The sequence below is a fragment of the Aythya marila genome (genome assembly GCF_965140915.1).
Source record: "Aythya marila genome assembly, chromosome: 4".
NCBI classification, from domain to species: domain Eukaryota; kingdom Metazoa; phylum Chordata; class Aves; order Anseriformes; family Anatidae; genus Aythya; species Aythya marila.
This window is the reverse complement of record NC_139045.1, coordinates 48743791-48815484: the sequence shown is the minus strand read 5'-3', so window position 1 is coordinate 48815484 and position 71694 is coordinate 48743791. Positions and strand designations below refer to the sequence as shown.

General features: G+C 43.7%; 1 protein-coding gene across 2 annotated transcripts; it reads left to right on the top strand.

Moving 5' to 3' along the window:
• Positions 1–21864: 21864 nt before the first annotated feature.
• PDGFRA (platelet derived growth factor receptor alpha) lies at positions 21865–56599 on the top strand. Of its 2 annotated transcripts, none has more exons than XM_082759608.1 (23): positions 21865–22050; positions 29208–29268; positions 30466–30780; positions 33461–33724; positions 34502–34632; positions 36124–36295; positions 36399–36588; positions 37116–37231; positions 37729–37855; positions 38600–38793; positions 39260–39354; positions 39462–39594; positions 43769–43873; positions 44336–44446; positions 44709–44862; positions 46212–46378; positions 47499–47614; positions 48168–48290; positions 48889–49000; positions 50969–51068; positions 51183–51288; positions 51998–52233; positions 53258–56599. In XM_082759608.1, the coding sequence occupies exons 2-23, from the start codon at positions 29220–29222 to the stop codon at positions 53403–53405; spliced, it is 3264 nt and encodes a 1087-aa protein (XP_082615734.1). In that variant the 5' UTR covers positions 21865–22050; positions 29208–29219; the 3' UTR covers positions 53406–56599. The 2 variants fall into 2 exon arrangements, with proteins under 2 accessions (XP_082615734.1, XP_082615735.1); XM_082759609.1 differs by having other exon boundaries at positions 21865–22057.
• The last annotated feature ends 15095 nt before the right edge of the window (positions 56600–71694 follow it).

Sequence of the window (71694 nt, the reverse complement as noted above, 5' to 3'; positions counted from 1 at the left end):
GTAGGAGCTAGGATGCAAGCCAAGGCTCTCCAGTTAGGTGATTTTCTAGCTCTTTATGGTATATTTTTGTAGCACATTTAAATTTGTAAACAGTTTGTTAAAATCTGTTTAAAAGAGGTGATTTCTATAGGTGCATTTGGCACCTTAACAGGGTGCTTAGGGAATCCCCACATGATGTGCCATTTATTAAATAAATGACAACTTTGAGAGACACTTTTGTGGGGAAATATGGCCAGACTAAGTTTCTAGAGTAACATATGCTGTTTTTAATAAAGATTCATAGTACAGATAAGAAAATGGGGTGGGTGATGGCTTCAAATTTAAGGCTTAATTAAGTTTTCCAAAAAACTTCAAAGCTATTTGTATAATTCTGTTTTAATTATCCATGCCAGAGGAATTAGCTATTTTCCCTCATTTGCATTTTTTAATACTTTCTGGTACTTAATAAACAAAAAATGCTGCCTTTTTTAGGACCCTATTGTCCTTCTGCTAGTGTGGTATTTGGAAGCCGCCCACCATGTATGTATAGTCAGTGATCTCATCTTCAATCTATTATCAGTATTCTGGGTTAAAGGAATAGATTTGGAATAAAAGGAATAGCTACGGACTGAAAAAAAATGCAGCTGTTTATTTGAACGGATCATAATGCATTCATGCTGTTCAGCAACATTAGGGCAAAATAATTCTCCATACACAGATTATAAAATGGTGGGAGGTGTCAATTTGTTGTCTAACTGAAGTGAATTCTCTGTGAAGTTTATACTCAAATGCAAATCTGAAGAGGTTGATGCTTGCATTGCTTTTAGCTGCCTGCAGGTAATGGAGCTATAGTATTCATAGTCCAGCTACATCGTGTCATCAGCAATGTTGTGGGCAACCCAACAGTGAAAGTAATGCAGACTTTCCACCACCTTTCACTTTTTTTTCCTTTTTTTTTTTTTTCCAGCTGAAGATATGTGCACTATTTTTGGTTAATATTTAATGGTAATAATTAAAACACATCTGAAAACAATTTTACTGTAAGCATGACATCTCAAGGACAAGTGAAATAACATATGAAATACAGTCTCTAGCCACTTCAGCACACTTATCTTCCTCCATGGACTGTATCATAGCTTACTTAAATAAATAGCTTAGACTGCATGCCTGAGGCAAGGCAAGATGAATCCCTCCCTGGCCAGAAGAAAACAAAAGTTCAAGAATCGGCTGTGCTATGTATTTTACAGAGTGTCAGAGCTTCCTGTTGCTTCACATTTACCCAGATTACAGAAAAATGAGACCCAGGAAAGACAAGACAACCTCTCATCCTCTGCTCCAAATAATGGTTATTAAATATAAACATTTGCAAGTAACTTTTAAATATATATATATATAATATATAAAATATATAGGTGTTGCAATCAAGTATATGACATTGCCAAAGGACTATATTATTTTTGAAGGTGCCTAGAATACCCAGCAGTGTACTCAAATTATTTGAGCAACACCACTGTTATGGTTCATAGAGATTTCAGCTTGAAGTACTCCAAAAAGGGAGAGAGGGAGACATCACACACACACATACTCCACGATAAGTGAACATTTCTCTTGCTTGGAGCACAAAGAGCCATCTCATTTGTAGTGTTTTAAGTGAAGCATTTTGAAAGAAGAAAGCTTGATGATGTTGGTAATCCCACTCGTCAGTAGACAGGGATTTCTCCTTGGGAACCAAGTCCAACATCACTTTGAATCAGAAGACTTTCTGGGCTAAATTCTTCTGTGCAGACCTGATCCTGCTTCTCCTTCGTGAGATGCCCTGCCTGCTACTTCAGCAGTAGTCCAGAAACAGTCTGTTTAGCTGAACTCTGCATGCATTTGCTCTCAAGAGAAGTCTTCAAAGAATTCACAACATAAGGCAAGGCTAGATTGATGCTCCTAGTATTTCGTGTTCATTGATTTGTCTCTCATCACTGTGGCTATACACTTGAAAAGTACCCAAGCTTTTAATTACAGAATTCAATACACACTTCAAAGGTTAAGCATTTGATTAAGTGTTTTCCTAAATCACTCCCTGGAGACACCTCTCCCTTTCCATTGGATGGAGAGGCAGCTGGCTCTGCCTGGGTACCTGCATGTAGATGTATTGAGCTGGCAGCTCTAAATTCCTTCTTGCTAGATATAGCTCTAAAATATGGATGGACTGATTTTTATTTTATTTATTTATTTATTTTTTAATGTGGATAGAAGTCCCAATTCCTAATCCTGCCCTCACTTTGTTCCACATCTTTATCTTCACCTCTGCTCATTAACTTTTTATGGTTCTTCTTGGGAAAGATTATTCCTTAGAGTGGACAGGGGCTTTGTTTTGAATCAGGGGTTCTAACATGAAGTCAGAAATACTTTTGACTTAAGAATAGCAAATCTGGACAGATGCATAGGCATAACTTGACATTAGTCCTCGTATAGACAAAAAATAAATGCACTCATAGGCAAACATGGGAAATATGAGGTGAAGCCCCTTGCTCTTTCCAGTTCTTCCCATCCTGCCCCACCTCTGCAGTCTGTCAGAAGGTGGGGTGTGCTTCAGAGCAAGTTCATAGGGCAGCTATGTTAGGTTGCTGTATGGCAGGTGTGTGATGGAAGAGTAGTAGATGGGATTTTCTGCTCACCCTGTCAAGGAAGTAAGCACTGCAGCAGGAACACTGCTCAAGCAGCCTCAGCAAAGAGGCCAGAACTGGGCTAAAACCATAGAAATTTGATTTATATCTATTATATTACTTTGACAGCTTTATACGAAAAAAGAGGGGGGGTAGTACCATAATAATGTAATATTTATAACTACACATTAACTTCTGTGAGGTTTTACCTTTTCACATGATACAGAGCAGCTCTAGATGGAGGTAGCACACAGGGCATAAAATACTGAATGCAGTTTTATTAGTGTCAGTGCTTCTTTATGTTCATATTGACCTCAGTGTAAGGTCATCTTTGTAGGTTTCTGTATGAGGTCCTAGAGTTACCCTATTGGTGTATTTTCCAGACTAGGTAGATTTCTTGGCTTTCTTTGCTTCCTCTTCCTAAACACTGCTAATTCATGTAGCACTTCTGCAGTACTGCAGGGTTGGGAAACCCATATTGTGCACCAGAAATCAGGGCTGGAATGATGAGAGAACCTTTCTTGTGATGGTTAAGAAAGACCAGTGCCTTCTTAAATGGAAAGGATATTGTATTTTAAAATGCCAAATGCACAAGCATATAAATATATATATATGTTCGTATTTTTTTCAACCATATATAATACGACTGAATAAAATTAATGTGAACAGATGTTAATTTTCAGAGGTCTCTTGAATGAATAAGAATTTCTTGGAGCAGTTTATGTTACATAGCAGGTAATATAGACCTGCTTCATTCTCTTATCTGATTCTCCTCTCGTACGGCGGGCATGCATTGACGTGGTACTAGTGCCACAGCACCCCTCCTGATCTGCACCTCCATAGGTAATAGTGGGGCCTCTTTATACTGAGTTGAAAAATATTTTGTTAAACTGCTCAGGAAAATATTTTGACTGATGAGAGAAAATGCCTATAATACAATTCTCAGTATGTTCAGCTGGGGTTGCTACCATCTGAAACAATAGGGTAAACTTCCACAACATAAATTCTTCATATCTTTTTTTTCCCAGGGAAGTAAAACTATTTCTTGCTTTCAGTCGTGCAGAATCTGGCCTATCAAGACAGTAATGTAGTTCCCAGAGGGCTTACCCCGTTTTCAGATTTATGGGGTTAACTCCCTTACAACTTGATTTAAAATATTGTTATAATAGGCTGTGCAAATGTTTCAAATGATTCATTATTGGAGTAATACTGTTTTCTTCAGTAAAAAGACCAACTGTTTTTTCCATTCCTCCAGAGTTCTTAAGAGTTATAGTCTCTTTCTGGCATAATTTGGAAAACAGTGCTGATTCGCTCCCCTTTAAAAGCAGCTTTAATGTATGATGGGAAAATCTTACATACCACATCTCCTTGCAGAGTGAGATTGCCACTGCTGGCTTTTAATATTTAGAATGTGCAACACTAGCAGAAATGATGCAGTCATAGCCCTTTTTTTTTTTTTTTTTTTTATGGAAACATAATGAACTGTCTCAAGAGGGAATAAGGCTCTCGACAAACAGAAGTCTGGGGAAAATGTGTTATTGTCTGTGTGTTTATGATGGTAGGGAAGTTTTACTTTTAAAACCAGTAACAGGTGGAACAATGCTATTCTCCTTCTACATTTGCTCTCTCTCCTGTAAAAGGTTAAGAATAACAAGAATTCAGTAAAGGTAATAGATATAAGAGTTATAGAATAAGATATTTAAGTTTTGGGATAGTGTTTTTGAACGAGTAAAAGGCACAGACATTTTCAGACAACCGACCACAGTAATTCTTTCTGGGTACTCTCTTTGGGGTCAACACTTTGGTGGCATCAGGGTGACTGAAGAAGTCTTGGTGCAGCTTTTGTTCTTACCCTCCCACCATCTCCCTGCTTCTTGTGTCTGTCCCTGGAGCTGTTGCCACAAAACCCTTCCCTTTTTGTAGTTGGCAGAGGTGGACCAGGTTAACTTAATTGATTTATAGAACAATATTTTTGCTAACCTGGCCCAATTTGTGAGAAAAATCAGAACCCTACAAGCAGCTCAGCAGACAGGACAGAAACTAATGGAGTGGCCATGTGGAGATGGGTGCAAGGAGCAGAGGAGATGAGAAGCTCTAAAGGCCAAGCTACTCTGATGCTAACAAATTCTGTTGCTCAGCAGGTCTTATTAGCCTGGGCACAGTGCCATGCAGCTGAAGGGACGGCGTGCAGGCAGCAGTGGCTCTGGGATCCCTGTATCATGCCCTGCTGCTTAGTGTAGATGTCTACTTTGTGTTTTCTTCATGCTAGAGCTGTTTTTAAGTGGCTAAAAAAGCCCCAGACTTGACAAGAAGCACAGAGATGAAGTCCAAAATGAAATTACAAACTCATCCAAAGTGTGCTCCCATATATCTTGGGATATTACATTTCACCTATTTATTTTCTGCAGCCTGGAATTGGTCCAAAGCCGAGTGCAGCCTTTGGAAACGTTCCAGCCAATTCAATAGGTTCTGATTCAGGCTTTGAACCAAGCCCCAACTTTATACATTTTTGATTATTGAAAGGACTCTAATCCCCTCCTGCCTCCATGTGTGCTGATACAGAGACCTCATTTTCCATTGGTTCATGCTGGAATTTGTCACTCCACAGGAAACATGCAACATTTTAAATTGATGCAATCAACCAGTGTATTTTTCTAATAGATTTTGGGGGGTGTTAGCAGAGCCATGCGGCACAGACTGAGGACACAGTTAACATAAATTATTTCTAAACCCCACAGAACTGAGGTTTAGAAATCATCTCTTCCTTCAGCTTCAAAATACAGGTCTGTGCCCCCTGAACCACAGACTGTCTCCCCAGATTTGGGGGGGGTGAACACACACCCACAAATGTGAACCAGCATCCCAGTCCAGGTACCAAAGCTTTATAAAAAAAATAATTTGGCTGATTGCTAGAGAAAAGAAAAACAGGCATTTCCCTTACAGCATTTGCAAGAAGTAACAGTGGATAGCAAAAAGTTCAGGATACAGCAAAACGTTTTGATTTGTGGAAGCAGCAGGGAAAAAGGATGCAGAGACAAGAAGGTAAACTCACAGAGTAAGGGTGGCATTTGCCCTGTGTGTCTGAGCAAGCAGAAGGAAATATTTCCCAGCACCTTGGGGAAATCTCACTTCTGTGTCTCTCAGCAACCAAGAGGCAGCGAGCATACACAAGTGAGAGGAGATTGGCACAGCCCCAGCCCCTATATGCACTTATTTGATGAAACTTAGATGTGAGTGCTGAAGAGAAAGAAACCCCCAAGAGTAAGCAACGATGGCAGCCACATACAGAGTTACTTAGGAAATACCCCCAGACTTAGTTCTCTGTATCATTTTAAAAAGAAAATAGAGCTGAAGTGTTGAAAGAAAAGTGCAAGGGTTAATCACTTTACAGATATAAATAACATGAGGTCCAGATCACTCTCACAAATACAGCTTCCAGCTACATGTATGCCTTAATGTCTTCCCTTTACTCTTGGTAGCGTAATAAGGCAATTCAGCACGTAGCCAAGGTATTTTGTGTTATGCTATCATCTCTAGCCAATTTCTGGAGGGTTGTGTGGTGAGAAGGGAGGATTCACAAGCTGACACCCTAACACCGTGCTGAGCTGCTCTTGGTGAAGCGTGCCAGGTCTCAGTGAAGTTAACAGGTTGCAGTCTTGGTTGCAATCCTGCTCTTTTTCTGCCCCTTCCCTCAGTCTTTCTGATGACCTGCCCAGTAAACTAGGAAACCCTGAGCAAACTCTGGACTTCTAACAAACCAACTGATGAACCATTGGGGTAATTAATGGTTTCCTTTTATTCAGGACCTTTAGATGTTATAATGAAGAAATCACTTTCTCTCTGAACTGCAGTGGTTTTTGGAGTGTCAGAATTCAACGTTAATTCCCAGTATGACCAAATCTCTGCCTGTTCCATGGACCCAAAAGCTCTGGAAAGTCAGACTTCAGTTCCCACCATCAAGGAAAGAACCAGCACATATAGAGCGGATGTTACTGGTGAAGGCTATGCTTCCACCCCATAACAGAAGCCAATGTCTCTTAGCTTGGTTCCACAAGCTGGGAGTAGGATATAACAGCTCCAATGTTCAGTTGTCTCTGCTGCCCCAGCTTTCTGGTAAAATACATGGTCTTGAGGATTATATGGAGCATGGTCTTTTGAGACGAAGACCATGAGAGGTCCTTTCTTCCCATGGCAAAGTTAGGTGTTCTTCTGTCCTCACCTCTTGGGCTGTCACCTAGTTTGACCAGCCCACCATCTGAGAGGGCTAAACCCTTCTTTCTGGTGGTTGGAAACCTTTTGACTACCAGCCAAAATATCATGGAATACGTGCATGATATTTACTTCTATACAGAAGTAAACTTCCTGCAGAAGTTACTCCCTGCAAACTCTGGTTTCTTCTGAGATTTTAATTTCCAAGAAGATCTCATATTTCTTAAAGGAAGTGACCGAGTTCAGGGCAGGCATATTTCCACTATTCTGTTGATAGACAAAGATGAAGGAAAAGTACTCAGCTTCTCAATAGTGTGTTTATTTTGAATATTCCTTTTCATTCCTCATGATCCAGTGGGCCCCCAATTCTTTCCACAAAACCCTCTTTCTTTAGGTGAAGAATCTCTTGCTGTTTGTTTTAAACATTTTGCACTTCACTTTATAAAATTTATGATGACCCTTCCTATTAATTTCCCTGTTATTTACTGCCTGCTCTAATTTATGCTTCTCCTTAGTGGCATCTCTAAAGCCTGATTTCCCCATTTTGACTTTGCCTTTGGGCCTCTCCAACCTTGCAAGTGTCCATACTGTTGTCAGTGGTATTTGTCTCTCCTAAGGGTCTGCTGATGCTTATGTCCAGGGAAATCTTTGGTGCCAGAGGCTAAAAAACTGCTTGGGTTCAAAGTGCAACTGGAAAAATTCATGGACATGGAGAACTATTAAACATGAAGAAACAAACCCTTGGCTCCAGCAGTCTCTGAGATGCAAATCATTGAAGTCTAGATTGATACTGTGAGAAAGCAGCTTTACATATTTGCCTTTACTAGTCTGTTACTTGTTAGTGGACATGGTCAAAGACAAGATGGGCCTATGGTCTGACTCAGTACAGCTGTTCTTCCATTCTTATCTTGGCCACAAATCCCAGATTTTCCTTTTCCCATTCCTTTTTAATTTGAACATTTTGAAAAATTTTCTCATTTAAATGAGATGTCTCCTTGTGAATCCTGTCGTGTCCTTTGTAGCATCCTCTGGTGCAGACCCACCACTACTGCATGACCAGAGTCCCTTGATTCTCATGGTCCAGCAGCACCCAATCCTTGACCAAATCCAGGGCCAGAGCAACTTCACCTCTGCACAGTGAACCAGACCTAGATCTGCTGTCTTCTCCTGAGACCAAGGACTGAGACAGGAGATGGGGGATCATGTGTCTGCAGGCTGTGGAACAGGCTCTATCTAATATCTATCGATCTATTTCTATCTATCTATCTATCTACATCTATCTATCTATATCTATATCTATAGATATCTATCTATCCATCCATGTGTGTATACAAAGCATCCATCACCACAGAGCCCTAATCTTGGTACTTACCAGAGTAAAAAAAAAATAACGACAAAATATTAATAGCAAACAAACAATAGTTGGAAACAAACAATCAACAAAACAATTGTAAATTAAAGCATATAGAAATTAAGAAAGTTGTAGGGAAAAGTATTCTTTCACATAGTGTACAGAAAGTACAATAACGACTGACTTCTGTATGTAGCTTACTCATATGGTTCTCTATGTTTTATTTTTACATTCATTTGTTCTAGACAGTAAATCAAGCTGCTCTTGACACTTCCTGGATTAGCTATAGGAGGAAATAATGGATTACGGTAATCTTTCTATAGAAGATGTGTTTTGTAAAATTGCCTACACTGCCCCAGTAATGCTGCAATGCTCTTCTGTTCTGGAAAAAAAAAAAAAAAAAAGGAAAGAAAATAGATCTGTGCTAAGGGATGGCAGCATGGGAGAAGCATTGCACAACATTACTAGTTTATGGGAATCTGGCAGGTCATGCTAATTAAGTAGCATTCTTGAAATTGAAGTTTAAGGTTGCACTGCCAACTTGAAATTATACCTGTGCCTGCAAAACATGTCATCAGCAGAGTGACAAGCAGTATATAGTATGCTATACAAACTTGGTGTATTATTTTCTCTGAGGAAGCTATTCAGATTTTTCTTTGCCAAGAAGACACTGATTATAATGTAAAACTCACAGATTAGGGAAACAAGCTAGTAAAAGCAAATAATGTGACAAAAATAAAATAAAATAAAATAAATTTCAAAAGGATTGCAAAAGTAATGCCAGAGACAGTGTTTCAAAACTGTGCTATCAGGACTTGGTTTATTTTTCAAAGTTTTTCTTCAGTAATCATAACAACCTGATAGTGATTAAAGTTTGTAATGAAACAAATTTAATGCCATGGTATAATATTTTGATCTATAGAACCATACCCTTTAAAAAAATGACTGACCTCTGCACCTCCAAATCCTTTTGCTATGCATATAGGAAACGAAAAATCTTTCTAAAATGCTGATTTCTCTTCAAAGCAGTTGTCAAATATAGTAAAAATCAGCCTAAATATCTAGTGTAGTCACATTCTTGTTCTTGTATGAATATTATCTGATTTACTGGAAATACTGCATATCTCATTTTCTTGAGACAGCATACCATGCACTCCTCAATATTTTAATGAAATTATGTGTGTTGTTGTTGTTTTTCAAATTCTCCTCTCTTTTGATGCACCTTAAAAATACTGAGGATTACAGTCACTGCCTGTTGAAGCCTTGTCCTACACATTGAATTTAACCAGACGAGGGGGTGTCAGAAGAAAGAGGAGCTGGAAAGGAGCTACTTGCATTTCTTTGGCCTCATCCCTGTTTCACCATTTTCTGTTTTCAAAACTGCTTAGAGAAGTCTTGGACCTGTATATTGACCAAACCCATCATGATCTCCTTCTCCCTTGGGTGTATACCCCTGCCTCAGTCCAGAGCTACACCCAGCATTTGGTCCGCCCATGTCGCCAGCACAGCTTGAAGCCTCTGCACTTTCTCTTGACCCAGTTTTCCTCTGTCCCCACTTCAGTAAGTGGGAAAGTGCTTCACTCCAAAGTAAGACGGACAGAGGAAGAGTCTCAGGATGTGGCTGTCTGTTGCAACAGCTGGAAGGTGAGCCAGCAGGACTTCATTGCTGCACAAAGAAGTAAACAGGCACAGCCAGAGCGCGGGGCTTGGATCACCCTGGCATTTGTGGGGAGAGTCACACCTCCGGGGGGACTTCTGTCATTCTTTGTTGTTTTTCCTTCTTTTTCTGTATGTTCAGGGGAAAAGATAGATTTCTCAGAGAAAACTAAAAACTCCTACTAAAGTCTTTTTATAAATCTCCAGGAGAAAGCAGTGACCTGTTTTGGTTAGTTGACGTTTTTCCATTTGCATTAGCAGCTGCCAGGAGCCCGCTTTGAGCAGTGATTTCGTGATGCTTGGCTGCAGAGGGATGTTGGGCTGAAGCCGCCCTGCTCAGCTGCACTCCCTGTCCTGAGTTCCTCCCAGTGTGATGCAGAAAGAGGACCTCTGACATGAGGTGATGTACATATACGTATACCATGCTGAAATTTTTTTAATCACCTTATACAGAATTTGGGAACATGGATATTAACACAAGCAGTATGGTCTTTTATGGAAAAACTTTTATTTACTATATACAGAGGGACAGTTTTTGACCAAATGCATACCGAGTCCTTGATTATTTCTTATGTAGTTAGTGCAATAATAACATTATTTTTGTATTTTGGAAAGAACAGTGCTTGTCAAAATATGCTATTGTGTCTAATTAATTATTTTTTCAAGATTAAAAGCTACTATACTACCCCTGAGTGATATCATTGGTTATTCAGTACATAAATCCCTCAGAAACTTCAGAAAATACCTAGTAAAGTACTTAATGCTGCAGCTTTCTGTATTTTTTTTTTAATCTTAATTCAGTAGAAACTAGTAGGAACCCCACACCCTTTGTCATGCTTTGCTGTTTGCTCTGCTACAGCCCTGCACTTCTGGGACACCAAAGTCAGCAGATTTTGGTGACAGGAGGGGGAAGCAGGCCAAGTGGTGATTTACCAGCATACAGCAGGCATAGGAATCCCAACAAATTCAAGGTTTTGATTGACCTTATTGTCCCCTGGATCAAAATCTGTACATTTTAATAGCTGTCTGGCTACTGCATGAGCCTCTCTATCTGCATCCTTCCTCTACACGACAGCAGCAAATCCAGCGCCTCCGCCAGATGTAGTCTGTAATCTCTTTGAAGAGCGTCAGATGTTGCTGGCATGATGCGTTCCACACTCGGAAAACATCAGCCCAGTTCCTCTGCAGAGCCAGGGACTGGCTAGGCAATACCCACCAGGGCTGAGGGCTAGGAAAGAGGAAATCCCAAAATGGGTCATTTCATCAAATCTGTTGCTTTGTCTGTGACAGAGCTTCATACCCCTGGGGCTAACCCCAGAACCTTGTCACCCTTCCCCTTCCTGACTCCCTGGCCAGGTGAAGCATAGTAGGAGTGTGTGCTGAGAGATTGTCCTGCCTCTACACAGAGATTTCCTGGGGTTTTGAGGAAAAGAAGATCCTCCTGGGATGCTCATGTTGCATGGTTACTATGGGAGTCAGATGAGACATGCTTTTTCTCATTTTCTACAAACCTTATCACTTTGCTTCAGTCCTTCCAATGCCTATCATCTTCCCTACAGGTTCCCTGGACCAAGAAGTAAGATTTGAAGGTGAGGCATCCATGGTGTCACAGAGGTGGCCAAGCACCCAAATCTACACAGGAAACGTCTACTCAAGGCCAGAGGATTTCTACATCTCTTTGGGAGGACATGGGCTGGGGGATAAGATACCCACTGCCTATTCACAGAAAGTAGTGTAATGGAAGATGCCAGAGAGGAATCAAAGAAGCAATAACAGCACAGTTATCCTATGGAAAGGTTTCATGAAGCTCTGAATCTCCTTTATGAAACCCACTCCCCTACAGGTTTGCAAACTAGCATGGGTTCAAAGAGCAAATGCTCTCCTGGCACTATCAGGAGGTACCACCAAGGGGCTTCTGTGCAGGCAGTGTGTCCTACCAGACCCACGTGCCATGGAAGCCCATTGTTTTTCTTCCAAAGGCGTCTCTAAAACCCCGGGGGGCAGGAGATGATTTTGGATGGCATGCAAGAGTGCCTGAAATGCCTGGAGAGCACGCTGCTCTGCTGGGAGAGCTTGAGGAATCTGAGCAAACGGTCAGCTTCTGGGGATTTAGAAAACAGTCTGGTATTTAGGCTAGAGTAAAAGCAAATGTTGCCTGGAACGGCAGATGAGGATGGTGTGCTTCACTTCCTGGAATTTAGGGCTGGCAAAGACATAATCATTTTAATTCATATCATATCAAGGTCTTCTGCACATTCCTTCTGAATGGGAGATGCTGGAAGTGGAAAGTTGGCTCTATTTTCTGTGTTTCCAAAGCAAAGCCCTTTCAGTGGTGTAGATCGAATGAGTGAAATGAAAACACTAAAAACTTTCCTTAGAATTCCACCTTTTGGATACAGATTTTTCTCAGAGACATCTAGCAGACTCCTGCAGATAACAGTTTGTTGCACGTAATATTATCCTTAAGGATTTTATGTTTTCTTTCATTTTCCAAATGTGACAAACATCATTGGTGATCACGGTGGCCTCAAGGAAAACATTAATCTTCTTGGTGCAGTTCTTGTCCCTGTAACACAACACTGTAATGCTGTAGATTTCAACAGTTGCCCCTCATTTACACATCATAGTGAATTCACTGCATTTTTGGAGCATGTGGTCTTCTTTTCCCTACATAGTTAGCTGATTGATTTCATCTAGTTGGTCAGACCCAGTCTCCTGAACTCTCAGCCAGCTGAAGGTTTTCTAGCCTACTATGAACACAACAGCAGGTAGTCTAAATTTGCACCTTTGTAGCCTTGTAGCTGCTTTAGCAAATTACTGAGTGCATAATTAACTTGAATCCCTGAAAGAGAACCCAAGCCTCTGCCTATGCTTTCCTCATAGGCTTAACCCTTCCTTCTACCCTCAGTTTTCTCTGCCCCTGACAAAATCCTCCTCCTAACGCGGACCTGATCACTGTGTTTTCTCTAATTGTCAGCAAAACTACCCCCCACCTGTCCAAAGAACTTGAGGACTGACGACACATTTTAATAAGTCTGGGGACCTGTCACCACCACCGTGAAAACCAAACAAGTGGTCTTTACCACTCAGACCATACAAGTTCTGCTTGTAACCTCAGCACACAGAATCTCTTGTGGTCCTGTTCAGGTTCCAGGAACCTATGTAATTCCTGGAGTCAGGAGCACAGACTGTGCCCAGGTCTTCCCCACCAGAGCTAGCCTTTGGAGATGTCCCTCTGGTTACAGGGTATGTTTGATGGCTGCATGCCTTCCATTTGTGTGTTTCCTCAGGAACTGCCCATCTGCTGCCAGGGTATGCCACAAGCACATCCCTGAGCCTGTCACTGTCCTCCCTCCATGGCCACCTCTGCAGGCTCACTGCGTGGCCGGGCTGGTCCTCAGCTCTCCTTTGCAAATGAGAGAGGCCCACGTCCCAGGGAGTGGGTCATCGTGTTGACATATCCATGTATCACACTCAAGCTCTGACATCAAGATGACATCACATCTCTCTTGGTGCTGACGCCTTGCCAAAGAAAGCCACAGCACCAGGATATTTTGGGATCCACCACCTGCTCTTAGAATCAAAGCAGGGTCAAAACAAACATTCCTGGCGTGTTTTAGTCTTTGTAGAGATCCAAAAACTTGGCTGCCTGGAGGACACGTCACTGCAGCCTACTTTGGGTTTGGCTTTTGCCGTGTCTCCTTTCTGCTGTGGTTCCAGCAGATGCCACAGAAGCTGCCGAGCTGAGCTGAGGGAGCCCACGGTGCCTGTGCTCTCAGCCTCCACTTGTTTTATTTTTGCTTCTGGGTGGGAATCCAGCAGTTGTTTTTAATCCTGAATCTGAACGCGGAGTCTGGCTGTCTTCTTGTGTAACGCTGCGACGCTGAGATATTCTGGGACACTTTTACTAACCGTGGCAGAGATGCATTCCTGGAGGCTGGAGCGAGGGTGTTTTTCCATGCAGGGCCACATGTTTGAGTGTTTCCAGCTGGGAAACCCACTCTCTCTGGTGGTCTGATGGAGCCCAAGTTTACTGACCTTCGTAAACCTGTGCCACCCGTGCATGCCCCACATTTCCCTTTACTCCCATTGGCCAGGCACAGCAGCACAGGGGCAAGGACAAGGAGAAGCGAGGAGCTGAAGCTACCCGTCACCAACAGCAGGCTTCGCTCAGGCTCCAGTGGTCTCCTTCAGGAATGCAACTTTTTTTTTTTTTTTTTAAAGCAAATTTGTTACTTCCTTAATTCCAAATAATCCCTTGCTGCTGAAATGGGATGCAAACATTCTCTGCTGTGATCCTGCTTCTCTTCTACTCCTCAAAATAATTGAGGGGTGATGCTTGCACAAGGTAGCTGCCTACCCTAGCTTCTCCTGCGACCTTTATCTCCATTCAGATGCTAATGGTAGCTTAAGCCAATGTTTGTGATTCAGGGGCCTAAAGCAAAGCTAGGCAGAAGGTCTTGTAGGCAGCACAGGAGCTGGCTACTTTTAACTCCCCTTCTTTCCTAAGTCAATATTGGGATAGGCAGCAATGAAAAAAGCCAACATACGGAGAAGGAATTTGAAGCCGGGAGAGCTTTAGAAGCCGTCAGAACAAGCAGCCCCACGGGGCAAAGGGCAGCTGAGGGGCACTGGCAGGTGCTAAGTGGGCTGTGGGACCATTTGTCTCCCAGAAAAAAAAAAGGCACTCGACTCCTCAGATATTTACAATGGCTTCTGTCCACCCAAGCTGTCTAACTACCTATATATTTTAACCTCCCGTAAGCAGAACTGCGTGCCTCTGACTTTCCCGTTCACGGCAGAGGCTGCAGTGACACTTCCGAGTGCTGTTTTGATCAGCCCCCAGCTGTACAGCTGCTGATGTTTCTGGAGGAAAGCATTTCCTCGAACCCTTCACATTGTCAAGTTGACTAAACCCTACTATGTTTCGGAAAAGAGTAATCGTAGCAGGCATCATAGATTCATTTGGACCTCCTGAGACTCTGCTTGCGGCTTTCTTAATGAGGTGATCCCCACAAGGTTTCATAGAGGTGTGGATTTAAATGACACCTTTTTCTTATAGTAGTGTAGAGAACATTGGGAGAAAAATAACTAAGAAGAGAAAATAGAAGTTTGGTGACGGATAGGAATTGCAAGAATTTATTTGGATTTACTTTGGCTGCACAAATGTTTTTTCCCATCACAAAACGAGAGGGAGAGGAAATTCTGAATTCTCTTGACACTGAGGAGAGCACGTTTCTATTCCCTTTGACCGTGAAAGTAGAAAATAGGGGTGAAGTGACCTGCTCCTACCCTACTCCTTTTCTGTGGTGTCCTCAACTGGCAAAAAGAGCCAGCAAAGAGCACTGCTCTGATTTAGGCATTTTTTTTGTGTCCTTACCACTATTCCTTCAGCACTTAGCCTGTTATCTTGAGACAAAGGAAGCAAAACACGGATGGGAGTAGGGGCCAGAAAGGTGAGGGATTATCCCACAATTCACTTTCTCTGAAAGAAACCTCAGATGGGCCCCATCTGCAGGTCCATTCGGGGCTGTGTCTGGTCTCTTCTGTGCTTGTTTTCCATCTCCCTGCCTCCCTCCGGGGCACCCATGCAGGGTGGTGGGAGGACGGCTGCTCAGTTCCTTGCAGCAGCAGGTTTGGGGCAGGACATGTCTCTCTGCTCCCTAGCCCTATGAACCTGTTCATCAAGTGGTTTGAAAAATTGCCCAGAGAAAGAGTCAGTGTTATTGTGAGATCCTCGTTTGCTGGTTCAACAAGGGGTCCTCTGGCAAAAAAACAGGGGTGACAAGGCTCAGTGTTCCTGTGCTTTTGAAAGATTTAACCCCTCCTACTTCCCCACCCCACTTAAAAAGTGGAAAACACGTTTTCCAAAGACATATTATTTATATGCCACAAGGAATCAAAGACAGACACAGCTGATTCTTATTTTTCCCCTCTTTTTTTTTTTTTTTTTTCCACACCCTGAAGAAAGATCTGATTAACCTGTGGTGAAAATCTGGGACCACTATAGGAATGACAGACCTCGTGATTTCATTGGGGCTGAATGCCAGACCTGGAAAAATTGCCCAGCTACACAAAGCAAGCACCAGCACCTCCTCAGCAATTGCAATAAAGTTATGGTGAAATCACTTCTACAGGGGACACAGGCCCCACAAATGAAGTGGCACTGGACACAGTGACTATTAGAGGAGAGCTTGTCATCTTATTCATGGGAGCTAGAAAAATGCCGAGTAATTTATGGGTCTTCAGTTTTCCTCTATTCCTTTAGGGACTCCGTTCAGAGTTTGCTTCCCAGAGACACTAAACAACTGCCTTCTGAAATTGCTCCTTCTTGGTGTGTTGAGTTTAGCATTCAGATAGCAACGTTTTCACCAGGAAAGAAGAAAAAACAACACTATGACAAGTAAGGTATAAATACAGACTCATTGCATTGCCTGCTTTGTGAATGCATGGTTTCATCCTCACTAGGAAGCTTGCCATTGCCACAGCAGCAATCATATCACTCTAAAAGATATTTTAAAATTACTGTTATTTGGAGAATGTTCTGCAAAATGGTGTCTCTGTATGTAGCCTATTTTAAACACACTTGTTTCTCAAGGGTTAACTCGGTTAGTGGAGCCAAAGTGAAAGTTTTAAAATACTGCTGCCATGGAGAACAAATGCCTTCAAAGCGCCTATAGCATATGTTATTTAAAAGAGCACTGAAACAATGTTCTGGTTTGAATTATTTTTCTTCACAGTACTTCTCTAACTTTATTGCCAAAGAAAAGACTTCCAGAGCCAATTTTTAATCTTAATTATACCAGATTCAATCTGGAATATTTCCCTTGAAGTTGGAATTACACCAGATTTACATGATGCAGAATCTGTCCCGGTTTCCACATTAGACCCTTTTTTTTTGTAAGATAATTTAGGTTAAGACCAGGGCTGTCTGAGTACAACAGCCAGCGGTCCAAGGACCCAAACCCACCCCATGAGCCCTGTTCTTGAGTCATGCTGGATCTCCCCGGTATGAGCCGAGCCTGAGCCGTCATTTCTTGTCCACAGCTGCCGGGAACTGACCTGTGCCTGTATTTTCCTCTCATTTCACTTTCTCGTTTCTCCCTCTGCGGCCACCCCACTCAAGTGAAGTGCAAATAACTGAGTACCCTAAAGGACTCTCGACAATGGACAGGCAAATAAACATGTAACTGAAGCAGCAAGTACTCCCTGGAGAATGAGATGAGGTACAGGCTAAAACCTGTTGACCTCAGACAAAAGGAAAAGCCCAATTAGTCATTTATAGAAGCGACAGAAAAGAGAAGAACAATTTCCCCTGGCTGTTCAGTGTGTCGGTCCCTCCTATCTCCCGACTAAAGAAAGCAACTGATGACACGAGTTGAATCGCGGGATGAGTGAGACCCCTGCTCAGGATCTCTACGTGCTACGAAAACAGAGGGAGAGTGCTTTGTTGTCATGGTATTTCAGAGCAAAAAACATCCAGGGAAGAGATGAATCCTTTTGTAAAGTCAATTATATCTCCAAAACCTTGTCCTTAGCTTCAGTTATTCTACAGCACATTGTTCCAAAGGGATGTGTTGTCAAAACATTAAGCACCAGAGGAAAACCTATCACAGGATGAAGCAGAAATATGACAACCTGTGTCTACTGCATGGGTGATTCAAGTCACTGGACAGACCTGTGGGGTCCCTCCAGAGCTGGGCACCTCCTGATGCTCAGCCTACCTTGGCTCTTCCTTGCCCATGGCAGTGATGTGTTGTGCACATGGTCAGCCCGTGCATATGTGGGGACTGACATTGGCATGGACCTGGGCTGGCTGTGCTTACCACACCACTGGGGATGGTGACCTCTGTGTCCTGGGCGGCCCAGGGACCAGCCAGCTGTCCTGTGCAGATCTCAGGACACCAGCCCGAAGGGGTAAAGCTGGCACCAACAGTAACTAGACAGAGAAACAGAGCCGCCTGGCTTGGCTGTGTCTGTGTCCTGCTGTAATCCATTAATTGCTGCGGTTTGAAAGAACAAAGGCAAAGATAATGGCCTAAGGAGTTACGGATCGAAATCAAACCTGGGCTGGAGGAGGAGGAGGAGGAGGTCCTTTGATTTTCTGGGGGGAAAACCCCACGTCTGTGGCAGGGAGGACCTGCTCTCGCAGCTCTGCTCGCCGCGGGGCTGCTGCTGGACCCGCAGGGATGCAATGCTCGGATCCTCGCTTCCCCATCGCCAAAACCCTGCCGATTCTTTAACTGCGAACAGCGAAACCAAGCGTCTGCGGGGCGTGCCGTGCCCCACTGAACTCCTCCTAGGGCTCGCGGGTTATATTTAGGAAAGAAAACCATCCCCCCACCCCCCCGCCTGCAAGACACAGGCGCGCACCCAGCGCTGCCCTCTCCTGTGGGCTAACGGGGAGGGCGGCTGCTAACTATTATTTTTTTGGGGGGGAATCTGTGTAAGGAGCGCTCCTCCGGTGCAGGGGGGGAGCCGTGTGCCCCCGGTGGCTGGCGCTGCCCGGCCGCTCCTCCCGCGGGCTGCGGTGCCCTCTAGCGTCCCGCCCGCTGCCTCCGCTCCCGGCCCATTACCCCACCCTTAAACCGAGTTAGGACCGGAGCAGCCTGGTTGTGCTGCCCCAATCCCTCCCAAAAAAGAATAAGACAAAAAAAAAAAAAAAAAAAAAAAAAAAAAAAAGCAGGGAAAACAAAGCTTTTTTTTTTTTTCTTTTTCTTTTTCTTTTTCTTTTTTTTTTTTGATCCACCGCAAAGAATAAGGCTGCCACGCTTGTTCTGCCATCTTTGAACGTCAAAAGCCAAATGTGACGGTGAAAGCAAAACAATTCGACGTCGAAGCAGCAGAGGCCTTAGAGGGAACCCGACGGGCACGGGGCACTGCCTTAAGCCACCCCGGGGTGAATGAAAATAAAGGGACGGGAGGGGAGGCTGGTGGCGGGGAGCAGAGGTTTATTTCTTTTGTCTGGCTCCCTGCTCGCCCACCGACACGGGATCCCTGCTACTCGGGGACAGCCGATGTTGGACAAACAGAACGAGGGAGTTGTGGAAAAAGGGAAAAATCAAAAAATCCCCGCCATGGCTGTAAACGCGACACGTCTGCAAGGGCCGAGCATCTCCCTCGGCGGGGCTGGGCTCGGCGGAGCCCGGCTGTGCCCCCCGTCTGTCCCCGTCTGTCCCGCTGCTGTGTTCTCCTCCCTCCGCGACAGACGGGGCACAGATTTACAGACATAAGCAAGGAGAGCCCGCTCGGTATTCCCCCTCTCTCGGGGTTTGTCGGGGCTCTGCTCCTGGCCGGAGCTGCCCTTCTCGATGGTCGTGGCTTAGGCCGGTGTTTTGCTCGGGAAACGGCCGGGCCCGAGAGCTATGCATTGAATGGATATTTAGAAAAATAAATTTAAAAAATAAATTAAAATTTTAGAAAAATAGAAAAATACTAATGAGCGGAGAGGTGTGCATCCAGGGGTGTCGCAGTCCTCCTGAGCGGCGCTGTGCCTACGGGAGAGCTCAGCCGGCACCGGGCATCCCTAAAACGTGGCTGACGGCTCTCAGCCCCATCCCTGCCTTCCCTCCCAGCCCAAAATCTCAGCTCCCAGCCCCCCCCCGCAAGCTCCCGGGACCGGAGCGAGCCGCCCCGTCGGTGCCCGCCGCCCGGAGCCTGCGGGCGCTGCAGAACCGGGGAGGGAGCCGGGACCGCGACCGCCCCCCCGGGGGTGTTGGGGGGCGTTGGGGGGCTGCAGATTGGGAGAGTAACGGGCGGCAGAGGCTCCAGCCCGGGTTGTTTAAGACGTGCGGCTTCCATCTGTTGCCACATAAACATGCAGGATGCCTTATGCTGCAGCACTCCGGGGGAGGGGAGAGGGGCTGGGAGGGGAGGGGGCTGCCGTGGTGTAAATCCCCCCACCCCCAGCCTGTCCTCTCGCTAACCCCAAGCCCCTGGACGGGACCCCCCTGCGCCACACGGGGCGGGGGCAGCGCTCGGGAGCCGTCCCGGAGGGGTTATTTCAAACACCCCCCAGGCACCGCCGGCACCGGGAGGGGGGGACCGGCCCCGAGAAGGCTCCAGGGCTCCTCCCGCGGGCAGGGGGCCCCTCGTTCCCTGCCGTCGGGGCGGGGAAGGGGGAGCCACGTCGGGGAAAGCGGCCCCGCTGCCCCCGGCCCGGCCCCGCAGGAGCCGCCGGGGTCCCCGCCCGCAGCTTTTTTCCCGTCCCGACTCCGCGATTTGGTTTTATTCTGTGCTCGTTTTTGTGAGATCCCACGTGGAAGCCGTTAACGAATGCTCGATAATGATCACTACGAAGGCATTATTCAAATGAGGCAGGTAATTGCAAACAGAGAGCGCCTTCTCCCCTTCCTTTTGCTCTTTTCCTTGAGCGGGCGCCACGGCTGATGCTGGCGGTCCCTCGCCAGGCATCACCTCCATCCTTAAACCCGTCAAAGCAGGCTCCTGGGTGCCAGCCCGAGTCCCGCACGGCCTCAAGCTCACGCATTTTCGGCTCCCGCACATCTTCGCGGAGCTGAACCCTGCCCGGAGCCCTCCCGTCCCGTCGGGGCTCGTCCTGCACAACCTCGGGGGGCCGGGCTGCTGCCTGTGCTCGCCCCCCAGGTGGAGAACACCCGGGTGTACTCATTTTTTTTATTGTTATTATTTTTTTCCTCATTGTGCTTTTGACTCACTCGCAGCCTGTTGTTTATTCACAAGCATTACGGTATCCTGTTAGCATTCCGACCAGGGATCTGACTCCGCTGGTTTCCTGCAGGAACATGTGGAAGCAATAGCGGGGTTGTGCACTCACCCGAGCTGAGGATGCACTAGTGGAGAGCGTGCAAAAAGGCTGGGGACCCTGCGAGCCTCGCCACAGGGCCCTCAGCCTGAGCACGCTGTTCTTCTCCTGCCTGCCCCCACTCCCTTCGGGGCATCTTCGCTCCGGAGGCTTAGCTCTCCTTGGTTTGGGGAGAGAGAAAAACCACCGCATCCTGCCGCTTGACTTTGAGGACAAAACTTTTGTTTGGCGCTAAACGGAAAAAAATAATAATAAAGACGAAAAAAAAAAAAAAAGAGGGAGGCGGGCCAGAGCGGGAAGGGAGGAAGCGGGGAGAAGCCCGGGGGCTCGGCTCCGAGGCCGGAGCCCTCCCGGGAGGCAGGGGCCTCCATCCCCGCTCGGTTCCTGGGGCTGCACTGCCCCCTCTCCCGCGGCCGCAGCATCGCCCCGCTCGCCGGGCTCGGCTCCGGGACCCCGCAGCGAGGCGACGGGGGCAGCCCCCGCCACCTCCCCGGCCACCGCTGGGCGCCACGGCGAGGCGGAGGTCCCCGGCTAAAGCCGTCGGGGCTCCGGGCGAGCTCAGACGGGCCGGGCCGAGGGCACAGAGGATGAGAAGAGCTTCCACGTTCCCGGCACAGCAGCAGGGTTTGGGGCGGCCGGCTCCCGGCGACGGCTGCCTTTCGTTGTGGCTTTCATTCATAAACCCGAGCGGTGCGGCTCTGCCCCTCTCGCCCGGTGCCTCCTGCTTCTGGCTGCCTCGCAGCCCTCCGTGCTGCTCTGCGCCCCGTGCCCGCGCTCAGGAGCGCACAAAGGACACGAGGAAGCCGCCAATTCGTTTCCAGCTCCATCTCCCCGTCCGTAACCCCACACCGTGACCCACCGTCCTGGTGGGGCTGAGGGAGGAGGCTCATTCACGAAATTGGGAGCCCTCTGACTTTTCACCAAAGTTTTTTGTTTTTTTTTTTTTTCCCTTTATATTTTTTTTCCTTGCCCCCGCAGTGCAAAACTCTCCGATTCCCCCCTTTTCCTCCCCCCCTGCCATATGGCCAGCCTCCCCCTCCCCTGCGAGGCTGCTGAAATCTGGAGGCTGAGACTGGCCCCCCTGCCTCCGTAAGAGCCTCCCTCCTGCGCCCGCCTCTGGCCGCGGGGCTGGGGGCGCCGGGCGAGCCAGGGCGGCTCTTATTGCGAAGGGGCCGGAGGGGGGCTTCATTTCCTGACAGCTATTTACTTAAAGCAAATGATTAGTTTTGGAAGGATGGACTATAACATTGAATCAATTACGGGGCGCGGGTTGTGAGCCCGCTGCAGTCGGGTCTGGAGGGAGGGCGAGCGGGAGGGAAGGAGCGCGGCTGAGCGGGGAAAGTCACAAAAGACGTGGACATATTTTGGATATTTTACGATCTGCGGGACTATAGCTGCGGATTGGAGAGGAGAAGGTAAGAGGTGAGGGGCACTTTCCCCATTTTTTTTCCTTCCTTTTCCCCCGTTTCTTTTTCCCATTTTTCTCATTTTTTTTTCTTTTCCCATTTTTTTTTTTTTTATTTTTCCCTCCCTTTATCCATTTGTTGGTATTTCTTTTCTTTTTCTTTCCTTTTTTTTTTTTTTTTTTTTTTTTTTTTCCTCGGCTGAGCCGCTCCGGGGGCGCCTTCCCGCGGGGGTGCCGGGGGCTGGCGGCCCCCGGGGGCGGCGGGGAGCTGGGACCGGGCTCTCCGCGGGCCGTCGGGGCGCGGCGGCGGCGGCGGCGGCAGCGGGCAGCAGCTCGGGCAGCGCTAATGACAAACACATTGGGACCGCGGGGGCCACCGTGCCGCATTCCTGCCCCGCCGGGGCTCCGATGGCAGCGCCGGTGCCCGCCCGGTGGGCGCGGGGGGGACGCGCAGCGAGGATGGGAAGCAGGGCAGGGTAGCACCCGGCGGCTCCCCCTCTTCTCGCATCCCCACCTTCTGCCCTCGCTTCTTTCACCCCGCCGCTCTCCGCTCCCTTCCCCCACCCTTTGTTTTTCGCCACCTTCCCTTTTTCAGGTCCCCTTCCCCACCTTAACACCCCCCCCGGGAGCCCAGGCGGGACACGCACGACCCCCTCTTTGCGCGGGCGACCCCATCTCCATCCCTGCGCCCCCCCCCCCTCCCCCCGCTCTTTTGCTTTATTTCCACGTCTCAGCGGAAAGTGAAGATGCTGAACTCGGGCAGGACTGGTACCTGGAGCCTCTCCAGCTTACAGCCCCCTTCTCGCACCGGGAGCGCCGCCCGCCCCGCCGGACGGCTGGAGCCCGCCGCCTCGCCCCCCGGAGGGGGGCTGAAGTCTTCGCGGCCACCGTTTGGATTTGGTCAAGAGCGGAGGCTGCAAACTCGCCAGCCTCTGCCAGGCTGGAGTCCCCTGGAAAAGTCCTAGGAGCAAGTAGGAAATGGCTTTTTGGCTGGCTGCGGCATTGCTCAACATTTTTGGACGGGGACCCAGCGGCCCAGGAGCCGTTCCAGAGAACAGGACTTGGACAGCTTTTTTCTGTGCGAGCAGCGGCGGATCCAGCGAGGCAGCAGCTGCCGCCCCCGGGGGCGTCCCGACGGGCTGCAGGGGCCGCTGCCCCGGCCCCCTCCCTCGCCGGGGGCACGCACCCAGCGCCCCTCGACGGCAGTTCGGCATCTCGCAAACGCTCCGGCTTCCCGGCGAGCCTCCGGGACCCGAAACCACACGCCCGGGGTATTTGGGACAGACGGAGCCGTCCCCAGGGCTACGGGCACGTCGCTGTCACAGCCCCGGACGGGGCACAGCTCCTGTCCCCCCGCGGGTGGCCGCCCCCTCGGGGGGGCACAGAGCGCTCCGTGCCTCTCCCGGTGGAGTGGGCAGGAGAAGAAGCCCGGAGCTCACGTCGGGGAGCAGCCCGGGAGAGAAACACGGCTTTGCTTTGCCCCATCCCCTCCCATCCCGCTTTTTTTTTTTTTTTTTTTTTTTTTTTTCTGGTTACCTCGCGTTTAAAAAAAAAATGCTCCAGCTTGGCAAAGGCTTTTCTATTGTTTCCTAGACAAACAGCGGAGTGGCTGGGAGCTGCCGTCTCTGCTAGGTTTGCTCGGTGTCCCGGGCAGCCTCTGATCCGCAGCGGCTCTAACAGACATAAACCGAGCTGGATGGGGCTTCGGGGTCGCCCCTCTTCCCTCTCCCTCGGGGCCACCCACTTGGGCACCCTGCAGCAGGGAGGAAAACCCCGAGGATGGGGGCTGGAGAGTGGCAACGTGCCCCTCTTCTCCCCCTCCATCCCCACCCATGTCCCGTCTGGTTATGGGGTCCCCACTGCATCCCCGACGGGGTCGCCGCTGTGCCTCCTTTCGCTAATGCTCCCCCGCTGGTTTTTGCTGCCCGGGGGAGAGGTGAGGCGGGGGCAGCCAGCAGGGGGATGCCGGGGGTGCTGCCCTCAGCATCTCCCAGGGCCGGGGGCCCAGCTAGGCTGCATTAACTCAGTGTTCCCGGACGGGGCCAGAGACAGGATCAAAGCAAGGAGAGAGGCGTCAAAGGTCCCTCCGCCATCAGCGGCTCAAACTCTGAGCTGCGGATATCTGCCTTTTACTTCTAGATGAGATAGAGGAAGATCTTGCAGCAAGGCTCTTCATTTTCAGTTTCCACTTAACAAAGAGCATTGTGAAGCCCTCAGATAAACAGCAGTTTAGCCAACCTCAAAGCTTGGGGGGAAAAAAAAGTTTGAAGAAAAATGAGACCGCACAAAGCACTGGGACACAGGAGTCTGCAAGCAAAGCAGCTCTCCCAGCCTGCAGGCAGTCTCCTGCTGCCTAGAAATGAGCCCCCTTGTTCTGGTACTCCTCCCCAGGCGGGGACGGCAGAAGGTGTGCCAGCAGGACTGCGATGGGCATCTCTGCTTTTATTTGCTCCTTGATGTATGGGGGATCTTCATGTGGCTGGGAGACAAATACATAGGTATTAGGTTTCAAGAAAGCAGGAAGTAATAAATATTTTAATAAAATACCTCTCTGCAGTACTGCAGTATCAAGCTAGGATTTGAGTCCAATTCATATAGAGAGAAAAGACTTGCACAAACCTTTATTTATTTATTTTTTTTGTAACCGACCTACTGTTGGTTATTTCCAACAGCAGCAATTGGTCTGAAAAGGGGTGAAATGGATAACCCTATAGAAACTTCGCCTTGCTTGTATCCTTACATCATGATGGCTGCAGTGGTGTTACTCTTGCCTGGGAACGCTGAAAATTCTGTTAGAACATGTTTGCTTCACTCGTTTTAAAAACTAGAATGATTTCTGAAAGGTCATTTTTTTTTGGTGCTGGCAAGAATTGCTGATAATTTGAAAGAAGGAAGCAAGTAAGCAAGTGATCCTTTCTCTCCCTCTTGCCTTGCTCTCCTGCTTGACTCATCTCTTTCAAGTCAATAAAGCTTCACGTAGACACCCAAGGGAACAGATTGCAATGGCTGAGCTTCCTAACTCCTGCGGTCAACAGAAATGGAGTGGTTTTTTCCATCCACCACTTCTGAGCACCTAAGTTGGGATCTGAGGTGTTCTCTGAAGTTCCTGACCTGATCCTGAGAACCTAAGTGAGATGTACCCTTGGAAGTATCCGTTGTGTTGTCTATCTGCTGGGATAGACCAGAAAGTCGTTTAAGTAAATTTAGACTTTGTAAATTGCCCTCTACCTCTGTTTCCTAGTCCTATGGTTTGTCCTGATGGTTTAGGCTGAAGAATTGGAGCTGACTGGAAGGCGGACTTGTGGCAGCCATCACTAGGTGTCCTGCAGAGCCTGAAGCCGCTGCAGGAGCCCCAGACAGACTCAGCTTGCTGTGTAGTTATTCCTGCACAGCCCAGAAGAGATGCACAGGCTATGCTAGATGCAAACACTCTCAAAGGGACATGGAACAAACCACTCTTTAGGAGAACATTTATGCTGGACTTTTCAAAGAAGAAATTTTCTTGTGTCACTTATGCCTTTCCCCAGCGAAACCATCAGACGCTCTCCTGTTTGCTTTGTTTTTGTGGAGAACTAAGTTTGTAATTTGGGAACTGCAAACCAAGAAATGTTTCAGGAGGTCCTGACTGAACCTTTGTATTCAGCCGGTAACATGTACCACAATGAAGAAAAGTTGTTCTCTGCTCTTGGGCTAGCCTTTGCTCTTGCTGGAAAAGATCAGTTTTCCCAGAAGGACGGATTGCCACTCAGACAAAACCTCCACTGAAATTATCCAGCCCTCTCATAACAAGGATAATCACATCATTACGTGCCAAGATTTGCAATCCACCTACTATCATATAATTTATATAAATACAGAGCAATAGGGACTTTTTTACTTTTTTTTTCTTTTTTCTCCAAAGAAGAAAACCCAGAAAATTCGCATGAAGTTAAGACATAAGAAATTTAATTTTAAGTTGATTTAGAAGACCTAGCTTAGTTTCCAGCTGCCGCGCTGGAGACCAGCCTTTCCTTCTGCTGGACAAGAGAGCTGGCTTATTGCTGTGGATCATCATTGCCATCCTGTGGCCAAGAGCATGAAGTGCAGTGACTACTTTGGCAGGAAACGAGTTTGTCAGTCTCCAGGCTGCTGGTAGATGGGACGGTTTTCTATCTTGAAAGAGTTTTTTGTTTGATTTACAGCAGTATGAAAAACATATACGGATGGCTCTTTTTACCCCGCCACCATGCTTTCTGTCTAGGTCATGCAATCGCCTAGGAATATCTTCTAAACACACATTTCCATCAGTTTTTTGGATATTGATTTTACTTTGTCTCTTCTGCTCTGCAGTCAATGAAACCCCTCTTGGTTGGAAGCCAGCGCTTGGCAGTGAGTGTTTGGAAGATTGGCTCCTTGCTGATAAAAGTTCTTCTGATGTTCTTTTCCCGATTTTTTTTATCATTAAAGCACACAACAGAGATACCAAATTTTCAGTCAGTTCCTTTCAAAACCCAGTGATTAGAGCAGATGTGATGATTGTTTTACCCTGGGCAATCAACCTCCACTGCAGAGAGTTTGGCAACACCCCTGTGGCATCATCTAGCTTTCACTATGCACTCCCATGTTTCTATTTTAACTAGCACTGTTCAAGGTATGCAAGGAATTAAGGTTGGCTCCAACTTACGTTGTATGCGTGCTACCAATACTTGCATAAATCTACTGGCTTCACAAAGGTTACACCAATTTTCGGTTTAATGTAGTGATGCTAGAAACTGAACCTGCTGTATTTATTCAGGGCTGAGATGTGGGTGTTTTAGGACAAAGAGTGCTCCTCTGCCACAAAGAAGGTTAAAAAGCAAAATAAGTGTATTTAAAAAAAAAAAAAAAAAAAAAGTGATGGTAAATAAACAGCAAACGCTTGGTGTTTTGGGAATGAGTAAACTATCTTTTGCCCAGAACAGAGGTGTTAAATTCTGTGTTAAACCTTGACTCCAGCATGCCAAAGTCAGATGCATGATGTAATTAAATCCAGTTCAAACAGATTTTGAGTATGAATGATGATGAGTCCTTAGTACATTATTCTGTTTTTCACAGTGCGTAAATGTTGCTCTGGGTCTTGCTGAGATTAACAGGTCCTTGAGGAAAGATCAAAGCTATGGAGTCTGAAAGAGTAGGCAGTTGGGAAATGCAGATTTAGAAAATCCTTGTGATTTTTTAAACTGCAAGGGTAGACTGAGGCACTCAGTTCTTACTGATTGCTATGGCAGCCCAACTAAGGCAACAAATTCCAAATACCACTTTGGAAATGCCATCACCTCTATTTACATCAGTTTATTCACCAGGCTTCAGTCCTCACACAGTTTTGCAGCAGTGTAAGTTCGCTTCAGCAGACCTTCTGCAGTCTGGTGTGTAAAAGATATTAGCTTTGTGTTTTCTCTTTCTGTGTTGCATCACTTGCATTGAATAGTCTGGAAAACAACACAGTAGGGGTAGAGACCCTATTTTCAAATGGAAAAGGCTGAAGGAAATTTGGTGGGCAGTGGGGTAACATTGTCTTGTGGATCTTGGGAGCTTAGGATTCAGATGATGGAAATTCTTTAAAGATATACAGTGTGGGTCACTTTATCAGAAAAAAATATTGCAGGATATAAATGTGATAAAAATGAATAAGGAGGCTGAAACAAATGGACTTCTTTGATGTTTGAGAGTCTGTTATCAACAGGAGACAGATACATAAACACGTGGCAATTATTGCTAATTGAAGAATCAGGCAAAATGGTTTGTCTCTGCTGGAAAGTTGTCAGCTGAATTTCCAAGGTTGTTTGTACAAGTTTTGGGGCTGGTAGTTTGTAAGTCTTCTAATCCTGCTTCTGAGACCTTTTGTTTGATTGGAGTATCAAATACTTTTTGCTTTGCAAAAGAGCACTGTCTGTTCCACACATCGCAGGAGGAAAGAGGGACAGGTTCAGAAGCACCCCATGGCATGTTGTAATCATTTAGCTCCCATATGGCATCGGCATAGTCTTCATAACTGGATGCACCTACGTGCTTTCCTATCTCAGAATCAGGAGCAGAGGGTGAATAGAAATTCTCCAGAACCTTTGAAAAACTAGTCTCTGTTTTGGCACATCATTCTTTATTTTACTCTTTAGCCTGTGTTTCAGATTACGGGTTCTTCTGTATGGTCCTTTTTTAGTTTATGTTGGCTCTGGGCCAAATCCAGTTGCTATTAAAGTCAACAAAAAATGTCCATTGATCTCAATGGGAGCAGAGGTTGTAGGAGCTCCTCTTTTGGAAATTACCTAGCAGGCTGCTTGAGGGGTTTAAGTAGAAATGTGATTAGATAGCATAAAGATTCAGAGTTGTTGCCATTGTTGCCTCTTCACAACTGATGCCTTCTGATTATTTGTTTGAAAGCTGAAATTATCACAAATAGCTTGTGATTTTCACACTATTGGCGAGAAGAGGCTCTCAGTTAATGGCATGGCTGGCCTGCAGTCTGTCATGTATTTATTCCATTAGAAAATTTCAGCATATGTTTTAAATAGCATGTCTCTTGATCAAGGGAATTCTTGCTAAATAAGCAATAAACACTATTGTATTGTATTGTGCTCAGTAAGCTATATATATACATACGTACAATGGCAAAACAAAAATATCACTCACAATTGTGTGATGTATAATAAAAGTAGCTTTTAAATATGCTGTTTCTCCCCCCCTCCTCCCCCCCAAAAAAAGCTGCAAGCCACTAAAAGGTCAGAATTTACTGCATATAGCCATTGCATCCCCACTGAATTCAATGCAGCATCCAAGTAGGAGCATGGGCTCAGTTTTGTGTGCTGCAGTGGGCACCAGGGCTGTTTGCAGGCTCTTTGCTGCAAGTGCCAGCTTTGTGCTCTGCGTAACTTCCAAAATTCAAAAGCTGGGTGGGCCAGAACTTAGCGAGGAGAAGAGGTTGTGGACCTTTGGCTGTGTTCCCCGTGCTGGTGGTCTGCCTGCGGCTCCACGTGCCATGTGGCTGGTGTGGGCGGGTGTCTCACCAGGAAGAGGGTGTGAGATGGGGTCCTGGGGGTACTCCTGCCCTCGGGAGGGTACAAGCAAAGGGCACTGTTGGACAGTGGTCCTGTGAGCTCTTGTATCTGTTGTCAGCTTATTAACTGGCTCCGTGTTGCCCTCTTTCTGTTTCAGTTGTTGGTAGCGATGGGCACTTCCCCAAGGACATTCCTGATCCTGGGATGTTTCCTCACAGGTAATATTCCTCAGTCCTCTAAGCCTCCCCATCCCTGCTCCTTCACAAACCTGTATTTAAGTTTCCTTTCATTGTGTCCACAATAACAAACTGCTGCCTCCAGCCTCTATTTTTTCTGTCCTTCACTTTGGTATGCCAAGACAAGGTCTACCTACAGCTGTCCCACCCTTGGCATGCTGGAGCACCTCCAGCAGCATGGAGCAAGCCGGGCTGCCTGTGTGGGCTCCAGCATCCTCCCCCTTCCCACCACATAACCACACTGCCCACATCTGCAGAGCGAATGGCGCTGGGAGGGGAGGGCAGGGTTTGCCACAGGGCTGCCAAATATAGAAAGGGCCCTGCGGGTTGAGATAACACGTGCAGACGTGAGAAACTGGTTTCAAAGAAAGCCTGGGCTCCTACTGCTGTTTTGTCGTGCAGGGCCCACTTTCACACTGTTTTCCTGGTGAATTCCCCATTTTCTTCTTCAGGAGCCTAGGGTGTGGGCCCTCTCATTTTCCTTCTGGGACTTGGACCTGCACCAGCCCACCTACAAATTACCTAGGCTTGCAAATCTGACCCCATAAATGTAGATTGCATCTGAAAAGTGGTGCCATCTACAACATCTAGTTCAGTGAATTACAGTTTTATTTGGCTATAAACTTTCTGTACATTTTGGCCAGAGGTAGACCCAATGCACAAATTTTGGATGTAGGCCCCTTCCCCGGCCCTTTGCCGAAATAGAAGCCAGATGTAAAGTGCAGGTGTTGGCCTTGGGAAGTGGTTTCCAACTTTCAGCGGTGGGCTTCCTTGCAAATTGATGGGCCTGCTGATTTCCTGACCATTGCTGCAAGGACCTGCAGCGCAGCTTGTAGGGTACCCACGAACTGGGAGTCAGGGACTGGGGCTGGGACTTGGGGCTGCGAAGCTGAGGTGTGGATTGGGAGCCATCCCTAAATTCACCTCCGTCTTTCACCGCTGGAGTTGTCAAACAGGGCTCAGCGAGCAAACACTCCTCTGCTTAGCATTTCAAAGGGAGGCCATTTGCCCACCACAGGGAACAGCTCTGGCTTTTAACAAGGGTAAATTTCCTGGGATGTCAGCACGTCTGAAATGGCCATAAAGATGCCTGCTCTGGATCCACTCTGCACCCTCTCCCATCCCTGTGCTGAGGAGGGGCTGCGTGTTCATGTGCTCTTTATTTGTGTCTTTTTCCAGGCCCGCTCCTAACATTTTGCCAGCTTCCTCTGCCGACTATTGTTCCCAACAGAAATGAAATGGTTGTACAGCTCAATTCCAATTTCACACTCAAATGCTCCGGAGACAGCGAAGTGAGCTGGCAGTACCCAGTGACCGAGGGAAGCCACAGGATAGACATCAGACATGAAGAGAACAACAGTGGCCTCTTCGTGACAGTGCTGGAAGTAGGAAATGCCTCAGCCTCTCACACGGGCCTGTATGTTTGCTATTACAACCACACGCAAGTGGAGGATGGGGAAGTGGAGGGGAGGAACATCTACATCTATGTGCCTGGTAAGTGGGGGTGCCACAGGGTGACTGACCCACTTTCCAAGGTGACTGTATTTTGGGACACGTGTTGCCCAAACCAGTGCCACATCTGACACTAAAACAGTCGCCAGGTGGGGAAGGCCAGGTCTTGTTTTTAACCTGATTTAAAGAGAAAGGGGAAAAGCTCACATATGCAGAGGGCCCAGGAAGCAGCAGAGTTGTCCTGTTACAAGGAGTTGTTACAAGGGAGGATGAAATGAGAAATGCTACTGCTGACCAGTCTGAGGCAAGATTAAAAATATGGTGTTTCTACACAGCATTTCTTGCAGTGCCCTATAATTTTCAAAGTAAACACAGCCTTCCCAGTCCTCGTGCCACCTTTCTCTGTAGTGGTGGAAAATCTGCTGGACACAGAAGAAATGATATCCCTTCTCTTCAGAAGTTCCTATCACCAGCTTTGCCCTCCCACCCCCTTGTTCTGGCTGACAATTCCTTTAAAGGATTCCCATGTTATCGATCAAGATATTTATTTATTTATTTTTCTGTGGCTGAAATAGGCACCACAGACTGAGCCACAGCCGGCTGCGTTGGCAAAGTGCTGTCTGGATGTTTCCTTGGTGTTCAGAGGATAAGTGGCAGAACAGCAGGGCCAGAGAAGACCAAGCCATGACATTTGCAGTAAATAGTCTGAGCAGGAAATGAAGGAGAAAAGAAGGGATTGTAAATCGTCCTGCAAAACTAAAATAAATTGTGAAGGAGATGATGTCTGAAACTGCAAGGAGGATTGTGGAAGGGGAAAAGGGCAGGAAGGACTAATGAGGCTTTTTTAAAGGCTATTTTACAGTGTTATTAATTCTTTGCAGTTCATGATGTGTGATTCAAGTGCAGCGATTCTTCCAAGACTTTCTCTACATTTCCCACAACAAACTGAATGCATTTGTATTCATGCTTGAAGCACTAAGAGGTTTCAGCAGAGGCTGCGGGGTTTGGCACATGTATCTCAATTTCCAACCAGCTTTAGCCAAATCACCAAAAGATTTTCTTGCTGTTAAGTGTGCTTGTAACTCAGTCAGTAAAAGGATAGAAGGGCAAAAGACAGAAGATTTCTTCAAGAAGCGGGCATTTTGTTTTGATTTTGAAATGCCTCTAGATTTCAGCCTACCACATTTGCAAAGCAGAGACACCCTGTAATTTTTTCCACTCAGTGAACATTAGGATGTCATAAATGCAGAAACATATCCTTTTCTCCAAATTATAGAGAATGTTTCTGTTTCCACTATAAATTTTGTCTTTACAATTGTTTTTCCTGCAATGAATTAGGAGGGCAATGGGTGGCAGCAACCCACTTTGGCCAAGGAGGGTTACTCTGAGACTTCATGCAATATCCCAGTTTCACTAAAAGCACAGAGAAAACCAAACTAGGTGAATCCCATTTCTGTTTTAAATTACATCGAGAAAATGAATACATGGAGTTGGCAGTGTGTTTGGGATAGAGGGCTGTGTTTGGACTATTGCTACAAAGAGCCTGCCAGTGCAGCATAAATTCTATTGTTGGAGGGATTTGTATTGCTATTTATTAAATTTCATTATAAAGCTTTGCACAGAAGCTTCAGGCTAGCAGAGATTATTTGTTTATTCTGAATGGCCAAGTGTAGATAATTTAAGGGCTTTGCTTTTTATGTTTGATATGTTATGCAATTATGTTTTGAACTCAGACTTTGGATTGGCTGGATAGGAAAGTTGGCAAGCATTTTGTTGACTTTGAAGAACTAAAACTACCAGGTGTTTGTTTGCTTTTTTATGGTCAAATACCATAGTCTGGAAACCACATGCTATGACCATAATTAACTATGTCTCATAACTGCAATGTTGGACAAGTTAGATATGCATAAAGATAAGTATCCTGAAGTATTTTTGATGAAATGTGGCTTTAATGGTGTTAGCCATAAGCAACACCAAAATTGATTTCTACTTTTTGCTATTAAGAGTGGTTTTTTTTCTTTTTTTTTTTTCTTTTTTCTTTTCTTTGTGTATTGGTTATGGGGCAGCTACTATTACAGAAAGAAAAAATCCAACTGAAAAAGATGAGTGATTTGTTCCAATAAAATATTGTTGACACATTAATTTTACTTTATTTTTATTACAGTTCTTTTTATTGCAGTGAAAGTTACACTTGAGCACAAAATCTTTTTTCCTAAAAATTAGATGTGTAAGTCCAGATTCATCATTGTATATATGTTTTGATAGAGTTGTTTATGACAGAGAAAGAGAAGTCATCTTTAATTTAATCCCCAGAAACTGCATAAATGTTCTCATACCCATTAGTTATTTTTCATGCTTTGTGTCACTTAATAGCCTTTTGCCCTAACTGTAGGAATATATCAGAACCAGGTCTAATGGGAAGAATAATAATTAGCTTTTTTTCTCTTGGAGTCCTTTGCATTTCCAATTCTGCATCCTGAATTTTCAGGAAGGAGCCCGAGACCTTTCCTCTTTTGTGCTTAGGTCAAATGTCTCACTACATGACACACCAGAAAGCAAAACTGAGATGCTGTTAGCATGCCTCACCTGCAGTCCCTGAACAAGCGGAGTCATGAACTTTACTGATTTCAGTTAAGACCTGTAGGTGGTCATTGATATCCAGTTCTTGCATATGGACATCCAACAAACAAGGTAGTATAAATGTACCTCTTGTTTTTTACAGACGCAGACGTGCCTTTTGTTCCTTCCATACCAGAAGACCAGTTCATCCTAGTAGAAGAAGGTGATTCCACCACTATCCCATGTCGGACAAGTGACCCAAATGCTCAAGTGACTTTAATTAACAGTTTAGACAAGGCTGTCTATGCTGCCTATGACAACAAACGAGGTTTCATAGGAAACTTCCCTGCGGGATCATACACATGCAAAACAACGGTTAAAGGTGTGGAGTTCAAGTCTGATGTGTTCCTCATCTATATTTTAAGAGGTATTTATTTATTTTCATAATAATAATAAAAAAAAAAAAAAGCAGTAATGTGCAGCCCAGTTCTTTTCTCACACTGTAGAGTCATATTAGCACGAGCATCATGGGGTTATACCCCACAATATTACAGATATTACCCCAATGATGAGCTCCTTGATCCTGTGGCAATATTACTAGTCACTTAGTTGCTAATTTGCCTAGCAAACTATCTTGTATACAATTTTGATGAGAATAAAATGCCCTTAACTTTACCTCCTCTCTCAAATGGTTGCAAAAGTCTTTTGTAATCCATTTGTTTTCATCCTGTTTGTTGAAACAGAACTTAAAAGCCTGGTGTTCCCCAGTGGACTCAAATGATAGAACTTTGGTTAGTTGGAAAAAACAACACAATTCAAATATTTTGAGAACAAAGTTGTATTGACCACTAGTGGATTTTCAAAGACAGCCACTGATTAGCAAAATGGATAATTACTTTTATCCCAAGTGCAGTGAGTAAAATATCTCATAGGGGCATTTGAGTTAGGAACTGTTAATTGAAATTTTATGGTTGGATCTTTTCTTAATTGAATTGATTAAACTCAATGCCTGCACACTTCATCCTTTAAATACATAATGTTTACATCACTATAAATCAGCAATACTTTCACTGAATTTTCCAGGTAATTCCTCAACAGAGGAAATGAAATAGAAATCTCCCCCTGAAATTACACAATGTGAAAATCGCATACAGTTTTAAACTAAATCTGTACTCTTTCTCTCTCTCTCTCTCTCTCTCTTTAGCTACTTCACAGCTGCCAGTTGAAATTGAAGCTCTTAAAACTGTCTACAAAACAGGCGAGACCATCGTAGTAACTTGTGTGGTCTTTGACAACGAGGTGGTTAATTTACAGTGGAATTATCCTGGGAAAGTGGTAAATCTCTCTCTCTTTTTCTCAGTCTGCATGTTTGTAGTTATTTGTTGGGGAAGAAGGTGGGGTTGTGAAATATTCATCTCTTCTCTGAATGAGGACAGCTGAGGAGAGAAAACAAAGTAATTTCTTTTACTTCTAAGGTATCACAAAAGAAAGTCAGTACCAAAAGTTAGACTTTGTTGTTAGTAAGTATGCAAAGCATGAGAGGAAGGTGAGGTGTGACTGGGAGTCCATGCACTGAGGGAGGAATGCTGCCTCTCAGGTCTTGTGCCAGTTCAAAAAAAGAAATGCTGTGGAAATAGAAAGATCTAGGAATGTGTTGGACATCTGCGCATAGTGCTCAGCATAGCTACTGCTGAGGGTATGAACCTCAAAGATGGCTCTCAAACCCTGGCTTCTTGGGTATAATAAAGGATGATGGAGAATGAGGTTCAGAGTCTTAGTTGTTCCTAGATGTGCAGGTGTAAATTAAAGTGACTCTTGCAGTCAGTATAATTATTCACTAATGAGAACATGAAAGCAAAAAAAAAAAAAGAACATATAAGAAAAAAAAAAAGTTGTAAGAAAACCTTAAAACTTTCAGAGAACCTCAGAACTTTTCAAACCTGCATAACATCCTTCTGCAGTAAAAATAAAATAAAATAAAATAAAATAAAATAAAATAAAATAAAATAAAATAAAATAAAATAAAATAAAATAAAATAAAATAAAATCAGTGAAAATAAGTTAGCATCCTGACAAAACAGAATTTCAGAATATCCCATCTAAAATGCCTGGTAACTGAGGGCATGGAGTAGTTAAATGACTGCCCAATTGTGACCCCATATTGCAGCTTTTATTTAAGTAAATTAAGACCCCAAGAGAAAAAATGATTTGAGATTTTGTTCTATTTTCCATTTTATGCATTAAAGCCCCTGCTATATGCCATCTTTCCAAACTATCTCCAACGTATTTTTTATTCCAGCTTCTTATAACATGGTTGACCATTCTCACCATCCTTACTTTTGCAAGAGTCTTCTCCTTGCTGATAAATTATTCTTGTTTTAGAGCACACAGAACAAATCATGTAGTAACCGGTTACTTTTTCTTTGGTGGAGGGGATAAAAATTCACCCTATACTTCATGGGAACTAAACAAAGAAAATTCAAAATAAAACCCCAGAGGTTTTCTGTCTGAGGAGAAGGTAGTATAAGCAGTGAAATGCACTTTCAGACTGCTTACCCAAGTTTTGAATGGCATTTTGTTTCAAGTGAACAAAATATGAGCTCTAAATCTCTTCACCCTTCTGTGACTGCCCCCAGAAGGATGTATTTTTATAGACACATCTTTTGTGCCTGTGGCTTGAAAATATATCCTTAACTGAATAAACAAGTCTTCTGCCATACAGGGTTTAGATGGTTACTCTCATTCCAGTGGCATCATAAATCCTCAACGGTCTACTTTCAGCTTAGTTACTTAAGTAAGGTTTTTTTTTCCTTCTCCAAACTACAGAAAGAAAAAGGTGTGATAAAACTTGATGATATCAAAGTCCCATCGCAGAAGCTGGTTTACACCTTGACCATTCCTGAGGCATCAGTGAAAGACACAGGGGATTATGAATGTACTGCTCGGCATGCAACCAAGGAGGTTAAGGAAAATAAGAAAGTAGTCATTACAGTTCATGGTATAGTCTGATTTCAGTGTCCAAAAATTATTAATGTGTTCAAAAACACTACTCTTGAAAAATGCTGCACAGCATTGTTCACGCATGGCTTTTTCATTTGCAGACAAAGGGTTCATTCATCTAGAGCCTCAGTTCAGCCCTTTGGAAGCTGTCAATCTACATGAAGTCAAAAATTTTGTCGTAGATGTACAGGCGTACCCAGCTCCAAAAATGTACTGGTTAAAGGATAATGTGACTCTGATTGAAAACCTTACTGAAATTGTTACTAGTTCAAGCAGAGTCCAGGAAACAAGGTAAAAATACTCTCATGAATCTTACTTTGCCATCTCCCTTAGAAACTTGAGAACTACTCCTGCTCTATCTACTTCAGTTTGTTGCTTCTTCTAAAGTAATGTTTAAAAAGCCTTTATTATCTACTCTAAAGGGTGATGCCTAGTCTGCCTTTTTTTGTTCCCTTGATAACATTAATATCTCCAAAACATACAAACCTTGGTTTCTGGGCACTAGCCCTCTTCAGTCCCTCCAGGAAATCTTCACTCCAGTAATCTCTAGCTACTTCCAATAATATCAGAGTCTTTGTCAGAGCCATGCAGAATATAATAATGTCCACATGTTACTCAGTTGTATTTTGGTAGATATTTGTTGTTTGAAAAATGATTTTAGTGCAAAGGCATGCTAGACATGCCAAATGTCAGCACATTATAATCTCCATATACCGAGATTACATGTTGCATAGAAGCACATTTTTTTTTATGCCTCCTTTAAAAATACAAACAAAATACAAACAGAAAATTACAAACCACACCTCCCATTTCTGCAGGTTTCAAAGTATACTAAAATTGATCCGGGCCAAGGAAGAAGATAGTGGATATTATACTCTGGTTGCTGAAAATGAAGATGAGATTAAAAGATACACCTTCTCACTGCTAATACAAGGTAAGGAGTCCCAAAACCTAGCTTACCGCAACTGGTGACCCACAGCAAAGATTTGATCCACTTACACACAGGGTCAAAACTGAGCACTGGATTGCCTGGACTATTGAGATAAGAAAAGCATGAATTAGGGTGTCCAGAGGAGTGCGTGCATGCCGAGTCCTTGGAGCTCTTGTACACTGATCCTGGCTTTGACTTCTGCACTGGCATTGTGCCAGAAAGAAACTTTATCCTCCCTCCTAAGTTATTCCAGCTGACAGCAGGGACGATAGCTCATTTAGCATGACATGAGGACGTGGCATACCCGCTGCACTTCCTTTTCGTGGCTTTAGCCTAGGATCCCTTCTGCTCTTCAGGAGACAAGGAACTCCTGGCCAAGTCCTAGTCTCTAGCTGCCACTAAACTGTTGGCCAAATAATACCTGTCCTGCTTTATTTGAGATTTTAAACTGTTTTCTAGACCTTGCTTAATATTTTAACAAACTCATGACTCCTTTCTAGTTCCAGCCTTGATCTTAGACCTTGTGGATGACCACCATGGCTCTGCAGGGGGACAGACAGTGAGGTGCTTGGCAGAGGGGACCCCACTTCCTGATGTGGAATGGCTGGTTTGCAAGGACATTAAAAAGTAAGAAGGGGTGCTTTGTGATCTAAAATATGTCTGTTTTTCTCGCTGACTAGCTTAACATTGCTAGTTACTATACCACACTTTCCTCATCAAGGCCCAGTAAGCTGTAAATCTGATTTATCTTTTCAGAGACATATTGCTTATATTTTGACAGGTTGTCCATATCTTTCCTAGTGATCATATCCTGTAGAATACGTGATGCCTTGAATTAGCTCTGATAAAATCTTTGTGTTCAATAAGTGTTGTTCCTCCCAGGCTGTTCCTGGGAGGTTGTACACCAGGCAGAAGGAGACCACACGTGGAAGGAGGCTAGGAGCACTGGGCACAGCCCAGCTGTGCTCTGCTCTCCTTGTGGTAAAGTCTCCTCCTGCCTCATGGGATGGTTGTCCTCTCAGCCCTGCCCCAAGAAGCCTTGTAAGCCATGAAGGATTCGGGGAGAAGTAGAGATCCATCCACTACTATAACTATGCATGATACTTAGCAGCACCAGGATCTATCTACACCGGACCTGCTGGGCTGCATTATCAGGCCTTCAAAGTTGCAGCAGTAATGAGGATCAGAAGGCCAATTATTCTGATGGAGGAAAGATGCAGGCTTTTCACTGAGGTGGTCTTAAGTACTTCTGGTCTTTAAAATGATCATTGCCAGAAGAAGATTATAGGGAAAGGTGATTCCTGTTGTGTTCACTCTTCTTTATCCACACCTACACCCAGCCCCCGTTTCCACTGTTATTCTTCTCTGCAGATGCAGCAATGACACTTCATGGACTCTTCTGACTAACAATATCTCCGATATACACATGGAAGCCCATCTGGATGAGAAGAACATGGTGGAAAGCCAGGTGACCTTCCAGAAAGTAGAGGAAACCCTGGCTGTGCGATGCGTGGCAAGAAATGACCTCGGTGCTGTTACTCGGGAACTGAAACTTGTGGCTCCCAGTGAGTTTGCTTTGTCCTTCTGAGAGATTACAGCAGCCAGTCTGAACTCTAACACACATCAGTTCAGTTTGGAAAAATGCTTAACAGATAAAAACATAAATGACTGCAAATAAAGATAAATGAAAATAGATTTTATTCACCCTGGGACATCTGAGGATGAGGCATTTTACAGGTCTTTATGGTGCATCTGTTTTTCACTTATTACATGGTTCCGCGATTCATTTAATCATTTTATTACCACTGGTTATGGGATGTTATTCCAGACAATCTTCACATTTGGTCTTGAAACAGGAAGGCAGTGTAGCTCTGGGCTTGGAAAGGCTTTACAGTCACCAGCCCCAGGGAGTGCTCCTGCCACATCTGCAGGACATGGGAACTGTGGCGGTGCGGGAGATGGTTGTCTTGTGCATGTGTCATGTTCCTCATGTCTCAGGAGGAAAATATGGTCTGTTTTGTTACTCCACAGCCTTGCGATCAGAACTGACGGTGGCTGCTGCAGTCCTAGTACTGCTAGTGATTGTGATAATTTCACTGATTGTTCTGGTCATCATCTGGAAACAGGTAACCTAGAAAGAAATATTTCACTTTGGACGCTAAGCCCTGCTGGGTTTTGATCTCAAGTCAGGCACAGGACTAATGATTGGTTTTGCCTTCAATATGTTCTGCAGAAGCCAAGGTATGAGATAAGATGGAGAGTCATTGAGTCTATCAGCCCCGATGGCCATGAATACATTTACGTGGACCCAATGCAACTGCCTTATGACTCCAGATGGGAGTTTCCTCGAGACGGGTTAGTGCTTGGTAAGTTTCCTCTATGGGGCTAACCCAGTCCTTCTCCTGGGAAAAGGACAATTAAGGACAACTTTAAGGTCTCTAATACCAGCATTTGTGATGTAATTCATGGCCATGAACTCCAGAATCTTTCTTTATCTGCTCTCTTTAATTCTCCTTCCACATCCTCTTCTCCTGCAGTGGTGTTAGCCTCAAGAAACTCATGTTAGTGTCTCCCACGCCTTCATTCCAGCTCTGCATCTTCTGTGTGCAATGCCCACCTCAGTGTGGCTTAAGTGGTCCCCGCCAGCATTAAATTCCAGTTCCAACAGTCACTTCTGCTAAGGCATTCACAAGGAGCAAATCAGCAGTTTTAATTTGCAAGACATTTATATATTTATGTGGAGAGGCCAAGGGAAACCTGCAAGTAGTTATGTAGTTTTATTAAAATATTTTTCAAATTATTAATCCATGATGTGCATATATCATTGCTGAGTAACTGCATAACTTATTTTTGTGGCTACTGCCCTTCTTCCTTCCCCCTTTGCTTTCTTGCTGTGTTTTCCCTGCATTGGCATTCATACAGAATTCAATTAGCAATTACTTCTTCAGGGCTGGCCCAATTTGTCATTTATATCAGTTGAAATTGTAGTGATTATAAACAACTTTAATATTCTGCCCAGGTACTGCTTTAAATGCACAAGGCATCCCTTTCTTGGATGTATCAGTGCACCAAGCTGTATACAAAAATTCAGAAGAAAACTGAAAGGTGTTTTGTTTTGTTTTGTTTTGTTTGATACTGTTCAAGGAATGCATTCCCCGGTGTAGTTCTTCTACCCCCACTGTGGGAAAAGAATTGATACTAATTCTTGAAAGAAGAGGCACAAAAAATTTCTGGTTCAGGAATGATATCCTTTAATTAAATTCATCTTGCTAATTGAAAACTAGGCGAGGGTGGATATTTAATGGAATTATTTTATAACAGCCCCGACTCTAATTATATGCCCAAATAGGATTTGTCAGATCTGAGTTAACAGACCACCACTGTGACTTTGTCTCCCTCTGACTCATGAGCGCCAGTCTACTTCAGTGCTTTCCTGTTTACAAGTACATTCACGACAGTCAGCGCTTTAAACACGGGTGCTACATGTTCTTTTAGCAAACAGGATTGCGCAAAGCATTCTTCTTGACACAGTTAACGTTTCCCTGCTGGCCGTTTTGCCATATTAAATGCTTCCTCTCCGGCTGACATGGACCGTTTTGTTCCTGGGCCTGATAATTCCAGTCTGTGTGTTTTCTCTTATTGAAGTAGGAGATGGCAGCAAAGGAATTGCACCTTTAGCTCAGGGAGGCTCTGAAAGAGGATGCAAAAACTTTTTGGCTCATTCAGATGAGCACTTCCCGCCCTAGCTGAGTAAGCCAGCTGGCATTCATTTTTTTTTCTCTCTCTCTCTTTTTTTTTTTCTTTTTTTTTCCTGAGCTAGTAATGCCTGGAGTGCAGAACTATGTTAAATGCCAACTCTGAGCGTTTGCTGGCTGGAGTTTCAATTGATAAATTTGGGTTACACTGCACATTTCCCTTTGTGATCCCCTCTCCACAGTATGGGTAGTGTTCTGTTTAAAGCAGCCAGCAGCCAGCACAAGACTAGGGGATGAGCAACAGAATGAGAAATTGGATAACACAGTGAGCTGCTTGTGCGCCAGTTTTCTCTTGGCACTGCTGAGAAGCTGTCCTTGCAGGACATCCTGAGATGGTAGAGGGCAGGGTCCTTAAAAGAGAGTGCTTTGAGTGCTGCTGGATCTCAGGATTTTGGGATGGCTGTAGAGGTTGCAGAGTTGCTCCCATTGCTTCCCCAAAGCCCACCCATTTGACGCTGGGGAGTTAATAAATGGAATGCTGGTCTGACATGTAGAATCAGACCCATCCCCACTTGCAGCTTGCAAAAAACAAGTTAAGGCTCAAGTTTTTCAGCACTTAGGGATGTGGTACCTAGTTTCTTATGAGTCTAGAAGCTGGATATAGATTATAAAGCTTGTCCTTTGGCTTTTTGTATATGCCAAGAAAGTAATGGTTCAATTTGGGGTGAGATGATCCTTCCAGTCCAATTTCAGCCAAAGGGGAGCCCAGGGCTGTGTCTGGGACTTCACCTTTGTAGTCGTGTCCCCTAGAGCAGAACGTGGCACCTCTCCACTGGTCTCCGCAGATGAGCTCTGTGAGTGGGTGCAGAGGTTGAACTGAAGTTAGCTCTCACCCCCAAGTACTGTTCCTCCACCAGTCTGCAGAGCCTTGAGCTGCTGCTGTCTGCACAATTCCTCTGTTGCAGGGAAGTATTCCTGTTCCTCCAGTGGGCAGATCCTTGTCATGCCTTTATACTAAGAAAATAAATCCACGATATAATTTTGGGCTCCAGTGCAGGCCTTGGCATCCAGAAAGTGACGGGGCTGGTTGCATTACAGATGCTGCCAACTTGTAAGCAGTCAGATCCCACCTGGCTCCAAGTTCCAAGTGTAAGACACATGAGACGTATATGGAAAGGGGTGAAAAGGGGAAATAACAGCAATAGCTCCCTGCCGCTCCAGAAGCGCTCTCACTGACTCCACATGTGCTCAGGCTCAGCCGAGGTGCAGGGGAGGGAGATGTGTGTCTCGTGCTCAGTCGACAATATGGTCTGAGGAGGAATTGGCTTGTGAAGACAAGAAGATCAAGGAGCATCAGTGAGTGCCATCACTTTCTGAAGGGCTGCATCCTGCCATGTGGCTCCCAGACCTTTGGGCTGAAAAATTTCAGGGGCCAAATTTCAGACTCAGGTTGTTTGAATTAGTTTGAAATTTAGTGGGAAGCTTTCTCACATCCTGACTGGGAAAAATAACCTTTGGAGCACAGGAATTTTGAAAAGAAATTGGATAGTTTTTGTGTGCATGACAAACTACACTGTCATGATCTTGGAGAAGTTCTTCAGTGGTAACTCATGCTTTAACCATTTCTCCTGCTTGTTAATGATGTTGATATTTAATGTTATTTTTGGCCAAAAACTTTCTTCTAAAAGTGTGTATACAATAAAAGTGTGGGCTGTAGCCACAGGATAACAGAAACATATGGTATTGCATGCCAGATAACACCTTCAGAAGTGTAAAAGGCGGCAAGTTCAAACTGCAAGTGAACGTCAAAGACAAGATGCCATATATCTCCATAGTAAAAGCCACTACTTAGTCTGCCAGTGTTGGAAGTTAAAAAATAACATGAAATGAAACAGCAAGCTCACTGGGAATATTAAAATGTCCTGTCATCTGGAGTTCATATACGGGTTTGTTCACTGAATAAACGTTGCCTTAATGAGCTTGCTGTCCAATATGGAAGCTATGAAATATAGTATTTTGGATCATGTTTGTGCAGTTTATATTTCTCTAAAATCTTGCTCAATCTGTACACAATTCTTCTGCACACTATATCCATAACAGAAGACAGGATATGATAATCCAAAGTTTTGGTCTAAAATGATTTGCGGGAAGAGTAAAGTGTGTATAAACATTAGCTGTTTCATTATAGCATTTGGAAATTTGCAATAAAATTTATTCAAACATGTGAAGCACACTTGTACATTAAACTTCAGAGGAGTTTCCCCTCATATGTGATCAACATGTATTTCAGTTTCTTTCAGATCACTGATGGCCCTGCATGTCTATTCCTAAATGTGCTGCTGATTCTCTTCAGCCTGTCTTGCTGCTAGATGTATTCAGCACTGATATAGCAGCCTGAAACTACAGCTAGAGAGTCCAGTTCAGATTTGAAGTAAAAAGCACAATTGTATTGTAGTCAGATACTGACTGAGGCAAGGAAGTCAGCTTAGACATTGGAAGTTCAATGTTTAGAAAGGGTAAAGTGAGGGTGGCAGGGCAGGTTAGGAGACAAGTTTGAATGAAATGAAATTCCTCAGAGTTCCTTTCCTAAAAGTGCCCATGTACAGATGTGGTCCTGATGTTTGCTTGCTTGCTTTCATTTAGGAATTGTTCTTAATTACAACATTTCTTTAAAAATACTTTTGCCTTTTCTGCTTAACAAGGCTGATAATAATAATGCCAGTGGTCTGGCTAAGTGAGTGTGCTCATTCCACATAAGAATCACAGCCCAAAGTGGAACGGCAGCAGGAAAAGAGGCTAATTGCTGTTTTGCTCTGGAATAAATAATTGTTTCCCTTGTGTTCAGGTCGAATCCTTGGTTCCGGTGCATTTGGAAAAGTGGTTGAAGGGACTGCATATGGATTGAGCCGTTCTCAACCGGTGATGAAAGTAGCTGTGAAAATGCTGAAACGTAAGTTATCACTGTTTCATTTCCCATGCTAGGCAGTGCATGTTCCTATGGGGTTATTTAAACGCTGCTTGTATATAAATAGTTCCTCCACATCTGAAGCTGCAAATCTACCTACAGTGTGGGTAGAGATGGTTTCGATAACTTGCCCAGGAACCAGGAGGAGCTTTCTTGTGTTGAAAAGAGCAGCTTGTAAAGTGCCTCTGTGCCACCCAGGCAATCCACTGTACCCCTGGAAAAGGGCAAACAGACTGGGTCAGCTCTTGAGATGGATCAAATGAATCCTTTATTAGTGATTTATGACTCTTCTCCAAGTCTTAAGGGATCTCCTTGTCAAGCAAAGTACACAGTCTTCTTCAAGACACCATGGGAGAAATGCCCTACTAAGGCAAGCAAAGAAAGATGGGTTGTTATTGTGAAGAAGGTGACTGTTCTTGCTAAGGGGTTGGTGTGCTCTTTCAACAGCTACAGCTAGATCCAGTGAAAAACAGGCGCTCATGTCTGAACTGAAGATAATGACACATCTCGGGCCCCACCTGAATATTGTGAACCTGCTTGGAGCTTGTACAAAATCAGGTGAGTTTGGCTGACAGAGCAGAGGTTTTTCTGCTCTGTAAAAAAAATGCACCAATGTCAAGTAAAGGACTTTAACATAAAATATAAATAAATGAAAATTTTCATAAACCTACTTGTTATTTGGCAGAAGTTACATCATAACTTAGTAAATTGAAATGCCTTAACTCCCAGTACTTTTTATGTTAAAATGGATTTTTTGCTGTCTTTGAAATCTTTCATTTTTGAAAGACCCCAAATGCATTAATTTGCCTTATTTCATCAGGTCCTATTTATATCATCACTGAATACTGCTTTTATGGTGATTTGGTGAACTATCTGCACAAGAACAGGGACAACTTCCTGAGCCGCCACCCAGAGAAGCCCAAGAAAGATTTGGATATCTTTGGGATGAATCCAGCTGATGAAAGCACAAGAAGGTAGGAAAAAGGGGGAGAAATGTATGACCTGCAACATAAGGGAATGTGATTACTAACCCTTATTCCTTTCCTCTTATTTCATGACTCAGTGTTCTCCCTAATTCTTCTCAATGGATTTTCATTTATCAGTTTTCATAGATCTGGGAAGGTTTCAGCACCTTTTCTTTGGCTTCCCTGACATGCATCCGAGATTCATATTTGCTGTGGGTTCTCCACAGACACCAGCAACTTAGAGCCTTCCATATACTCAAGGGAGAGCACAACGTACAGATTTTGCAAACCTTTTAAACAAGTTCTGCTGTGCCCAAGGTAGTGTGAGAGATATATGGATCTAGAGAAACAGCCAACATCCTTACAAGTCCCCAGCAGTCTCATACCTGCCTTGTTACAGCATTGTCTCTGGAGTATCGCAGTCAGTCTCCTGTCTCCTCAAGACCCATTCTCTCTTCCCTACCTGATCCTGAGGTCCCAAAGAACATCTCCATTAAGAAAGCATGGTCCAGTGTTCCTTCTTTCCCTATAGATGTTCTTTTGCCTCTACACATCCAAGTTTTTGAAGTAAAGCACCACTACTTGGTTTGTTTCCTTGTTTGTGGAATTTCCACTGTCTAAAACTCCTTCCCTTCAAACAACCTGGCAGAGTTTGCTCTCCAGGTATTATCCTTTACCTACCAAAGGCCCAGCTAGTCTCAATAATTTCCAATAGATTTTTCCAGACGACGGTGGAGGAAGCTTGTCATTGTACTTTCAACAATCAAGCAATGTCATAACATTAGCCAGGATTTAGAAGGTGTAGAAGATTTAGAAGGTGTAGAAGATTCCCTCAAAAAATCATGCAGGCAAATAGACCAACTGACTTGGTAGCCAAATGTAGCCAGAAACATTAATCTGAGCATGGGGTTGCTCAGCTGGATTGGATTTGATGCAAACTGAGTGAATTAACTACATCTATCCTTTGGAAATCCTTGAACTAAACAACTGAGGCAGTAATAGATGAATTCAGTGGGATTTTTGGAAGTTAGACAATATATGTTTGCATACCTGACTGTTGACAAAAGGATAAGTTTGAGGCACTTTTGTTTCACTACTGTAATCCATGGTAACGTGATAAGTAATATATGGTAATGCATGTGTGGCAATACATGGCTGTGTTGTAATACAGGATCCCTACGTATTATCTATCAAGAAGTCAGCTCTTACACCCTTGTATTTCACAGCAATAAAGTGTATGCCATAAGAACTGTCAGATGGATAGGATCTGGTGGGAAGACTGGGCAATACTAACTGTTACAACTGTATTATTATTATTATTATTATTATTATTATTATTATTATTATTTAAATTTCAGTTATGTGATTTTATCATTTGAAAACACTGGAGAATACATGGACATGAAACAAGCTGATACTACCCAGTACGTGCCAATGCTGGAAAGGAAGGAGGGGTCTAAATATTCTGATATTCAGAGATCTGTGTATGATCGACCAGCTTCGTATAAGAAGAAATCTTTGTCAGGTAATGTAGAATTGTTCCTTCTGAATGCACTGTTAAACAACTTTTGCATAAACGTGTCTTATTTTTGCCATTTATGATATGGACGTAAAGCACTCAGCTGTGTTCTGTAAGCATGTGAGTATCAGCTGTAAGCTAAAAGCTGGTGGTAAGACTGTCAGTGTTGGTGGCAGGAGCGCATGCTCCTGGGGCAGAAGGGTAGAGCTGCAAATTTCCTTCTGTGCTGAATTGCTGAGGGGACGTGTTCTGCAGCAGGGCTATAGACAGTCTTTGGAGGCAATGATTTCATTAGTCTGAAAGATTTTGAGCAATAGGAATGAACAATAATAATAGTAATTTATATCGCTCTGTTTCCACTTACATTTCACATTAGCTGACACTTACTGAATGCAGAACACTCCCAAATATTTTCCTGAATTATGTAATGAAGATAATGAATGCATCCCATTCCCTGTCCCTGTTCTCAGAAACTAAATATGCTTTGCTTTAAAAATAGGCACAGTCACTTCTGGCCCTAGGCCTTAGGAACTGAAGCATATCCAGTCCCAGATTTACCGGGCAGACTAATGCACTCATATTGTGCTCTCGGACAGTAGGGATAAATGAATCACTAAGTTTTGACTGTTTTTTTTTGCTGACATCTTTCATAAAAAAATAAATTTGTTGCCATAAAATTCCTGACCCATTTTGCTGGTATTGGATTTGTCCCAGTGAATACTTTCTGGAAAACATAACAGTGTTCAGCGACAGTAAATGGATAAGAAAGTACGTGCATACACAAAAACCTGACAGAGGTACCACCTCTAAATAAATATTTTTGAACCACACACTCAGTATTGCAAACAACTTGTATAACACTTTGTTGGGCCTTTTTAATTTCTCCCTTTTCTGCCATTCTGTGGTGGAAAAAATGCAGACAGGAGAAAAAACAAACCCTATATTTAACACAGTGCAGTGTGTGAGTGGCTGATGAAGATGTTAAAAGTGTTTAGTTATTATAAAAAGCCTTTGGTCATGGTACTCTGTTAAAGTCATCAGCTCAGAATCATGATAGGTAGGGGAAAATGAATGTTGCTTTCACACTCTACAGCACAAACATATTTTTTTCTCTCTTTTTCAATAGAATCAGAAGTCAAAAACCTTCTTTCAGATGACAGTTCGGAGGGCCTCAGCCTACTGGATTTGCTGAGCTTCACCTACCAGGTCGCACGGGGAATGGAATTCTTGGCTTCTAAAAATGTAAGTAAATAAAACATGTAAGAAAGTGTCAAAATGTCTTCAGCTGTGAGTTTCAGTTTAGATTCTGAAAACATGACACAGTATAATATTCTTCTGGGGTTCTGGGCAGCTCTCTCACTCACCTGGAAATTGAGATCACCATGGTTAGAAAAATCAAAGCAGCATCTTCTTTCTCCTTTGTAGCCTGTGGCATTTGTGGAGTCAGAGTCCTGGAGAAGGTGGGGGACCTAGGTAGAGACTGGGTGGAGGGTCCGTCCAGCCACAGGCCAGCACGCTTAGAAGCACAGACATATCACTAGCACATGATGGGTGGAGGGGGAAACAGTGGCATCCTCCTCACTGCAGTAACCCCACTTCGAGCCCCTGCTGTCTCTGGGGACTCGTGCCTCCATGCCCCTGTTAGAGGGCAGGACTGGTGGCTGTACATTAGAAGATCTTGTAAAGACTGTGCCCAGAAAGCCAACAGAACTGGATGTTTTCAGAGGGCTCTGCAGGGGAAGTGGCCCTCCTGGAATTATCACGTCCTTCAACTACTTAATTTCTCTCCATGCAGTGCGTACACCGTGACTTGGCAGCTCGTAATGTCCTTCTGGCTCAAGGAAAAATCGTGAAGATCTGTGACTTTGGGTTGGCTAGAGACATCATGCATGATTCCAACTACGTCTCCAAGGGCAGCGTATGTACTTCTTAATCTCCTGAGCTCTGTTTTAATGGCAATGCGAAGTGTCAGCCTTAAATGTTGGTTAGCAGTGGTGGTTACACTAATTGACTGTTGCGATGAGCACTCCTGAGAACAATTTTTCTTCAGTTCATTAATTCACAGAATTTTCCTAAGTCTGCTTGAAAGCTGGAAAGCTCTTGGCCACACTTAGTGCTTCACAGGCTTAAATTTTAACTGGCAAGTTTTGTGACTGAGTAGATTAAGGAACTGTTACTGTGATATGTAAAGTAGTAATACATCAGTCAATGACATATCAAATCTAGATCATCAGTGCCACCCTATGCACTGTATCTCCAATCAGCCTAGTCATTTGCTAGTAACATGAATACAGTTACAGCTTAATCAGTTCTTTTGGGGAGCAAAGAGTAGCTCTAATTGCTTCTAATCCTAGCACCTCTGTGTGACATGGAATTAAAAATAAATACCAGCCATGTTAACACAAATTTTCTTAAAAACAATGAACTAATCCTGGCTATCAAACAACAACTGTAATGGGAAGTATTTCTTTAATAACTAACCTGTGTGCTTTGGGGTCTATTTCTTTTTGCTACAGACTTTTCTCCCAGTAAAATGGATGGCACCTGAAAGCATTTTTGACAATCTGTACACAACATTAAGTGATGTCTGGTCTTATGGCATTCTGCTGTGGGAAATATTTTCTCTTGGTATGTACTGTGAACACTTTCTTTTGTGCCATAATTAAGTTTTTTCAGTCCAAGCTGTTCCACATAAAACACTTCCAATTCTACAGTAGAAATATATGCATGAAATCAACTTTTAATTATTCTTCTATATGGGGTTTCAGGTCCCAGAATTAGGTGTGAAGTAAGAAGTGCTTTCTCTATTTTTTTTTTTTTCAAGATACATTTTAACATTTTTTGCTAGAAAACTGAAAGCACTGACTGGAAAGCTTTTGTGGAAAAATATTGGTGTCTCCAGGCCAAGATGAAATTTCTGGCCAAAACACAGAGGAACAAGCTTTCCCCATGTGTCGGGGAGACTCGGCTGCATCCCAGCCGAGTGGCTGTTTTGAAGCAGTCTCTTCATATATGTTTCAAAAGATCCTGTCTTAGCCCCATTACTGAACAAAAACAAATGTCAATCTTCTGGGACACTGATTTCTCATTTCCAGGTCAGCACTGTTCACACAGTTGGTTTATGGCAGTGTAAAGTGGTTATGACAACATATAGCAGTTAGAGACAATGTACAGTTCCCAGCTGGGAACAGCCTGGCTCTTGACTCAGGGTGATTAATTAGCCTCCCGGGTGGGTGGCTGGCCTGCTTCAGCAAGTGTGCTTTGCCCAGATTTACTCAGAGCAGAATTAATCATGCCTGTATGGTATCTACTACTGCCCCATGGCAACCCCAAGCTTAATGCTATTTTCTAGAATAAGCTGTCATGTAGCTGCTTCTCAAAAAAAAGCAAACAAACACCACCAACAAAAAATAACAAAACAACACAGCAATTGCACCACTACTTATGGTATTAATTACTGTAATCTCTGGGCATTGTACTATCCATTCACCAGCATCCCTAGGAAACACAGAAGTGCCACTGTATAGATGGGGAACTGAGGCACATTTGTCTGTGCTTCATTGTCCTGCTTGTAAGGTAGGGTCTGAAGCCTAGTTTGAGGTAAAAACCTTGCTTTTGAAAGGGATGAGGTCTTTGGAGGAAATATTACAGCATGCATGCCTGCACCCAAGAAAGTTGTTCTTTCTTGGAAAGCAAAACACAGTCACAGGCAAGGGACTTGTCCAAAGTCACACAGAAAGCCAGCAGCAGAGCAGAGCAGTGACCTTAGGTCTGTCAAATGCAGGCTGATGACCCAATCTGGGTGTCATCCAGACTCTATGCCCAGTCAATACACTTTAGAAACACTGCAAAGGTATTTTTTTAAAGTGGTTCCCACTTCAAAATTTCCCAGCCAATGTTTCACATCAGACCATTTCAGAAAGAAATTGCAGCTGATGCAACACAATGTACTTCAGTTATTCTTTTTTTGTCTACTTCAGTTTACTTTCATTAATTTTAATGGCACGTCAAACCATGGCATTAACACTTTTTGGCCTGAGCAGCAAGTCAGTATTTAGAGAAAAGGTCAATGTTTCAGTTCTATAAGCAGGTTCCACTTTAGAGCCACTTAACATTGCAAGTAATGAATTAAAAAGCTTCAGTTCTATGCAATCACACCCTTGCAGAGAGGAAAGAATATTTTGCACATGTAGGCACACAAGCCTGCACACAGCTTCCAGGCTTGTTAACTATAATTTTTATTAACAGTTCTGATCTCACATCACAAAACATAAAATGATCAATAACTGGAATAGATATATTGGCCTCTGAGCAGTTCTTAAAAAGCCTTTAAAACCAAGCTGCTCTCACTCATCTAAACTCTTGTGTGTCCTCAGAACTCTCTAAAATTTAAAATACACCCTAGTGGAGTATTAACCAGACAAATGAATTGTGTGGTTTTCCCCAAGTCAGCATCTTTATATAGTTCAGCAAACACCCGCTAATTGGTATTTGTGGATTTGTGAACATTTTTAATATCATAAGCTGCGATTTATTGCAAGGTTGCAAGTATTAGCACAATGTAGAATAGTATTGTTTCTTCTGTTTTATCTGCAGGTGGCACACCATATCCGGGCATGATGGTTGATTCTACTTTCTACAATAAGATAAAGAGTGGCTACCGAATGGCAAAACCAGATCATGCTACCAATGAAGTGTAAGTGTGTGTTTGGCTTTCCCATGCCTGGACAGACTGGACAGTTTTGGTTTCAGTTTTCACTTGATAACTCATTTTCCCTCCCAGTTAATTTGTTTTCCATCTTATCTGCAGGTATGAGATCATGGTGAAATGCTGGAACAGTGAACCAGAGAAAAGACCCTCTTTTTACCACTTGAGTGAAATCGTGGAGAGCTTGTTGCCTGGAGAGTACAAAAAGGTTTGTTTTTTTTTTTTTCTGCATACATTTTTAGAGGGAGTTGTGACTGTTGTTCAGCCATCAGAACCACTGGACTGACACATCCTAACCTGCACGAATTACATGAATCAGGCAGGGGCATTGCATGTCCTGGGGACGTGAAGCTGAGGTTACCAAAAGAAGCAATTCTACAGTTTTAGGTGGGAAGCAGAACTCTCTATTTCCAATGAAATCCTACTGACTCAAGGTTTTTAGTGGAGGATTTTTTTCACGTATTTTCACGGGATTTTCCAGGCAGTGAAAGTATTCCAGAAAAGGAATTACTTGGCTCATATGTACAATCTTACTCTCTCCCTCTTTGGACCCTGCCTCCATTCACCACCAGGTTTTCCTCTCAATCTCCTAACACCTCTGTAAAAGCTTTTCCTCCTCCATCATTTAGTGCTTCATTTCCTAATTTCATTTCCCAAACGTTCCCTCTCTCCCTACCCCTCTGTCACACCTACTTGACTGCTTTGTTCTGCCACACTCACTCCGGCATCTTCTAAAGCCAAATTGTCACTTCAAAATCCCAGTCACTTAAAGAGGCTGGGCTTCTCCATATGGTGTTGCAGGCTCAAAGTGCAAATAATGAATTAATGAATGGGTTAATGAATCACTGTTACCCAGCTGAAGAAAAGCAGTCTTAGTGAATAACATCTAATGAGGGGTTTGAAATGAATATTTTCAGAGCTATGAGAAGATTCACCTGGACTTCCTGAAAAGTGATCACCCAGCTGTCACACGCATGAGAGGGGACTGTGACAATGCTTACATCGGTGTCACCTACAAGAACGAAGACAAGTTAAAGGACAGGGAGAGTGGATTTGATGAGCAGAGGCTGAGTGCTGACAGTGGGTACATCATCCCCCTGCCTGATATTGACCCTGTTTCTGAAGATGAGCTTGGCAAGAGGAACCGGCACAGGTGGGTGTGATTTTCAGATCAGGTGGCCCATTGTCACCATTCTGGGTCCTCTTTGGTGATGTGCATTAATGCTTTTTAGCAACCTGTTCCATAAATAGTTTCATTGGCTCTGTTGGAGTTACTGTCTAGGAATGTCCCTTGTAACTATGGCAATATGACTAGCCACAATATCTTCAATGGGAAATACCTTATTTTGATGCTTTTGTGATTGCCAGGGACACAGGGTGCTCCTGTGTGTCACTGGGACTCTCTTGTTAGCTTGGCCAAGTCACAGCAGCTGTCTGAGTGCTCTGTGGGCACATTTTTGTCCTTACAACTCAATGTTTTGGAGCTGCCTTTCAGGTCTCAAGGGACTGGTTAGTTCTCTGTGAGACCAACTCCAAAATTCAGATTTTTTTTTTTTTTTTTACAATATTTTTTCATTGACAGCAGTCTGTCCAGGACCTTTTACTGCTTCCTAACGCATGTATACGAATGACTCCACTAAAGCACAGCATTGTCTAACCCCTACTGTGAATGGCAGTAACTTAATGCACCACTGCCTTTTCAGCAGCATTGCATACAGAATTAGCAACCTAGAAACTTATTTTTTAGACATCTTTGCACTGTTTTCAGTAACAGGGCAAATGAAGTCTCTAATAAGTGCCAATGAGATTAAGATTTATTAAGTCCATCATTTATACTCTGTATTAATCTGTTTATTATTATTATTATCTCATTCTCACTCAACCTCTCTAGATTTACCTAACTGTCCCAGCACCATCATAATGATATTTTCATAACGAGAGAGAAAGTGCTTGGAGGAGCATACTAACAACCTCCTCCATTGAATACCAAGGTGGTTCATTACTCTTGAGATATAAGGTGTGTCACAACCTAGGAAACAGGTGGTCAGAACCACCTAAGATTGTGTCATGCATCAGAAAGCACATGGGGAGGTAGTGTTCAATTCTGCTAGAAATTGGGGCACTTACCTGGCCACATTTGTTGCACATTTTAACTCTGAGATGTTTGTCTCTTCCAGTTCCCAGACATCTGAAGAAAGTGCCATTGAAACTGGTTCCAGTAGCTCTACTTTTATCAAGAGAGAGGATGAAACCATTGAGGACATTGACATGATGGATGACATCGGGATTGACTCCTCAGACCTGGTAGAGGACAGCTTCCTGTAACCCCACGGACACCTTCTAGTTCTGCACATGGGGAAGCTTGCCGTGCTGTCTACAGACTTCTGCTCCACAGAGAAAACCACTTTATTGCAATGTCAAGGATGTGAAGAGAAGATGGATTTGTACAGAGAAATCCCAGTGATGGGCATGGGAATCAACCTGAGTGTGAATGAGAGAGACGTGTCGAAGATGGATTTTTTTAGTGTTGCTTCTTGCAGTACTTCATTAGCATCTCAGTGTTGTTTGCCATTCAAACTGATAGGAGGGAGAAAGAAAAGGCCACAAACAGACCAGTTTCGTGTTTCAAGGGCATTCCTATGACTTTGATGTATAGAATTTCCACTGCAGCAATACTTCACCATTGTAATTATGTAAATAACTGTCTACTCAAGGATCTTCTGAGGTGCACATTGAACACACTCCATGGATTTTAGAAGAGATTGCTCATGAATTTTGTGTACTTCCTCCCTCAATCTCAATGTCAGCTGCTGTTGAACTATCATGTGAATTGAAGAACATGCAAAAACCACTTTTGGACCAAAAGGGTCTGAAACCACAAAAAAACTGACCGGTACTAAAAAAACATGTTACTTTTAACCATTAATGCAAGGGGAATAATAATAATAATAATAATTAATAAAAAACAGTCTATAATAGGTGTTAGAAACCTAGCAAGTCTTTATTAACTATAGAAGATAGCTGTTTTCATGATAATACTACTACTGTTTTCAGTAACACTAAGTGTATATTTTATAATTCATTGTCCTTCAGTAAAAGCACAGTCTCAAGAAATTATATAAAGTGCGATAAAAAAAATCTGACCTGAAAAATTTTAAGAAATAATCCTTTTATCTGGCTGTGCAGAGTATGGTAATTGCTCTGATTAGCTAAAACTACTTTAATACGGAGAAAAATTTGGATCTTATAATACACTAAGATTTAGTTTTTTATCACGGACAGAGTAGCTTTTCTAATCAGATGTACTAGAAGCAGTTATTGTCCTGCAATTAAGTGAAGTTATTTTTTTTTTTTAATTTAAATTTATGTCAGATTTCTAGGATGGAAATTATCGTAAACCACCAGCAACATCACATTGTTTAGTATTTCATTTGGACTCAAAAGAAATCTTACCCTGGGTTTAGCTGTGAAGAATCAATTTGATATTTGAACTGCTCAAGGAACAAAGACATCTCTCCCAGCCTCAAGCTTCAGATTAAATAAGCAGAAATAATTCTGCAACAAGTATCCTTGTCTTAGTTTTCAGGTTTAAACAAGAGCAGAAATCTCTGACTTATTATCTTTGCAGACTAATTACAAATGGTAATTGCTTCCAAGTGTGCTTTTTGGAAGAAGGTGCATGAAAATGAACCTGATCTCAGCCTCCAATAGTTATTTTTGACACCACTTATATGAACAAAGTATTATGATTACTGCTATCACTATACAATGTGTTATTGATATATGATGTTTTGGAAGACTTACATGTGAAAAAAGGTACATCACTGCAAAGGGCCCCATACTTTCTGGTGCTCAGCTTTCAAACTTAACCCTAATTCAGTGTGATGAGCACCTCGCAGGAGCGCTCAGCATCTGGCATTACACAATCAATGCAAACGTGGTGTAAGTTCATCCCTGTGTTGCAGTATTTTTCCTAGGAAGTATGAAGATGGACCAGCAGTAACTACAGCACATGCTACCTGGATCTGAACAACTAAAGTTTAACTTGAAATGGCTCTAAGGAAAGCTACACTACTCCCCTTGGCTTCACTAGTGAATGGTTGTGGATCAAATGAAAGCAAATTTAATATTGTCAGTGTTACAGGAAAATAATTCTGGATCTGGGTTTCAAAATGTCACCTGGCTGAGGCCACATACAAATGCTCTGCAAATGTGGAAACACAACCTGAAGCAAGGCACCTGCATTTCCAGCCGTGGTGATGGCTGACAATCAGAGTGAACCAAGAGCAATGGTGCATCTTCCATTTCCTGCAGTCAACAGATCAAGACCGAGCATCTTTCTGGGAGCTGTGCTTTAGCCAAACACGCCACTGAGCTCTGTATGGGGACAACTGTGAAATATAAAGACTCTTAATATAGCCAGGACACACAAGGTGATGTAAAGCCCCCCTCCAGCTATGAACTATGAATTGAGGAAACACAAATTGTCTATTGGATATCCCAGATATCTGAATGGCCACTTGAGACCACACAAGTGCCTTAATTTGCATGTGTAATCGTTACAACTACATGCTCAAATTAGGCAAGCAATTTCACCTGCATTTTTGCACATGGCCTAGTGATCTTCAGGGTTTGAAAATCAGGCCCAGCACGTTTTATTTACCAGTTACTGGAATACAAAGGACATTTTCAAGTAGTCTCCCCTTCCCCTCACTGGTTTCATTCCGTACCACACAACACATCTTGGGGCTAGACCCAAACGGTGGATGCGAACCAGAGCCAGCTCACTTTCCAATGCCTGGGAATGACAATTTTCCATTCTCTCATGAATATTGTGTACATTAATTTCATCTGTGGCAGAGGTCTAGCCAAACCCAGCTCACTTCAGAGTGGAATCAGATAAGCTGGCCTGGAAACTAGAATGAGACGTGAAGGATGATTCCTTTAGTTTTACAACATTTTCAGTACTACCGACTTTTTCTTTTATGGCTTAATTTTTGAGAAGCCACTGGAAGAGATATTCCCAAACCTTTTTCTAGGGTAATTGTATAATGACAATCAGCGTTAGCCTATGAAACACAGCTTTTGATTTGGAATGGCCAACCAATTCCTTACAGTGTGGTCTTCAACTTGTACAAAAAGGTCCTATTTCATGATGAAGGACGTGAGATATGGTGATGTTATACATCAATATGTATATAAGTATTTTTATATAGACTTTTAGAATACTGCCAAAACATTTATGACAGCTATATCACTGCCTTTGTTTATATTTTTTTTTTTACTGTGATATATTCCACAGGCACGTTAACTGTTGCACTTTGAATGTCCAAAAGTTATATTTTAGAATAATAAAAAAGGAAGTGTTTCCAAAATGGTGGCTGTTGTGAAATGTTTGAAAAAGGGCAAACTGGCCTGAGTGATGGTAGGCACAAAATGTATTACAAAATGCCCCTGTTGATATTTTGTCTTTGAAAAAAAAAAAAATCCTGTAAATTAAGATCTCTATATTTCAATAAATGATATATAATTTAAGGATATGTGAGGGGTCTATATTCACTTATTGAAAGGTGGTTATAAGGAGTCAGTCTTTCTTTTTTTGTTTGTTTGTTTTTTCTTTTGTCTGAAGCTCTTGATGAATGTAGAGGATTAGATGATCCTGTTTTTACATGGCCATGGTTTCTCTTCCTCTAGCCATGGATGTACATATTTTTTTAAACCCGAGCAAATCTTCCTTACGAATCCAAACAAATTTTGCTCTGTGATGGTGAGCTACCACAGGAATTAATATAACTGAATGAGAATTTGGGAAGAATCACATGATATCAGCTTGAAAACAGAATTAAACTCATCTGATGAGCTCCCTGCTCTGGAAACTGTCCCTGTTTGCCAGCAGGAGCTGGGAAAGGCTTGCAGTGGGGAAGCCCTGAGAAGGGGCACATTAGCAGCCTCCTGTCCAGGGAGCAGTCACTTTTGTTCAAACACTCTTTGAGGTGAACCCTCCATCTAATATCTCCTCCTTCACCAGTTCCTCACAAAGCAAAGCTCCTCCTCACATCAAGCAGGGTGCAGCAGCCTGAGCCCTTGCCTTAGGCTCAGCAGATTACTTCTTTTTTGCACTCTTGCCAAAGAGGATTCTTTTTCCCACAGCACTGTGTGGACACACAACAGTTGTCACCACATCAGGGGATGGGGAGAGAGTCATGGCAGTGCTGTGACCTTACATCTTCTGTCCTTCTCAGCTGTGTGCTTGCTGGTCTGCAACGCCAGCATCTGTGTGAGGCATGGGGAGTGACACACTTATTAATCCTGATGCCCCATTAAGGGGGTGATGCACAAATCCCTTTCTGCCCCCTTCTTTCCCATTGCAGAGCAGGAACACACTCACCACTGTGTCAAGTATGACTGCATTCTTGTGTTCACGCTGGGAGCACTCCTGCTGAAGTAGACCCATCCTGCACAAAAGCCCAGACTCTTGCTGCACTGGAGACCACAGCCAAGGTTTCTCCAGCAGTTATGCTAATGTTCCCACTCCCTCTCTCAAGATCTCTGCATGTATTTGGCTGAAAATCCACCAAGGGAGCTTGCTGGCCTGCGGAAGAGATGTTTGCCAAGGAGACAGGAGCTGGGTGGGCTCCTGGAGACAGAAGAAGAGTGGGTTCCTGGCCAGAATGGGATGGGAAAGGTAGGGAGAAGCCTTTTACATGGACCCTAGGTGGGAGACTTCAGTGTATGCAGGTGAAAAGGCATTTGGCTAACCTTCTGGCTTGCTGTGCTAAAAGGGAACAGCAGTTCCTTGAGGAACAGCGGTCACCCAGCCATCCTGGAAAGCTCCTGGTGGCAACTGAGGCAGGGTGAGCTCGCAGCTGTCCCAGTGAGGTGGCCACATCCCATCACCTGGTGGTGTGGGAGCTGTGTGTTGGGGTTACCCCTGGGAGAGATCAGAGAAAATGAAAGGTTAGCCTTTCATATGCTCATACATGATGAAGAAGGAAAGCCATATTGCGGAATTGGGCTATCCCATAAAGACATGAGGTGAAAAAAAGCCCATACATGACAGGAGTCCTGGCACTGATGACCACAGCAAGGCAAAGGCTTAGCACCCATGGGCTCATCAGCCCTCTGTCCCTCACCCTTCAGCACGGCCAGCCTTCATTAGTCCAAAACACAGTGGGTGATAAAGGAGGCACCCCGTCCCTTCCTCTGACAGTATTTATTGTTGGTGCCCTCCAAATGGAGAACTTAATTTAAGTTCATCCCCATCCACATAACTGGAGGAGACACCTTTAAAAGTTCTGATGTTTCCTTGCATTAGCTTTACCTTTACTGAAATAATGAGCAAAAGTTTTCTTTTCTGAGTTGGCCACAAGATGGAAGCATCAGACAAAAATCTGTTAAATAGTTCCTCTTTTCCTCATCTTTTTTTTCCCTTTTGGTTGGTTTCAACAGCAGCACAGATGTGCTGCCACTGGAGAGGCAGAGCAGCTGGAGCCTTTAGAGAAATAGGAGGTAAAGGAACACATTTGTTGTCCCTCAGCTCCAAATGTTTTGTTTTGAAGGACTTTTAACCTGGGTATGATAGCCGTATTTTTCTATAGGGTAAGAACTGTGGAAGAAGTTCCTGTCTAAGAGTAATACATGTACTCAAGTCTATTCATACCAAAGGAAAAACTGAAACAGCATTATGGAAGAGAAGGAATTGCACGGGATGTATTTGGGCCAAAATTGTACACTTTGTGTTAGAACATATAACCACAGTTCTCTGCAAAGCTGGAAACTTCTTTGTCAACTGCCATGCTAACCTGTTGCCCTGATGGCTTTGTTGGGCACTCTGATTTTTACTTCAAAAAATAATAATTAAATTAAATGAAATTAAAACAAACTGGTGGAACCAGTCTAATGCACAGAGCCAGAACCCCCAGGGTCTAACCCCTCAGCAGGCATCCATGTTCAAGTGTTTTGAGTTTGCAAACAATTTTAAATCCTGCAGCAATCTCATGTATCACACATTTCAATCTCCACCCTGCCATTAGCACTGCTGCGGTCTGCCAGCAGGAGCTTCACCTGCTCTATCATTTCTCCATGGAAATGACACAAGGTTTGTAAAAAGAGGGATGTGATTTATTAGACCAGCTGATAGAGCTGGAAAAAAAAAAAAAAAAAAAAAAAAAAAAAAAAAAAAAGAGAGAAGTAACTTGTGTCAGGACCTGAGGTAGGGCCTGACCATCTAAAGCTGGAACGTATTTTCCAGCTCTGCTAATTGGGCTAACAAAAGACATTCCCAGACCTTCACAGCATTTTCTTTTCACATTTATGTGTGTTTGTATTTATACAAAGTGCCTTTTGTGAGGTCTTTGGCTGGTTGCTTTAAAAGGTAGAATTTTGTTTTGCTCACAATCTATTTGGCATGCAAAATGCTGGGTGCTTTGGTAGGTAAAAACACTGCTGTATAGATGTGGGAATGATGGCAATGATTTAAAGCCAATCTTCAATGATAAAAAAAAGTCTGCTGTCGTCATTTAACCTGGCATGCTGTATGACACAGACCAGAGGGTTTTCCCAAATTAATTCCCATCTGAACCAGAGACTAAAAAAAGAATATATAAAAAAAAAAAAAAAAAAAAAGGCAAAAAAAAACAGTCTTTTCTCATCTCTGTGAATCCTTGTGTAAATATCAGGTTTTGCAGCTGCTTACATGTGAGACAAATGTTATTAGTTCAGCACGCTGGGCATGCACCAAACCACGACTTACATTTCTGTGCTGTTTGCTCAGAGGAGCTCAGGAAGCCGTTAGCCACCATCCCAAGCCTGATCGGCTGGGTGAGCCAGGGAGTGGGATTTCGTCAACACATTTCCATCACTTTCAGTTTAGTTCCTCATTTCTGTCTTTGGCTGTTTTGGCTATGTGTGTACTCTGATGCTCTGTGTATGCAACAGGAGCTCCTCTGGCTGGAAGTTAAAGGAGGCAGGCTGGCCTGAAAAAAGAAGGGTGCCTGTAGCCAAAAATAAAAACGGTGTGGTGTTTTTGTCATAGGTGAAGTCAGTTAAACATGAAGGTTTTCTCTCTCTTTCCCAGGAGCTTCTCAGGCTTTTCTGAGCTGTGCTTCTCTGAGCAGAGCAGGAGGGATGCTGCTGGTGAGCCCACGCAGGAGGCACAGGGCAGAGCTCTGTGTCTGGTCTATGTATGCACAGGGCTTTGGTGACAGCTGCCTGCCTTTGTCCTTTACATATGGAACAGCAGGACTGGACAGAGGGCACTTGTTACACCAATCCCAGCTACAACATAGGTTTGTAGCAGCAGAGAGGTTTGCACCTCTGCCTTTGGCTGCAAGCACGGGGGCTATTGTCACCCCACAGGCTGGATGGGAGAGCTGCAAGGTGTCTGGCTTAAGCCTTGGCTCTGCTGCCGAGAAGATGCTGGGCCATGGCTTATTCTGCTTTTTCTGCTGTTTGGCAGAGGCAGGGTCCACAGGAGGCCAAACACTGCTCGAAGTCACTCCCAGGAGTGAGAAACCCTCAGAACTAAATACCATGAGGAGCGTTGTTGAAAATGTTCAGTGAAGATGCGTTTCGAGAGAAAATGGGTTTGGAAATGTCAGCATTCTGTAAAAGAAGAAGAAAAAAAATGGTGCGAATATATGTTGCTTTACTGTCAAAAACTGAGCAGCCCAAACCTGTCCTGAGCTGCCAAAATTCAAAAACTTTATATTTTGGCTCGAGTATTTTGGTATTCAGATTTTCTCCTGAAAATGCCATGCTTGCTATGGAAAGCGTAGACAGAAAGCTTGCCTTTTTTTTTTCCCCCGTTGTAATCCACTCTTCCCCCCTCCCTCCAGAAGAGGCCCCCTTCCCACCTCCTGTGCTGAGCTGTTCGCCTGTTTCGACACCTTGCGCTGAGACCGAGACTGCGCTGCTACAGGAACCTGTCACAGGCACAGCTGCTAGAGGCTCAGCCACAGGGAATATTGATCAGGATACGTTATCCTGACAGCTTCCCAAAAAAATGTTGATGTCTCTTTGGGGAGGCGAGGGGGAGCAGTTTGGACCTGGGGGTGGGCAAGGGATGGAAGATAAACCCCCGTATGGGTGAATGTGGTGGGAGGGGAAATAGACTGTGGGAATAAGCACTGTCATGGGATAAATGTCATCCTATAACACATTCTACGTCCCAGCAAGAACCAGACCCTGTCACTATGATCTAGGACAAAACAGCTCTGTTCTCATTCACATGGGAGCACAGCAGAAGGATCTGGCCAAAATGTGATGTTTCTGGACCACCTAGAGGAACCCAGGGACAACTGAGCATTGGGCCTTGAGGAAATCACCAGAACTCCAGAAAACTGTAAAAGCAGCCACTTTGTCCCAGGCCTGCTCAGAAAGAGGCTCCTCTGGAGCTCAGAGGGTTTTTTGGTTCTGTCTTAGATGTTTCTGAGTGTGAGGTGTGTTCACCATCACTAAAGACACCCTCACTGGTATCTGTGCATTGACCCCTCTCTTTTAGGGGATGGTATGGTATGGTATGGTATGGTATGGTATGGTATGGTATGGTATGGTATGGTATGGTATGGTATGGTATGGTATGGTATGGTATGGTATGGTATGGTATGGTACGGTACGGTACGGTACGGTAAGGATACTGCCTGGATACCGGAGTGACGGTTAACCTAAAAATTTCAAATTAGTCCACTGCCTCATTTCACATAAGCCAAGCAGCTGTCAGGTGTAATAGTGATGGTGGTTCCATTACTGTCATTGTTTCTCTTGGCCACCTGGGCTGAACTTGAGCAGCTGAAAAGTGATCTTCCTATCAACACCCAAACCTACCCATTCTTCCATTTAGCTTGAGTTTTATGTCAAGAAGCCAAGCAGGAGCTAAAATCCTGACAAATTATGGAGTTGTTATATTCTTACCTTGTTGAAACTGATGTGGTGACATGAGATTAAGTTGTTTATATTTCTGAAAACATGTACAGAACTGTATCTTCTCCTGTCTTTGAATGATCAAGCACTCCAGATATTGGGCATCTTGTACATTGAAATATACACTCTGCATCTTTTTGCCTTTTTTTCCCCATTAAAATACCTACCAAAAAGTTTTTGAAATGTTCAGAAATTTTGTTTGTTTTAAATGAATCTGGAAAAACAGTGTGAAAAGATGGAAGAAGAAGTTTAATTTAGTGAAAAAATGCTTTACATAAAACATTTTAACAACAGCAATTGGAAAACAAATATTACCTATCTTATCTGACTCAGAGCCAAAGCTGAGATCAAATCATTTTAGTACAGGAGACACATCTTGAAGACATACCATTTTTGCTAACCATCTGAATTCTTCTGGTTTTAGTAGTTCTGTGATTGGAAGTGCTCAAAGACTGAACTTTAGTACTAATACTTGAAATCATGAAAGAATATTTCCTTATTGCAAAAGTTATACACATTCTGAACTTTTCAGTATGTTAACATGACTACATCAAAAAGATTTGTTGAAATTTTGTCTAAAATCTAGACTTAGTCAGCATATCACCCTTTGCATGCAACCTCTGTTGTATGTAGTTCTGTAGAACGGGTTCTGCTAAATGCATAGATGTGCAACTATACATCTGCTCAACTCCTTCTGAAAGGGCCACAGTTTCTCTCTGGAGAGAAAACTTCTCATGGAAATGAGAATAAATTATTGCTTTAGATGGATTAGTAGAAGCAAGGGGTACTAGGAAATAAAAGGGTCCAAGGGGGAGCAGAGGGAGCAGAACTATCTGTGGAGTGACTGTGCTTGTCTGTGCTCTGCCATCAGTGTGTTCTGTTTCCAGTACAAGCCTTAAGATTTATTTATTTATTTATTTATTTATTTGGTAAAGAGAGTAGCAGAAAAGTCCTATAGCATGCAACAAACTGAAAATGGCAGATGATAAATACTTGCATTTCCTACTTCCCTCACTCTTTATTCTGCAAACATCTCATTAAGGAAGACACAGAAAAGCTATGCCATTCTCCTTTCTTGTCTTTCCCCTCACTGAAGGCCACATCGCCCCTATGATATGTCAGTGGTCAGTACTTTGGAAAATCAGTTTGACTCCTTCTTCCCTCCCTGCAGGTGCTGTGACTCATTCACGTTGCTCTGGAGGACACAGATGTTTTGCTCTATGCTCACTGCAAAACTTTGAATCACAGCTTGGTCTTAGGTTTTAAACCTATGGATTTTGAAGGGACATGCATGTAAGTGACTGTCCGGGAGCATAGATATGTCCACTCTTAAAAAAAATAAATATTTGTATATATATGTAAAGGCTGCCATTGAAGAAGAGAAATAAAAATCAGGAAAAAATAGTAGTGTATGAACAATAAACAGGAAAGATGCACAAGCTCCATGCTACCATCTGCAGATCTTGAATCCATGACTCCTCAGCCCTTTGTAAATGAAGGTCTGCTCCTGTCTCTGCTTCTAGTATATTACCAAAGAGTTATGAAAAATGTCGTTGCACTGTTTCATCCCTATATATCTTCTGGTACAAGTTTGGAAAGATTCCTGCTGGAGGAGAAAGATTTTGACTCAGAGCCTGTCTTGTTTACATAGTGTGCAACGTACTCCTTGCTGGCTGAAGGTATGCCCTTGTAGCTGTCTAGGGGGGCAAAAGATTAAGGTACTCAGGTAAAAAATGAAGTACTGCTGTACAAGGCATGGTTTAACGATGAGGCAAACCATGATGGGTTGTTTCACTTCCATCTGGTGAACTTTCGAGTTGTTCTTGCTTCACAGTATGACGTGTATCTGAATCTACAAGAGTGAGCAATGCACTGTGCACAAATGACAGTGGAAAAGGTGTGATTCCAGCAGCTGGGGCCACACCATCCATCTTAAAGTCATGGCAGAGCAGCCTGATCCAGCACTCTGCCCTGGCAGCCCAGCATGTCACCAGCCTGGCTCTGCTGACAGCACAGGAGCGCCACAGGGGTTCACTGAAGATTTTGGGGCTCCTTCTCCAGAACATAGTTCTCTGGGAAAAGCACCAATATTCTGCTGACTTTGTGGTATTTTGTGCATGGCTACTTGTTTTGACAGGAAAAAATATTCCTTCCTCTCATCTTTTTTTTCAGTTTAGTAGTATCTCCTTGAGAGGTGTTGCTAAACAATACTGCAGTTTGCCTCGATGAGCTTTAATAATTAGCAGTAATTTGACTTAAACTGAAGCTCAAGGACTATGCTAAATAAGATATCCAGACACTGCCTTCAAGCATTCACATTCCTAAAACACAACTGCAGGAAAACTATGATTAACTCCTATTTATCTCCTCCATTTTCACAGAGGCCAGGTTTGTGCTCTGGCTTATGTGCAGTCATTAGCATGCAGTAACGTAAATATCCAGATTGCCTTATCAAGTTGAGCTGTTCGCCTGCTTTTTGTCTCCTGCAGGTTCAAACGGCCATGTGTACACAGCCACAGGTGTACACGCGGGGTCTGTTTGGGATTTGACACTTCCTCTTCCATCCCATCCATTCCTGGGGAGGCGGCAATGAGCGTTTAGTATCTCAGAGATCCATTTCCTCTCGCTGCTCCTTGTTACTTCCCAGCAGGATTTGCCTGTGTATGTGAATACACAGCTGGGAAGGGGGGTGGTTTGTCCTTTTTTTATTTATTTTTTTCCCTACAGCAACCCCATGTCTGTGCATGGAAGCTGTCAGCAAGGCTGCGGGGGTCTTCAAAAATGAGGAGCAGCAGAGGAGTGGGACCTCAAACTCTTTCCAGGACACAAGTCGCCACCCTGGTTTAAAAGTGGTACTTTCAGGAATTTGAAATGTATGGTTGCTTTCACTATTTGCTTCTTAGAGGGTGGAAAATAAAAAATAAAAAAAAAAAAAAAAAAAAGAGAGAGAGAGAGGGGGGGAGAGAGAAGAGAGAGAGGGGAATAGAGATATGGGAAGAAAAAAATGTATGTTTTAGGCTAATTAGAAGAGGCAGGAAAAGAGCAGAGACAAATCCCTAGGTAGGGAAGATGCTGGAGATAAACCAAAGTTAAACCTGGCCCAAAGTCTGCAGCAAAAGAGCAGCTGTAGGTATGAAAATGGCAAAGCTGGTGTCTAAACAGCAGCTGCAAAACCAAGGGCAGATACTAATAGACTTCCTTCAATTTGTGCTACACCATAGCTGTCATTTAACAATGATGTTAAATGGCACTGAAAGCTAAATTTAAAACACTTTCCTGGACTGATTTTGCAGAAACTGCCACCTCAGCTGTGAAAAAGCTGGAACCTTCATTTTCCAGCAGAAGGGAGACTGGGTTTCCTTGCCCAGTCTAGGAAGACCACACCTTACCGTGGGAGCTTTGCATGCTGAAGGGATGCTGTCAAAACGATACCTGCTCCTTTCCTAAAATGAGTTAAAAGTAGCTTGAGGATTACACCTGTCTTTGCCAATTTCTGTCATTAAACAATTTCCCATCTCCACTTTTGTGCTGTATTTCCTGCCGGCGTCTAAAGGATGTGTGCTGACAGCAGAAGGAATAGGCTGTGGTGAGACACGGGCAGTGCCTGCAGGGCTGTGCTCGGCAGCAGGACAGGGCAGAACTGGGGTTTCTTGTGGCCTTGTTATGTGCCAAGCCCATAGCTCTGTGGGGTTTCTTGTAGGGCATGGAGATTTCTCTGTCTCTGAGCTGTGTAAGGGATGGTGAAAACTGACTAAGAAGCCTGAGCCTGCAGTGGAGATCTTAAATACTTTCTACCTGGGTTCTCACCTGGCAGCTTGGGGAGATTTCAGTAAAGCAGCAGAGCTGGAAACAAGCAGAGGAGATGATTGTGTAGAAGGGCGCAATATGCAATAAAAGAAGATGAAATAGATGCTTTTTGGCCATATTAAAGTATTTCTGAGGTCTAGAGACTACCACAATCAACAACATAACTGCAGGATTGAGTTTTTCCTTCAAAAGCTCACAGGCCATAGTGGGTAAATATAGTTCAGACACAAATATGTTTTTAGATTTAGAGTGTTCTTTTAAATCTTCCCCCCCCCCCCCCCCCCCTCTTCTGAGAGTGCCAAGTAGTGCCAGTTTGGAAGTAATTTCTGAAATGTGGACATCTGTCTTCTGGGATTTGTACTGAAAACACCATCTTTTTTCATATGTCTCACCAAACAAGCCCTTCATTAGTAACTAGCTTCAATCTGTAATGACTTTGGGTGTGATTCATGCCTGTATCTGTTGAGTGTTGTACCATTGCCGGTGGGGTTTGCACGAGCATACATCTGGGGTGCAGAAGTGGATGTGACCCTGTTTCTGATCAGACTAATGATTCTCATGTGATGTTTCACCTCGCACCATCAATCCACTGAGCCATTCTGATGCCTGAGTAAGAAAAAGCTGCAGAAAAACATCTACACCATAACATTACTCTAAAAATAGCAGCTAATCTCCTGTTTGAGATGTTAATTTATAGGAGGAAAGGCTTTGGAATAAACCCCAAATCGTGTAATTATGTGATTGGCTTTTTTTCTTGAGGTATATAAGCAATTCTTCTGTCCCTAGCTGAGAAACCATGTGCTATGTGCTACCCCCAGATCTTTTAGCACTAGTTACAAGGTATTTCACACTAGTCCACATGTAAGAAAAAGCTTTTCATCAGTCTGAAGTATGGTATAAACAACCTCAGGAAGTTTGGAATATGTTATTAAAACTGTTCTCCAGTATCCTTGTTACAGGGTGTTTTGGCATCACAGACTTTAGCATAAGCTTATTATGTAATCCACTCGTTGGCTAGCCTCTGATCTGTCCCATGATCGCTCACCAGAAAGTCACATCCTTTTGTAAGTGGGGTATGAAAAGAGGGACAGTGCGCTGGTGTTCATATAAAGATTCATTTCTCTTGCTTTTCTTCTCTTTCAACCCCATTATTTTTCTCTGTTTCCACCTGCCTTTGTCTCCCATGCCTTGGGCACACCTGCACCCAAGTGCATCCAGGCTGGCTTTGGGCACCTCCCTGAGCACTGCACTGGGGCTCTGCTGGCCCTCGGGAGCTGTTGCAGTTGATGGGAATGCTGCAGCACCCCAACTGGGGGTGATGTGCATGAAAACTGGCAGAAAATTAAGAATGCTGAAGATGAGCCCCTTGGCTCAGCATGAGCTGAGGACGTGGCCCTCTCCAAGCCCAGCACACTGCCACTATCAGGATTCATGAAGAGAGGTAAAATAACATTGTCTAAACTCCTGCTGAACCCAAAAGGTGTTTAAGTGCTGAAAGGAGAGATCAGGCATAGCTGACTTTCCAGCTTCCACTCATTGCCTCACCTTACTTGACATACTAAATCAGAGCAGGCCACAGGCAGACCCTGTGCCTGTGGGATTTCAAAGATCAGCCAAAATATCAGTCCTGGAAAATGCTCCCAGGCCTCGTAGCCACGGTTGCGACAAGTACTATATTTATTATTGCCAAGAAGATTATATGCGATTATGGGAAAATATGAAACTATGGAAACGTGAATGCAAAACATTTATAATGCTCTATGAGGAAACGCATCAGGTAGTTATTTTCTTTGATAGCACAGTTTGAAGTGATTAGGTCAATGTGTTCTCAGCATGGCATCTGTCCCTCAACTGTTCTCAAGAGAAGTCTCAAAACGTCTTCAAACACTTGTCAGAGTGCCCCAGCTGTAGTCACCCATCTCTTTAAAAGCCCTACTTTTTTATCAGTAGTGCTCATCAGGCTGAACAGAGCAAAGATCGTAAATCAACCCACAGATTAAGTAAGAGCGCTGAAAGCAGCCAGCCCGTGAGCAACTCAGAGCACTGCCAGCACCAAAGTGAAAGTCAGCTCAGACGTCCGGTGAGATTATCTGACGTGGCCAGATGTCCCAGAATCAGCATGAATTCGGTCTCCATCACAGCTTCCTGCACTGCCTATCAGCCCATCAGGCTGTGGTGGTGCCGCAGAAGAAGAGGGAGAGGGGAAAAGCACACATTCAGAAACCTCCCTGTGATTTCTAAGGCACTACCAATGTTTGATACTCTTGTGCAGGCGTACCAGAAATAAATACATTGCTGGTTCAATATGCAGGAGCAGAGAAGCCTGGGCCCTGGGAGTGGTGATGCAGCTGGGGAGGAGCACTGGAGGCTGTGGTAGTGAGGAGGGAGAGGACTGGTGTGCATCGGTGTGGAAGGGAGAGGCAATCTACTCGAGGAACGTGCTGGCAAGGGGAGAGACCACACAGCACCGAAAGGTGCTGTACTCCTGGCAATTTGAAGCCCATCAGTTAAAACTGCTGGGGATGTTATTCACTATAGTTATTCACTATCTATTGTCCCTTGGAAATTAAGCATGAGTTAATGATATATTGTTTATTAATGAGCACAAATCTTCATGTAAAACAGAAGTTTTCCTCTCCTTCTCTGTCTCTATGTTTTACATCCACTGAAAAAATGCAAGTCTGGATCTACTTATTTGCTTATCTGAATTGCTTTTGCTGATTTTGCTTCCATTGCTATAAATTTCCTAGGAAACCACCCTGTAAAGCCTCTGTAGGAATTCAAACATTTTTGGCTGATGGTACCATAAATAACAACTTTCTTCAAGGTCACCCACATCAGAGGTGTTGTTCAAAGCTTTTAAAATAGCTAGCTTAGTGCTGAATCAAAAGTATTTTCCTTGAGTTGGTTTGTATGAAAGGCTTGAGCTACAAGCCTTACTCGGGCAAAATTCCCTTTTATTTTAACCAGGCTGTTATGGCTCACTTTGGCTCCTATTGCTTCCTGCTTTCACTTGGTGGAAATCAACTTGGGCAATATCCCAGGCTGCACTTACAGTGCAACACTAACCTTCTTCAAACAGCTTGCCCAGAAGTGGTTATCATGGCAGATATGGAAGCAGGGAAGACTCTGGAAAGCTGCCTGGCCACGGCTAGCCCCTGAATGAGGTGCAACCAGGTAAGGTCCTCTCTGGAGCCTGCCTCATCTCCTGAGATGGCAGACTGGTTTTCAAGGGTGCAGAGGTGACCTTAGGATCACAAAGTGATACACCTCTCCCAAGCAATATATTTTGTCCCAGCCAAAGAGAGCACTTTGCCAATTCCTTATTATCCTTGCGTCAAGGGGTTTGGGGGCATAATTACTGCCATATGGTGCCAATGAGTTTCCACAAGTAATTAGCACCATGACCTCTGTCTGCTGCTTGTACAGAGCAAAACCCAACTCCAAAAGTGGACTTCACAACTTATTAGTTTGAAATGTCATTTTGGGGAGCAGGCGGGCAATGTAGCAGACGACAGAGTCCTGTTTGTGCTCCCAGAAGGTCCAACAGCCGCTGGAGACACCGGGCCCCATGGCCACGCAGAAGGAGCCAGAAGGAGCCGAGGATCTGGCTTGCCTCTCAGGTTGGTGTTTACAGGGCAGGCAGAGGAAAAGTGGATGTTTTACTTCAAATGTTATGAAAATGGTTGAGAAATAATGCCTGCAGAAGTCAGTTCTCAGAGTCTATTTCTGTTCACCCGGGACAAAAAGGCAGGCAACAGAATCAAAAATTCTGAAAATCCATTTCCTTTTACTCTATCACAGCGAGGTTCATGAACTGAAAGAGCAGTTGGAGAAATGTGACTTAGTTTCTAAGTGGAATTATTAAGTTCAACTTCTTTTTTTTTTTTTTATATACTCAAACCAGTTGTTTTCTAAGATAAGCTGGGATTTTTCCCTCTATACAACAATACTTAAACTCAATACTCATTTGCTTGGCTAAGAGACTGATAGGATTAAAATCTAAAAATACAAAAGATAGAAACCAGATTGTGTTATCTAAAATATACATCCTCTGCTGTCGTGCTGGTAACTTAAGTTCACACAGTGTAAACACAGCACTAACAAGCTCTGGTATTGTCATTTGGGTTAGTTTCTTTTTTTTTTTTCCTTTTTTTTTTTTTTTAATATAAACTAGCTCGAAGCAGTTCACAGGGCTCTCCATGAGATCAGGTACATAGATTTCAACACATCTTTGGTCCACAAGTATTTGATTGATATAGTACAGTACTCCTGTTCATATAAATATTTGAAGTTGGAAAAACCTTCTGTTTTTAATTCTGTTAAAAAAAAGAAAAAAAAAAAAAAGCCAGTTTAAGCTAACTTCCCATAGCAGAGCATATCACACACACTCACACACACAAAAAACTGTGTGCTTCTTGTAAGCAGACCCCTGCTGTGAATGCAGGGTTTTGTTTCTCACCACCCTTTGCCAGCAGGAAGGCAGCAGGGCCTGATCCAAAGGCAGCTGACTTTGCAGAGCCCCCATTAACTTGGGAGGTCGCTGGAGAGATGTAGCTGCAAAACTCTCAGAGGACCTGTCACTTTCTAGGTTTTCTGTAAGCATTTCTAGGGAATTCAGCAATTGTAAGGTGAATTCCCCATCACACCAAAGGGCTTGGAGGTCTCACTGTCTCTGCATGCCTGCATGTTCAATTCATAGGGCAGCATTTTTGTTGCATCCACTGCCCTCTAAAACACAATACAACATTTTTTATCTCCTTTTCATAAAGTGGGGAAGATATTCCCTCGGACTAGAGAGACCCCTCATAAACAAATGCCTGAGAGATAGGAAATGAGGACACTGCTTAGATTCTTGTCATCCTGGGGCATGGGCAAAAGCTGGAAGTACAAAAATCCAGAGGAGAATTGCCAGCAAAGTACGAATTACAATTGACGTTAAAAAAAGATTTCTGAGATGCTTGGCTCAACAAATTCAGAACTGAGAACCATGTGTAAGGAGCTGCAAACAAAGAAAACAACATCTAAATGTCAGAAAAATCAAGAGGCTGATTCTGTAATCAGTGAAGGCAAAAGACAAAAACAGACTCTCGTGCTCTGGAATATGCTTGTCCACGGGTGTTTATTTTTTCTTGTAGCCCCTGAGATTCTCTAGTAGGATGTTCCCCTATGCCAGCCACCACTTTTCCAGGAGAAATTATTCTGGGGACATGAAATCAGTGGAAGGAGTAAGAGGTTCACAAGGAAGGTGTGAAGTTGACAAGAAATGAGCTAGAAACTTAACACAGAGTTTGTGTGCATCCTAACACTTGGAACTGAAAATAATGTTAAAGTTTATGAAGGGAGGCTGTCTGCTCTAACTCCAGCTTTGTCTTTTGATTTGTTTGGATTTTTTTTATTTATTTTTTAAATTTTGCTTATACAGGTGGAGACACTCTGTGCATTGGCTTATTACTCTCTGCCTATGGCTTAGTGGTTTAGGTATATATTTTAAGTTTGCTTTCCTTTCCAGGAAATGGGAAGCTGTGGAATGCAAAATATCATTTTAGTAAAAATAATACTGCCTAACAAAACCTGAATGATTTAGAGTGTGTGTAAAAAAGCAGATCCACCAGAGAGACTCACTTGGAAACAGTATTTGGTGAATAAACTTTTTTTTTTTTTTTCCACACTGCATTATTTAAAGTTAGGTGGATCCATCTAGAGAGGCTGACATCCAGAGTAGGCGGTTTGTTACTCATCACTTATTTCTCAGCCATTGCTCCAAGCATACACAAAACACAAACAAATCCTGCACCAGTGTCCTCAGCATCCCTTCTGCACCCAGCAAAGCCAACTTGAAGCCATGCTGTTTCTGCAGGGCTTTACCCTACGTGCTACAGAATTG

Bases quoted from the DNA above. Each gene is read 5' to 3' on its own strand.
- PDGFRA (XM_082759608.1), top strand. From the start codon at position 29,220: ATGGGCACTTCCCCAAGGACATTCCTGATCCTGGGATGTTTCCTCACA. The intron at 37,856-38,599 runs GTAAGAAGGGGT...TCTTCTCTGCAG, and splicing joins GTTTGCAAGGACATTAAAAA to ATGCAGCAATGACACTTCAT. The intron at 39,595-43,768 runs GTAAGTTTCCTC...CCTTGTGTTCAG, and splicing joins TCGAGACGGGTTAGTGCTTG to GTCGAATCCTTGGTTCCGGT.